General features: G+C 43.2%; 5 protein-coding genes and 1 long non-coding RNA gene across 8 annotated transcripts; 2 read left to right on the top strand and 4 right to left on the bottom strand.

Annotated features, from left to right (window-relative positions):
- Positions 1 to 13398: 13398 nt before the first annotated feature.
- LOC139537362 (transgelin-2-like) lies at positions 13399 to 30685 on the bottom strand. The gene is made up of 5 exons (XM_071338587.1): positions 30433 to 30685; positions 14696 to 14883; positions 14406 to 14577; positions 14085 to 14187; positions 13399 to 13968 (listed from the first exon to the last, which is right to left on the bottom strand). The coding sequence occupies exons 2-5, from the start codon at positions 14873 to 14875 to the stop codon at positions 13815 to 13817; spliced, it is 609 nt and encodes a 202-aa protein (XP_071194688.1). The 5' UTR covers positions 14876 to 14883; positions 30433 to 30685; the 3' UTR covers positions 13399 to 13814.
- Positions 30686 to 39110: 8425 nt separating this feature from the next.
- On the bottom strand, positions 39111 to 44142 carry LOC139537363 (tubulin polymerization-promoting protein family member 3-like). The gene is made up of 4 exons (XM_071338588.1): positions 43983 to 44142; positions 40888 to 41084; positions 40596 to 40749; positions 39111 to 40427 (listed from the first exon to the last, which is right to left on the bottom strand). Exons 2-4 carry the CDS (start codon positions 41076 to 41078, stop codon positions 40236 to 40238), a joined length of 537 nt encoding a protein of 178 aa, XP_071194689.1. The 5' UTR covers positions 41079 to 41084; positions 43983 to 44142; the 3' UTR covers positions 39111 to 40235.
- Positions 44143 to 44448: 306 nt separating this feature from the next.
- On the top strand, positions 44449 to 50271 carry LOC139537358 (tripartite motif-containing protein 16-like). Its single transcript, XM_071338579.1, has 8 exons — positions 44449 to 44583; positions 47176 to 47757; positions 47907 to 48002; positions 48248 to 48481; positions 48683 to 48839; positions 48940 to 48996; positions 49105 to 49158; positions 49245 to 50271. The coding sequence occupies exons 2-8, from the start codon at positions 47197 to 47199 to the stop codon at positions 49793 to 49795; spliced, it is 1710 nt and encodes a 569-aa protein (XP_071194680.1). The 5' UTR covers positions 44449 to 44583; positions 47176 to 47196; the 3' UTR covers positions 49796 to 50271.
- A 3306-nt stretch (positions 50272 to 53577) lies between these two features.
- On the bottom strand, positions 53578 to 56370 carry LOC139537359 (zinc finger and SCAN domain-containing protein 16-like). 3 transcript variants are annotated; one of them, XM_071338581.1, is made up of 3 exons: positions 56251 to 56370; positions 55063 to 55742; positions 53578 to 54886 (listed from the first exon to the last, which is right to left on the bottom strand). In XM_071338581.1, the coding sequence occupies exons 2-3, from the start codon at positions 55725 to 55727 to the stop codon at positions 53998 to 54000; spliced, it is 1554 nt and encodes a 517-aa protein (XP_071194682.1). In that variant the 5' UTR covers positions 55728 to 55742; positions 56251 to 56370; the 3' UTR covers positions 53578 to 53997. The 3 variants fall into 3 exon arrangements, with proteins under 3 accessions (XP_071194682.1, XP_071194681.1, XP_071194683.1); XM_071338580.1 differs by lacking the exon at positions 56251 to 56370 and adding an exon at positions 55990 to 56128; XM_071338582.1 differs by lacking the exon at positions 56251 to 56370 and adding an exon at positions 55990 to 56125 and having other exon boundaries at positions 53578 to 54787.
- Positions 56122 to 58320, top strand: LOC139537364 (uncharacterized). The gene is made up of 3 exons (XR_011667507.1): positions 56122 to 56228; positions 56581 to 57123; positions 57220 to 58320. It is a non-coding gene; the product is annotated as an uncharacterized lncRNA (long non-coding RNA).
- An 890-nt stretch (positions 58321 to 59210) lies between these two features.
- On the bottom strand, positions 59211 to 62892 carry LOC139537360 (NF-kappa-B inhibitor alpha-like). Its single transcript, XM_071338583.1, has 6 exons — positions 61993 to 62892; positions 61786 to 61903; positions 61359 to 61560; positions 61130 to 61218; positions 60703 to 60933; positions 59211 to 60512 (listed from the first exon to the last, which is right to left on the bottom strand). Exons 1-6 carry the CDS (start codon positions 62481 to 62483, stop codon positions 60471 to 60473), a joined length of 1173 nt encoding a protein of 390 aa, XP_071194684.1. The 5' UTR covers positions 62484 to 62892; the 3' UTR covers positions 59211 to 60470.
- Between the last annotated feature and the right edge of the window lie 7817 nt (positions 62893 to 70709).

Here is a 70709-nt window from a genome sequence, read left to right as displayed (position 1 = left end):
CCTGAGGTAGAGTATCTCATTAAAAGCTGTAGACCACACTACCTACCGAGAGATTTTTCAGCTGTATTCTTCGTAGCTGTTTACATACTGTACCACCACAATCAGAGGTTGGCACTAAGAGGGCATTGAATGAGCTGTATTCCGCCATAAGCAAACAAGAAAACGCTCACCCAGAGGCGGTGCTCCTAGTAGGACTTTAATGCAGGGAAACTTAATTCCGTTTTACAAAATTTCTATCAGCCTATTAAATGTGTAGCCAGAAGAAAAGGAACTCTGGACCACCTATACTCCACACACAGAAACACATACAAAGCTCTCCCTCGCCCTCCATTTGGCAAATCTGACCATAATTCTATCTTCCTGATTCCTGCTTACAACTAAAAATTAAAGCAGAAAGCACCCGTGACTAGATCAATAAAAAAGTGGTCAAATGAAGCAGATGTTAAGCTACAGGACTGTTTTGCTAGCACAGACTGGAATATGTTCGGGGATTCTTCTGATGGCATTGAGGAGTACACCACATCCGTCACTGGCTTTATCCATAAGTGCATCGATGACGTCGTCCCCACAGTGTCCATACGTACATACCCCAACCAGAAGCCATGGATTACAGGCAGCATCCGCACTGAGCAAAAGGCTAGAGCTGCCGCTTTCAAAGAGTGAGACTCTAACCCGGAAGCTTATAAGAAATCCCGCTATGCCCTCAGATGAACCATTAACAGGCCAAGCTTCAATACAGGACTAAGATCGAATCGTACTACACCGGCTCTGATGCTCATCGGATGTGGAAGGGCTTGTAAAACCTTGGTGTCCACATCAACAACAAACTAGAATGGTCCAAACACACCAAGACAGTCGTGAAGAGGGCACAACAAAGCCTATTCCCCCTCAGGAAACTAAAAAGATTTGGCATGGGTCCTGAGATCCTCAAAAGGTTCTACAGCTGCAACATCTAGAGCATCCTGACTGGTTGCGTCACTGCCTGGTACAGCAATTGCTCGGCCTCCGATTGCAAGGCACTACAGAGGGTAGTGCGTACGGCCCAGTACATAACTGGGGCTAAGCTGCCTGCCATCCAGGACCTCTACACCAGGTGTCAGAGGAAGGCCCTAAAAATTGTCAAAGAACCCAGCCACCCCAGTCATAGACTGTTCTCTCTACTACCACATGGCAAGCGTTACCGGAATGCCAAGTCTAGGACAAAAAGGCTTCTCAACAGTTTTTACCCCCAAGCCATAAGACTCCTGAACAGGTAATCAAATGGCAACCCGGACTATTTGCATTGTGTGCCCCCGCAACCTCTCTTTTTACACTGCTGCTACTTTCTGTTGATCATATACGCATAGTCACTTTAACTATACATTCATGTACATACTACCTCAATTGGGCCGACCAACCAGTGCTCCGGCACATTGGCTAACCTGGCTATCTGCATTGTGTCCCGCCACCCACCAACTCCTCCTTTACGCTACTGCTACTCTCTGTTCATCATATATGCATAGTCACTTTAACCATATCAACATGTACATATTACCTAAATCAACTTGACTAACCGGTGTCTGTATGTAGCCTCGCTACTTGTATAGCCTCGCTACTGTATATAGCCTGTCTTTTTACTGTTGTTTTATTTCTTTACTTATCTATTGTTCACCTAACACCTTTTTTGCACTATTAAGTAAGCATTTCACTGTAAGGTTTACACCTGTTGTATTTGGCGCACGTGACAAATAAACTTTGATTTGATTTGAAACCATTACAGACTACAAAGGGAAGCACACCCGAGACCTGCCCAGTGACACGAGCCTACCAAATGAGCTAAACTACTTCTATGCTCGCTTCGAGGCAAATAACACTGAAACATGCATGAGAGCACCAGCACCAGTCTTCACTGACATTTTCAACCTTTCCCTGCCCGTCTGTAATATCAACATGTTTTAAGCAGACCACCATAGGGCCCGTGCCCAAGAACACTAAGGTAACCTGCCTAAATGACTACCGACCTGTAGCACTCACGTCTGTAGCCATGAAGTGCTTTGAAAGGCTGGTCATGGCTTACATCAACACCATCATCTCAGAAACCCTAGACTCACTCCAATTTGTATACCCCAACAGATCCAAAGATCATGCAATCTCTATTGTACTCCACACTGCCCTTTCCCACCTGGACAAAAGGAACACCTATGTGAGAATGCTATTCATTGACTACAGCTCAGTGTTCAACACCATAGTGCCCTCAAAGCTCATTACAAAGCTAAGGACCCTGGGACTAAACACCTCCCTCTGCAACTGGATCATGGACTTCCTGACGGGCCACTCCCAGGTGGTAAGGGTAGGTAACAACACATCTGCCATGCTGATCCTCAACACAGGGACCCCTCAGGGATCCTAATAAAATACCTAAAATACCAAAGGGTAAAGTCTACAAAACTCAGTCTACACTGTTTGTTACAGATTCTAGTTTTGGAAACAAAAAACTGCATGGAGATCAAATCAAATGTTATTGGTTGCATACACATATTTGTGATGCTTGTGTTCCTAGCTCCAACAGTGCAGTAATATCTAACAAAACACAACAATACACACATCTAAAAAGTAATATTAGGATGAGCAATGTCGGAGTCCTGAGATAAATATATATATATGTGTGTGTGTGTGATGGGATATATAGACAATATGGACAGAATATGTAGTATATCTGAAGAATAGTATATGTTCAAACGTTTCATTGATGAGAATATTAGCCGAATGTCGGACAAAATCCATCTCGTTCCATCTTCTCCCACTGCCGGCCACTGGGCCTATTTGGTCGTGAGTGGAAACGCTTCGAATCAAAGTTTATTAGTCACATGCGCCGAATACAACAGACCTTACAGTGAAATGCTTACATACAAGCCCCTAACCAACAATGCAGTTTTAAAAAATACAGTTAAGAATAAGAGATAAAAGTAACAAGTAATTAAAGAGCAGACGTAAAATAACAGTAGCTAGACTATATACAGGGGGGTACCAATACAGAGTCAATGTGCGGGGGCACCGGTTAGTTGAGTTAGTATGTACATGCAGGTAGAGTTATTAAAGTGACCATGCATAGATGACAACAGAGAGTAGCAGTGGTGTAAAGAGTGGGGGGGCAATGCAAATAGTCTGGGTAGCCATTTGACTAGATGTTCAGGAGTCTTATGGCTTGGGGGTAGAAGCTGTTTAGAAGCCTCTTGTGCCTAGACTTGACGCTCCGGTACCGCTTGCTGTGCGGTAGTAAAGAGAACAGTCTATGACTAGGGTGGCTGGAGTCTTTGACAATTTTTAGGGCCTTCCTCTGACACCGCCTCATATAGAGGTCCTGGATGGCAGGAAGCTTGATATACTGGGCCGTTCACACTCCTCTGTAGTGCCTTGCGGTGGGAGGCCGAGCAGTTGCCATACCAGGCAGTGATGCAACGAGTCAGGATGCTCTCGATGGTGCAGTTGTATAACCTTTTGAGGATCTGAGGACCCATACCAAATCTTTTCAGTCTCCTGAGGGGTAATAGGTTTTGTCGTGCCCTCTTCATGACTGTATTGGTGTGCTTGGACCATGTTAGCTTGTTGGTGATGTGGACACCAAGGAACTTGAAGCTCTCAATCTGCTCCACTACAGCCCCGTCGACGAGAATCGGGGTGTGCTCGGTCCTCTTTTTCCTGTAGTCCACAATCATCTCCTTTGTCTTGATCACGTTGAGGGAGAGGTTGTTGTCCTGGCACCACACGGCCAGGTCTCTGACCTCCTCACTATAGGCTGTCTCCTCATTGTCGATGATCAGGCCTACCACTGTTGTGTCATCTGCAAACTTAATGATGGTGTTGGAGTCGTGCTTGGCTATGTAGTCATGAGTGAACAGGGAGTACAGAAGGGGACTGAGCACGCACACCTGCGGGGACCCCGTGTTGAGGATGTGCATGGCTGATGTGTTGTTACCTAACCTTACCACCTTTGGGCGGCCTGTCAGGATGTCCAGGATTCAGTTGCAGAGGGAGGTGTTTAGTCCCAGGGTCCTTAGCTTAGTGATGAGCTTTGAAGGCACTATGGTGTTGAACACTGAGCTGTAGTCAATGAATAGCATTCTCACATAGGTGTTCCTTTTGTCCAGATGGGAAAGGGCAGTGTGGAGTGCAATAGAGATTGCATCATCTGTGGATCTGTTGAGGCGGTGTGCAAATTGGGGTTGGTCTAGGGTTTCTGGGATAATGGTGTTGATGTCAATTAATTAATCACATTTATTTGTAAAGCCCTTTCTACATCAGCCAATGTCACAAAGTGCTATACAGAAACCCAGCCTAAAACCCCAAACAGCAAACAATGCAGATGTAGAAGCACGGTGGCTAGGAAAAACTCCCTAGAATGGCTGGAACCTAGGAAGAAAACTAGAGAGGAAAAAGGCTCTGAGGGGTGGCCAGTCCTCTTCTGGCTGTGCCGGTTGGAGATTATACGAGTACCTGACCAAGATGTTCAAACGTTCATAGATGTCCAGCAGAGTCAAATAATAATAATCACAGTGGTTGTAGAGGGTGCAACAGGTCGGCACCCTATTAAGGGGGCTGAGTCACTGGCTTACTGGTGCTCTTCCATGCCGTCCCAAGGAGGGGCGCCAACCCGGACAGGAAGATCACGTCAGTGACTCAACCCACTCAAGTAACGCACCCCTCCTTGGGACGGCATGGTAGAGCACCAGTAAGCCAGTGACTCAGCCCCCTTAATAGGGTTAGAGGCAGAGAATCCCAGTGGAGAGAGGGGAACCGGCCAGGCAGAGACAGCAAGGGCGGGTCATCGCTCCAATGCCTTTCCGTTCACCTTCACACCCCTGGGCCAGACTACACTCAATCATAGGACCTACTGAAGAGATGAGTCTTCATTACAAACTCAAAGGTCAAGACCGAGTCTGTGTCTCTCACATGGATACCTGAAACCCCCACCTCTTTAAGGAATACCTAGGATAGGATAAAGTAATCCTTCTAACCCCCCCCTCCCCCTTAAAAGACTGAGATGCACTATTGTAAAGTGGTTGTTCCACTGGATATCATAAGGTGAATGCACCAATTTGTAAGTCGCTCTGGATAAGAGCGTCTGCTAAATGACTTAAATGTAAAATGTAAATGGATAGACAGGCCATTCCATAAAAATTGAGCTCTATAGGAGAAGGCCCTGCCTCCAGCTGTTTGCTTAGAAATTCTAGGGACAATAAGGAGGCCTGCATCTTGTGACCGTAGCGTACGTGTAGGTATGTACAGCAGGAGCAAATCGTAAAGATTGGTAGGAGCAAGCCCATGTAATGCAGTGTAGAGAGGCTAGCACTGGAGTAATATGATAAAAAAGGTTGGTTCTAGTCAAGATTCTAGGATCCGTGTTTAGCACTAACTGAAGTTTATTTAGTGCTTTATCCGGGTAGCCAGAAAGTAGAGCATTGCAGTAGTCTAATCTAGAAGTGACAAAAGCATGGATTAATTTTCTGCATAATTTTGGACAGAAAGTTTCAGACTTTTGCAATATTACGTAGATGGGGAAAAGCTGTCCTTGAAACAGTCTTGGTATGTTCGTCAAAAGAGAGAGTAATGCCGAGGTCCTTCACAGTTTTATTTGAGGCAACAGTACAGTACAACCATCAAGATTAATTGTCAGATCCAACAGAAGATCTCTTTGTTTCTTGGGACCTAGAACTAGCATATCTGTTTTGTCCGAGTTTAAAAGTAAAACATTTGCCGCCGTCCACTTCCTTATGTCTGAAACAAAGGCTTCCAGGGAGGGCAATTTTGGGGCTTCACCATGTTTCATCGAAATGTACAGTTGTGTACCGTCCACATAGCAGTGAATGTTAACATTATGTTTCCGAATGACATCATCAAGAGGTAAAATAATAGTGAAAACAATAGTGGTCCTAAAACGGAACCTTGAGGAACACCGAAATGTACAGTTGATTTGTCAGTGGACAAACCACCCACAGAGACAAACTGATATCTTTCCGACAGATACCAGGCCAGAACTTGCCCATGTAGACCAATTTGGGTTTCCAATCTCTCCAAAAGAATGTGGTGATTGATGGTATCAAAAGCAGCATTAAGATCTAGAAGCACGAGGACAGATGCAGAGCCTTGGTCTGATGCCATTTAAAGGTAATTTACCACCTTCACGAGTCCAGTCTCAGTGCTATGATGGGGTCTAAAACGAGACTGAAGTGTTTCGTATACGTTGTTTATCTACAGGAAGGCAGCGAGGATGGCATTCCTCTCAACTTTTTCTAGAAATGTTGAGAGGAATGGGAGATTCGATATAGGCCAATAGTTTTTTATATTTTCTGAATCAAGGTTTGGCTTTTCAAGAGAGGCTTTATTACTGCAACTTTTGGTGAGTTTGGTACACATCCGGTGGATAGGGAGGCGTTTATTATGTTCAACATATGAGAGTCAAGCACAGAAAGTAGCTCTTTCAGTAGTTTAGTTGGAATAGGGTCCAGTACGCAGCTTGAAGGGTTAGAGGCCATGACTATTTTCATCAATGTGTCAAGAGATATAGTATTAAAAAACTTGAGTGTTTCCTTTGATCCTAGGTCCTGGCAGTTTTGTGCAGACGCAGGACAACTGAGCTTTGGACAAATACACAGATTTAAAGAGGAGTCCGTAATTTGCTTTCTAATGAAGTTCATGAATTTATCACTGCTGAAGTGAAAGCCATCCTCTCTTGGGGAATGCGGCTTTTTAGTTAGCTTTGTGACAGTATCAAAAAAACATTTTGGATTGTTCTTATTCTCCTCAATCAAGTTGGAAAAATAGGATGATTGAGTGGCAGTGAGGGCTCTTTGATACTGCACGGTACTGTCTTTCCAAGCTAATCGGAAGACTTCCGGTTTGGTGTAGCTCCATTTCCGTTCCAACTTTCTGGAAGCTTGCTTAAAGGCTCGGGTATTTTCTGTATACCAGGGAGCTAGTTTCTTATGACAAATGTTTTTTTGTTTTTAGGGGTGTGACTGCATCTAGGGTATTACGCCAGGTTAAATTTAGTTCCTCAGTTAGGTGGTTAACCGATTTTTGTACTCTGACGTCCTTGGGTAGGTGGAGGGAGTCTGGAAGGGCATCTAGGAATCTTTGGGTTGTCTGAGAAATTATTGCACGGCTTTTGATGATCCTTGGATGGGGTCTGAGCAGATTATTTGTTGCGATTGCAAACGTAATAAAATGGTGGTCCGATAGTCCAGGATTATGAGGAAAAACATTAAGATCCACAATATTTATTCCACGGGACAAAACTAGGTCCAGAGTATGACCGTGGCAGTGAGTAGGTGCGGAGACATGTTGGACAAAACCCACTGAGTTGATGATGGCTCCGAAAGCCTTTTGGAGTGGGTCTGTGGACTTTTCCATGTGAATATTAGTCATCCAAAATTATAATATTATATGTCATGACCATAAGGTTCCGATAGGAATTCAGAGAACTCAGTAAGGAACGCTGTATATGGCCCAGGTTCCCGATTCTTGAAAGCAGCAGCTCTACCTTTTAGCTCAGTGCAGATGTTGCCTGTAATCCTTGGCTTCTGGTTGGGGTATGTACATACAGTCACTGTGGAGACAACGTCATCGATGGACTAATTGATGAAGCCAGTAACTGATGTGATGTACTCCTCAATGACTTCAGAAGAATCCCGGAACAGATTCCAGTCTGTGCTAGCAAAACAGTCCTGTAGCTTAGCATCTGCCTCATCTGACCACTTTTGAATTGAGCGAGTCACTGGTGCATCCAGCTTTAGTTTTTGCTGGTAAACAGGAATTAGGAGGATATAACTATGGTCACATTTACTAAATGGAGGGTGAGGCAGAGCTTTGTATGCATCTCTGTCTGTGGAGTAAAGGTGGTTTAGAGTTTTTTTCCCTCTGGTTGCACATATAACATGCTGGTAGAAATTAGGTAAAATGGATTGAAGTTTCCCTGCATTAAAGTCCCCGGCCACTAGGAGCGCCTTCTCTGGATGAGAGTTTTCCTGTTTGCTTATACAGCTCATTGAGTGCGGTCCTAGTGCCAGCATCGGTTTGTGGTGGTAAATAGACAGCTACGTCATTCAGCCACGACTCTGTGAAACATAAGATATTACAGTTTTTAATGTCCCGTTGGTAGGATATACGTGCTCGTAGTTTGTCTATTTTATTATCCAATTATTGTACGTTGGCTAATAGGACTGATGGTAAAGGCAGATTACCCACTCGCCGTCGGATCCTTATAAGGCACCCAGACCTACATCCCCGTTATCCCCGTCTCTTTCTCCTGCGAATGACAGGGATGAGGGCCTGTAAATCCTTCACGTCCAACTCGTTAAAGAAAAAATCTTCGTCCAGTACGAGGTAATCGCTGTCCTGATGTCTAGAAGCTCTTTTTGGTCATAAGAGATGGTGGCAGAAACATTATGTACAAAATAAGTCACAAATAATGTAAAAAAACACACAATAACACAATTGGTTAGGGGACATAAAAGGTCAGCCATCTCCTCCGGCGCCATTATTATTCTATTTTTAAAATCTTCTCTATACCACCCCTACCATGTCACAACACAACTGATTGGCTCAAACGCATTAAGAAGGAAGGAAATTCCACAAATTAACTTTTAACAAGGCACACCTGTTAATTGAAATGCATTCCAGGTGATTACCTCATGAAGCTGACTGAGAGAATGCCAAGAGTTTGCAAAGGGTGGCTACTTTGAAGAATCTAAAATCTAAAATATATTTTGATTTGTTTTACACTTTTTTGGTTACTACATGATTCCATATGTTATTTCATAGTTTTGATGTCTTCACTATTATTCTACAATGTAGAAAATAGTAAAAAAAATAAAGAAAAACCCTTGAATGAGTAGGTGTGTTCAAACTTTTGACTGGTACTGTACATTTTCAAAAAGTTGCGTTGTTTAGAAGGGGTGCAAGGGCAAATTGCATATTTTCATTAGGGAACGCATACTCTGTGAAGTGTGCATGTGCAATAACTACATGCACACTTCACAGAGTATGCGTTCCCTAATGAAAATATGCAAATAAATGCTAGAACGCGCAAATAGGATCTCACTAGCTCGTACTTGGCTCTGCCCACCACCTTGCTTGTTCTGCCCATTATGATTAATTTGCTCCCATTGGAAACGACAGGCTCTGGTCTATATTGAGTTAGTTATAAATATCTTTGGTTAGGCCCTAAAGCTTAAGCACAAGCACAAGCACTAATGCCAGATAGCCTAAAATAATGAAAGAAAAACCTCAATGTTGCTTATAGATATAAATTGCACAAGGTATTGTTTTCTCTGTATTCAACCCTCCCGCCACCCACCCGCCCTTCATCCACACAATATTTAATGACCCTAAAGCCGCCACCCCACGGGTAACATATGTGTTCTGCTGTGATAGGCTAAAACAAATGCTGATAGTGATCACCAGAGAGAGGAAGGAAGGAAGGAAGGAGGGGAGGAAGGAAGAGATGAAGGAGATGTAGAGGAGGAGCCGACACTGACTGCTTTGCTTACTGTTGTTTGCTGTTTCCCTGGTGACCAAGCCATATCTGATGATGTCATGGGCTGCGAGGGTGTGTGAGAGTGACACTGATATCGTAGACACTGTCTTTGGCTGGGTCATAATATAAGCTTCGTACACTCCACCCAGACCCCTCCCTCTTCAATTACAGTCTTATCCACATACACTTTCAGTCTTCCCACCTTTTTAAAATCCTAATAACACCTCATTACAGCTGTACAGGACCCCCGCCTCCATCCCACCTCTACTAATGTCTTCCCAGGCTCCCCACCGCACTGCCCTCCCACTGTGAGGCAGGAGCGTTGAGGTCAGTATAATGTTGCTGACATGACATCACAGAGAGAACCAGGAGAACTGACACAATCTTCAAAACGTTGCCACCATACCGCAGTCAGAGAAAGGGTCAGGACATGTATATAGCTGTATATAGCCTCACTATTGTTATTTTACTGCTGCTGTTTAATTATTTGTTACTTTTATTTCTTATTTTTTACTTATCTATTTTTTACTTAACATGTATTTTTCTTAAAACTGCATTGTTGGTTAAGGGTTTGTAAGTCAGCATTTCATGGTAAGGTAAACAGGTAAACCTGTTGCATTCGGTGCATGTGACAAATAAAATTGATTTTGATTTGCATGACTGGAGTGTTTCTCAATCAGACAGAAAACTGAAACATCTCATATATCCTTTCTGTCACCTCACCTCACTTCACCAGTTAGTTCACACCTACTGTTACTTTCTACCGCAGCTAGAGGGAATAGGTCACACCGCTATATGCCTTACTTTGTTTCCATGGTAAACATGTCAAAACATATTTATGTTCGTTAAAGTGTGTGTACTTTGGCTGAAAAATAGATCTCTTCGTCTACGACTAGGGCATAGCATCATATGCTATTCAGAGGTTTAATGGTTTTACAGTGGATCACACTGTGTCCTTTACAGCTATTGTATTAATGGATTATTAGCAGATGTGGTTGACGCCACTGTTTGGCACACAGCTCTGGGACACACCTCCTTTCAGTGGAGGCTGCTGAGGGGAGGATGGCTCAGAATAATGTCTAGAACGGAGTAAATGGAATGGCATCAAACCATGTGATACCATTCTATTTATTCTGCTCCAGCCGTTACCACGAGCTCATCCTCCCCAATTAAGGTGCCACCAACCTCCTGTGCCTCCCTTTCTACATTGTACCTCATCTCACCTTCTATATTCCCTCCTCTTTTCTAGAACCTCTGAGAACACCGTGAACCTTTTATGTAGATTGAAAGGAGAATAGGGGCAGTAGGAAAATGTTCTTTCTTTTTGAACTGTGAGTTGATCCAGTTGGTGTGTGTGTGTGTGTCCAGCCAGGTCAGAGTTGATATGAGGTTAGCTGATATTATTTAGCTGGTCAAAGGTGGTGAGACTGTATTCCCCACACTGTGTTACTGTGTGTATACATGCCATCTCTAAGAAACGGAGAGAAAGAATGAGAGAAAGAAAAAGAGGTGGTCCCTCTCTCTGACCTCCCCCTGCTGTGATCAGTCCTTTTTAGGAAATGTTCTCTGATTCCAGACACTGTACCCCAATGTAGAGAGAGCTATCACTCTTATACATCTCTATTCATTCTCCCTATCTGACACCATGTAGAGAGCTATCACTCTTATACATCTCTATTCATTCTCCCTATCTGACACCATGTAGAGAGAGCTATCACTGTTATACATCTCTCTTCATTCTCCCTATTTGACACCATGTAGAGAGCTATCACTCTTATACATCTCTATTCATTCTCCCTATCTGACACCATGTAGAGAGAGCTATCATTCTTATACATCTCTATTCATTCTCCCTATCTGACACCATGTAGAGAGCTATCACTCTTATACATCTCTTTTCATTCTCCCTATCTGACACCATGTAGAGAGCTATCACTCTTATACATCTCCATTCACTCTCCCTATCTGACACCATGTAGAGAGAGCTATCACTCTTATACATCTCTATTCATTCTCCCTATCTGACACCATGTAGAGAGCTATCACTCTTATACATCTCCATTCACTCTCCCTATCTGACACCATGTAGAGAGAGCTATCACTCTTATACATCTCTATTCATTCTCCCTATCTGACACCATGTAGAGAGAGCTATCACTCTTATACATCTCTATTCACTCTCCCTATCTGACACCATGTAGAGAGCTATCACTCTTATACATCTCCATTCACTCTCCCTATCTGACACCATGTAGAGAGCTATCACTCTTATACATCTCCATTCACTCTCCCTATCTGACACCATGTATGCCCTAAGTACCCTCATGTTCCAATATCTATATATATTGTACTGCTCCTCTCTTCACCATCTCTTCCATCTCCCTTTCTTTCTCTTTCTCTCCCGGTCTTGTCCCACCTAACCTTTCCTGTTCCCAGCCTCCTTTTCTCTGTCCCTGGCCTGTTTCTTCCTAACATCATGCTGAACAGCTTAGTCGGCACTCAAGCTGAACACAGTATAAACAAATCCTTGGCAGGAGAGAGAAGGGTAATACTCCTCCACTGAATCCCTCCCCTCACTCCTGTTGTCCTTCGTCCTCTCTCCCTGCCTCACTGTCAGTTATAAAATAATATGTGTGCTGGCAGTCAGGGTTAGTGTACCCTGTTAGAAAGACTTAGTATAAGCAGTTAAAGAATCCAGCCAATACCTCTCCCTCCCACCATACTAGTCTGATTTTCATATTTTGTAATAGTCTTTCCTTATGACATACCTATATCTCCAGGAGTGTGGAGAAAGGGCCCCGCCAAAGATCCCAGAGTTCTCCTGTAATGACCAACCGGCTGCAGCAGGGTCAGATGGCAGAGAGTTGGATTTCATTTAAACTAGGCCTTATCAAATTGTTTTAGTCACATGTACCGAATACAACAGGTGTAGACCTTACAGTGAAATGCTTACTTACGAGCCCCTAAACAGTGCAGTTTCAAAAAATATGGATAATAGGAGAAAAGTATGTTACTATGCTGCATATTAGTTCTGTACTTTTTCATCTGGACTGTACCAATCATTTTGAGAGTAGCCTACATCAACTGTCCTAACCTCAATGTATATACCAGTATATAAATAAACCCCAAAATCCCAGTCTAACTATACTGAAGAAAAATATAAAACACATGCAACAATTTCAAAGATTTTACTAAGTTACAGTTAAGGAAATCAATCAATTTAAATACATTCATTAGGCCCTAATCTATGGATTTCACATGACTGGGCAGAGGCCCAGCCAATCAGAATGAGTTTTTCCCCACAAAAGGTCATTATTACCCACAGAAATACTCCTGTCCAGGTGGCTTGTTTCAGACGATCCCACAGGTAAAGCCAGATGAGGTCCTGGACTGGCATGGTTACACGTGGTCTGTAGTTGAGGCCATACTGACAAATTCTCTAAAAACAGCATCAGAGGCAGCTTATGGTAGAGAAATTAGTATTAAATTCTGGCAACAGCGCTGGTGGACATTCCTGCAGTCAGCATGACAGTTGCACACGCCCTCAACTTGACATGTGGCATTGTTGTGACAAAACTGCACATTTTAAAGTGGCCATGTCTCCAGCACAAGGTGCACCTGTGTAATGATCATTGTTTAATCAGCTTCTTTATTTGCCACACCTGACAGGTGGATGGATTATCTTGGCAAAGTAGAAATGCTAACAGTGCTGTAAACAAATTGGTGCACAAAATGAGAAATAAGCTTTGAAAATGTCTGGGAGTCCATATTTCAGCTCATGAAACATTGGACCAAAACTTAACAATGTTGAGTTTATATTTCTCATTACAGTCATGGCGCAGTGTAGATCTTTGGTATCAATACATTGTAAAGAATGAGAAGCATTTTTCAAATTAAACTGAACTTTATTTCAGAATCAACATACAAGAAAGAGAGCTCTTGAAAGGTGGCCTAACATCTTTATTATTGACAGCATCTTACTGCATCTTTGCCAGTACAAACCCAACATTGAGACTTATTACCATCAGAGTGCAGTTTTAAAAGCAGTATCTAAATGAAATGTCTGTTTCTTTCTTATGTAGCCATGTTCGGTCGACATATTCAATTTAACATGATTTTACAGACTTTGGTCACTAGGTTTGTGTGCAGGAGTATGTTTTATAGTCCCTGTTTTGGTCCAGTTTGGTCTTACATTTTTTTTTGTCTCTCCTGTTTGAGTTAGAGAGCTTCTGTCTTCAGTGACTGGCCCAGAGAGGGAGAAATGTACTGAGGTGTGGGGTGACAGGACATTGTCATGGTTTTAGGGGTTGTTGTTTAGGATCTGCCTGGGTCGCCCATACCCTGTCATGCCAGCCTGAGATGCCCCCTTATTGGTGCCCATCTGCAGGCCGATGACGCTCTTGCCTTCATTCAGCTGGTCCTCTGAGAAATCACGTCTGTTCTCCATCGATTTCCTGCAGACAGACACCGTCATGTACACCACACTACATTTATAGTCACTGTTCATGTAAGCAAACGTTTCCCTTTGAGATCAGTTTAATGACAGGACAAAAATTAGGTTCTGACTCACTTATGGAACCAGTTGGGGTCGCCACGGTAAGTCCCATCGTCCCTGGTGACAGCCAGGTTTCCCAGGGCCATCAGGGTCCTCTGGACAGCAGCCAGGTCTTTCCCTACAGACATTAATACACTTTAGTAGGAGGGACTGCAACTACTGTACAGCATATTCTATGAAACAATGAATGTAGATCCTTTAGACATGGTGAATAAGCAGCATTCGTATTTTAAATGCTCTGTATAGCATGCTAGTTGAACTGAGGATAGAAGTGATTTGTGTATTTGGTGTAATGTGGGAGGGTACAGCTGACGGCAGCTGGCTGGATGTACATACCCTCCCAGAGGTCGACTGTCTGGAACATGTCGGTCTTGGTGATGCCGTACTTCTCAGCCGCGTTGAGGAACTGGGAGATCTGCTCCATCTGTTTGAAGGCCATGCCGGAGCTCTGGATCTTCCTGATGGGCTTGTTCCCACTGGACAGGCTGTTTATCAGCTCACACAGCACCTGGAGAGGGGGAGACAGGGAGAGGGTAAAAGTATTCACTACCTGTGCAAGACTGGCAGACAAATTCAAGCAGACAGCTACATCTACCTCATACAAGGTATGAGAAAGAGACACTCACACATCCGTCCTTGAGCCAGTTCTGCCAGCCGGTCTTGCCTGCCTCGGGTTGGCCCACTCCAGCTCCACACTGGGCGATGATCCACTCGGTCAGCCTCTCCTCCAGATCCTGGTCATACTTTTTATCGATCTTACTCTGCACCTCACGGCTCAGACCGTAGGAGGGACCTTTGTTTGCCATGACTGTTCCTGCAAGGAGAGATATTGTTTCAGATAGGGCAGGCAAACATTGGTGCGTTCTCTTTGTTGTAGGTGGTATTTACCATTCCATACACTTGACTTCTATAGAAGCTAACAAAAAGGTAAAGACAAAGTAAGGCCAATTCTTTTACACTAACCCATAGTGGTAAGATTTATTAGGATCCCCATTAACTGCTGCTTACTTCCTGGGGTCCAAACAATCACAACAAAACAACAGCCTACATAATATACATCATACAAGATATTACTCCTTAAACAGCTTTAAAGATTGATAAACTGTTCAAAGGTAACATTTCTACACATTAAACATGCATTTTCAGAGCTAGGTAAAACCCTAATACATCGGCAGCTTAAAACCATGGCTCACCTGGGTTACAATACAACCAACTGAAAACAATTTGGGCACACCTATTTAAAATGGCAGGTGACCTAATTACCAGGAATAAAATCAGCTGTTTCAGTTAGCCACATCATTACTGCTTAGCCATTATAAATAAATAAATAATTAAACACATGACCACAATTTGCTGTAGAGGTTTGATATGGTGGACAAGTAAATGTAGAACTGTGGAAGTGACTGACTGAATAAATACATACAAAAAACACAACTTGCTCTTAAATAAATAACTTGAAGAAATATATATACTTTGAGTAAATATGATAAACCAGAAATGTCTGTAGGTGAGGAGCAACTTCCTCACATAGAGAATTCCATGAATACTGTGATAGGTTTTCTATATGTGTAACAGTGGCAGTGTAACTATTTTTGGTTTTGTCTTGGCTCAACAGGGACACTTAATAGATGGAACAGCACTCACATTCATGTCCCTGGCCTGCCGACACCCTCAAAACTGGCCCTGAGCCAACACAAATAGCTCCGTAATCAGAGTCTGATGATCTCTTTCTCTGTCTGTGTGTGTGTATGTGTGCAAATATATTTGTCAGGCCCTCTGATCTGGAGTTCAGAACTTATAACAGAGACCCTAAATGCCTACCAACTTGAAGACTACTATGCTAGGGGGGCACATAGTAGTGTGGTCTCCCGAGTGGCGCAGCGGTCGAAGGCACTGCATCTCAGTGCTAGAGGCGTCCTGGGCTGTATCACAACCGGCCATGATCGGGAGTCCCATAGGGCGGCGCACAATTGGCCCAGCGTCGTCTGGGTTAGGGGAGGGTTTGGCCGGGGTAGGCCGTCATTGTGAATAAGGATTTGTTCTTAACTGATTTTGCCTAGTTAAATAAAGGTTAAATAAATAAATAAATAAAAAATTAACATGGCCATAGTAAATCAAATCAAATCAAATCAAATTTTATTAGTCACATACACATGGTTAGCAGATGTTAATGCGAGTGTAGCGAAATGCTTGTGCTTCTAGTTCCGACAATGCAGTAATAACCAACAGTAATCTAACCTAACAATTCCACACTACTACCTTACACACACACACAAGTGTAAAGGGATAAAGAATATGTACATAAAGATATATGGATGAGTGGTGGTACAGAACGGCATGGCAGATGCAGTAGATGGTATAGAGTACGGTATATACATATGAGATGAGTACTGTAGGGTATGTAAACATAAAGTGGCATAGTTTAAAGTGGCTAGTGGTACATGTATTGCATAAAGATGGCAAGATGCAGTAGATGATATAGAGTACAGTATATATACATATGAGATGGGTAATGTAGGGTATGTAAACATTGTATTAAGTGGCATTGCTTAAAGTGGCTAGTGGTACATTTTTACATAATTTCCATCAATTCCCATTTTTAAAGTGGCTGGAGTTGAGTCAGTATGTTGGCAGCGGCCGCTAAATGTTAGTGGTGGCTGTTTAACAGTCTGATGGCCTTGAGATAGAAGCTGTTTTTCAGTCTCTCGGTCCCTGCTTTGATGCACCTGTACTGACCTCGCCTTCTGGATGATAGCGGGGTGAACAGGCAGTGGCTTGGGTGGTTGTTGTCCTTGATGATCTTTATGGCCTTCCTGTGACATCGGGTGGTGTAGGTGTCCTGGAGGGCAGGTAGTTTGCCCCTGGTGATGCGTTCTGCAGACCTCACTACCCTCTGGAGAGCCTTACGGTTGTGGGCGGAGCAGTTGCCGTACCAGGCGGTGATACAGCCCGACAGGATGCTCTCGATTGTGCATCTGTAGAAGTTTGTGAGTGCTTTTGGTGACAAGCCGAATTTCTTCAGCCTCCTGAGGTTGAAGAGGCGCTGCTGCGCCTTCTTCACAACGCTGTCTGTGTGGGTGGACCAGTTCAGTTTGTCCGTGATGTGTACACCGAGGAACTTAAAACTTTCCACCTTCTCCACTACTGACCCGTCGATGTGGATAGGGGGGTGCTCCCTCTGCTGTTTCCTGAAGTCCACAATCATCTCCTTTGTTTTGTTGACGTTGAGTATGAGGTTATTTTCCTGACACCACACTCCGAGGGCCCTCACCTCCTCCCTGTAGGCCGTCTCGTCGTTGTTGGTGATCAAGCCTACCACTGTAGTGTCATCCGCAAACTTGATGATTGAGTTGGAGGCGTGCATGGCCACGCAGTCGTGGGTGAACAGGGAGTACAGGAGAGGGCTCAGAACGCACCCTTGTGGGGCCCCAGTGTTGAGGATCAGCGGGGTGGAGATGTTGTTACCTACCCTCACCACCTGGGGGCGGCCCGTCAGGAAGTCCAGGACCCAGTTGCACAGGGCGGGGTCGAGACCCAGGGTCTCGAGCTTGATGACGAGTTTGGAGGGTACTATGGTGTTAAATGCTGAGCTGTAATCGATGAACAGCATTCTCACATGGGTATTCCTCTTGTCCAGATGGGTTAGGGCAGTGTGCAGTGTGGTTGCGATTGCGTCGTCTGTGGACCTATTGGGTCGGTAAGCAAATTGGAGTGGGTCTAGGGTGTCCGGTAGGGTGGAGGTGATATGGTCCTTGACTAGTCTCTCAAAGCACTTCATGATGACGGAAGTGAGTGCTACGGGGCGGTAGTCGTTTAGCTCAGTTACCTTAGCTTTCTTGGGAACAGGAACAATGGTGGCCCTCTTGAAGCATGTGGGAACAGCAGACTGGGATAAGGATTGATTGAATATGTCCGTAAACACACCAGCCAGCTGGTCTGCGCATGCTCTGAGGACGCGGCTGGGAATGCCGTCTGGGCCTGCAGCCTTGCGAGGGTTAACACGTTTAAATGTTTTACTCACCTCGGCTGCAGTGAAGGAGAGCCCGCAGGTTTTGGTAGGGGGCCGTGTCAGTGGCACTGTATTGTCCTCAAAGCGGGCAAAAAAGTTGTTTAGCCTGTCTGGGAGCAAGATATCCTGGTCCTCGACGGGGCGGATTTTCTTTTTGTAATCCGTGATTGACTGTAGACCCTGCCACATACCTCTTGTGTCTGAGCTGTTGAATTTCGACTCGATTTTGTCTCTGTACTGAGACTTGGCCTGTTTGATTGCCTTGCGGAGAGAATAGCTACACTGTTTGTATTCGGTCATGCTTCCGGTCACCTTGCCCTGGTTAAAAGCAGTGGTTCGCGCTTTCAGTTTCACGCGAATGCTGCCGTCAATCCACGGTTTCTGGTTTGGGAATGTTTTTATCGTTGCTGTGGGTACGACATCGTCAATGCACTTCCTAATGAACTTAATAGATGGAAGTACAGACCACAAGATGGAGACTTCAAATCTAGACCTAATTCTTGGACTGTAGAATCGAAAAGTCTCAGCACCTGTGCTGGTATCTTGAATAATAACTATTACTGAACATCTCAGAGCTGAGGGTCAAAGGTTAATGTCATCTCTCTGTGAGCCTGCTGCTTTCATTGGCTCCTAGCTGCTTCCTGTCCTCCCCGGCCACACCCTGCTGTCTACATCCTGTTTGGCTTAGTCCTCCCAGCTGTCTCTCCTCTGTCACTTCCTTCCTTTCTCCCTGGGGTAGCTGTTACAGTTAACCTTCATATACGTACTCACTCTGTTATGTGTTTTGACTCTTCTGCGTATTAGTGCCCAACAAAGGACACTGTGGCAAGCGGCAAACCCTGTGGCCCAGTCCATACTATGCAACGTCTGTAAATGCACAGAGCATAATGCTAGCTAGATGAGATTGTTGGGCTATATGTCTACATCCGCAATTACCTTATGATCTTACTGTATGTCTCAAAGTGAGGCATACTGAATATCCCCTCTGAACAGGACATTGTTCAACAGATGACTCATGTTGCTGCATGGTGAGTAAAACATATGAGATATTAGTAAGAGATATTATCACGAGCAGCTAGAATTAACAGCAACATTCTCCTCCCCTCTCCTCTTTACTTGCCTCTAAAGTAAACATTCAGGTATCAGTTATCAAACCACATTGATTCATGCTATCACAATAGTATTCAATCAGGTCTTGTGGCTGTATAGCAGTGGAGGCTGCTAAGAGGGGGACGGCTCATAAGAATGGCTAGAATGGATCAAATGGAATGGCGAACACATACAATACCACGTGTTTGATACCATTCTACTCATTCCGCTCCACCCATTACCACAAGCACGTCCTCCCCAATTAAGGTGCCACCAACCTCCTGTGCTGTATAGAGGTATCAACGTGCAAAAGAAAAGGACAAGCAATTTAATACTGGCTTAATACTGTGTTTGGAAAGGAGGTGGAGGCACTGCTTGAGTGCATATGTCAATGTCAGTGTGTGTGTGTAGGAGCATAGTTGTATATGAAGACAGGCCCAATATAACACTGTAGCATGCAGGTACACGTCTGTTTTTTCACAGATCTTGTAAGTGATGTTTGAAATGGCACTGGCAAACCAGACTACAGTGAAACTGGTAAGCACATTCTCTTCCTTAAGCACCTCAATGCTCTGCTTCCTGTTTTTGTGCAGAGTGAGAGAAACATCTGTGAGAGATCCTCTATGATCTCTCTGGCCTTAGCAACGACACACACACAAACACGAAGATTGATTGTGTCTAAAATAGAATCCAAGACAGAATTTCAGATTGGCCATGCTTGCATATTATTTGTGCAATCCATTGTGTTAATAATTCTGTTTTGGCCGGGCCACAACTATCTTGATTCTTTCACAAGAGGTGTTACTCAATATGAGTGGTTGCGTGCACCGCTGTACTGTTTGTGACAGTTGTTAGCATTTATTGATGTTGGTCAGCTCTAACACAGAGAAAGCATTACTTCCTAATCCTAGTTCACTAGCTGTCATCCAGTAGCTAATGACTCCCAGACCAGAGCTATTAGAGCTAATAGCTAATAGTTCCATGTCAGTGTCTCTCCTCACCCAGAGAAAAGCAGAGCAGTGTAGGGTTATTATTACATATGTTATATGGGATGTAGAGGAAGGACCTGTTGTTCTCTTATCTGTCAGCCTAGTTATGTCACAACCAGAGTTTGTAACAGGATGCGACACTCAAATTAGTAGGATATGTTACGTTTGGTCTGGTTACATAAGACGAAAGGTTACTTAAAACTGTAATATGTAACTTTTGGGGTTATATGAGTTATAGATCTGTCATTCTCATTGAAAACAAGTCTAAGAAGTGGTAGACTGGTTCTATGTGCTCTATTTCTATGCTTCCCTTTTTCTAGTTTATTTTTTGCATCTTTTACTTTTGGTTTTGTTCACGAGCTTCAAACAGCTGAAAATACAATATTTTCGGTTATGGAAAAGATATTTCACAGCTGTTTAGATGGTACAATGATTCTCTACACTATACTTGCTAGTTTAGTCACATATACGGAAATTAGGCTAACTATTGTAATTTTAGCAACCAGGAATTGGAGGAGCGATTTCTGCATAGTACATCTTGAAGGCAACAACAAGAGTAGGGTGGTTGGTCAGGGTATAACGCGAATGTCCAGCAACCCAAAGGTTGCGTGTTTAAATCTCATCATTGACAACTTTAGCATTTCAGCTAATTAGCAACTTTGCAACTACTTAGTATGTTAGCTAACCCTTCCCCTAAACTTAACCTCTAGCCTAGCTAACGTTAGCCACTTAGCTAACGTTAGATTTAGCCTCCTAGCCACCTAACTAATGTTAGAGCCACAACAAATTGTAATTCGTAACATATCATAAGAAATGGATCATAGACACCCACAAATTAATACATGCCATACGAAACGTAAAATATCATACTAGTTGGAGTGTCTCGAATTTACATTTACTATGTTACGTCTACCCCTGAGTCCAGTTTGCATTTCCATGTAAAAGCCTTATGAGCACCAACATGTGAAGTTCATAGGAACACATCAAATGTGGTGTCAAATGAAAGCTAAGAGTCTATCTTTTTTACAAATTAAGGCATATATATTGTATATATGTACATTTTTCTAAACATTTTCCATCCTAAACATTTGGAATAAGCAAAGGCTTTGAATTCTGGTCAAACAGATGGAAAAGTGATCTTAGAAAACATTTAGTATAATTTTTTTAAAGGTATTAGAAATACATCTAAGCAAAATAATGTTGATGTGTTGACCCCTGCAAACTAATACCAACAATTATATTTAGTTTTGCTGAATTCTTTGGCCTTTTGTAAGTTTAAGAAATATTGCCTAATGTCTTGTTATTGCCTGTTACCAAAAACCCAGATATCTTTAAAATGTTTTCTAATTTCTCTCCCTCATGATGAGGGAGGGTGATGAAATTAAACAGAATTAGCAAGTATAGGTAGACCTACTAAATCATTAGTGTTTTTACTGATAACATTTGGTTTATGATTTATTAAGTGATTAAAACACATAATTCTGTTACCAAGAAACAGAATGACTGCAACTTAAATGGCTACAAGGGAAGTTCATAGTAGTCACAAACCGCAGTTGGGTGACCTGCTACTATCAGTATAGGTGATGTTAACTGCAGAGAGAGAGAGACAGAAAACAGTTATGAGCTGAACATAACAGTATTCCACTGGCATACTGTTATGTTCAGCTTATAACTGTTTTCTGTCTCTTTCTGTCATCTGGTGGTCAAAGCAAGAGTGTGAAAACAGTCTGGACAACCCCTCCCTCTTTCCTTCTCTCTTGTCTCTCTCTCTCTCTGCAGTTAACATCACCTATCCTGGCTCTTACTGACACCTACCCATGAGCCCCCTCTCTTTCCATTTACTGTAACCAGTCCTCACTGTAATCACCCTCTCAGCACCGACCGACACCAGGCGTCCATGGAAGTTGAAAAGTAGTGCTAGTTAAAATTTGTTCAGTCCAAATCTGAACCAATCTGTTTCACAAGTTTGGACAGTACATTACAGTAAAGAAAATTAGAGTAGAGTATAGATCAGTACATTAGTAGAGTTTAGTACAGTACAGTAGAGCACACTAGAGTAGAGTGCAGTATAATTGACTGTGTTGTAGTGTACTGTACTTTACTGTAGTGTACTGTACTATACTTTGCTGTGCTGTACTCTACTCTACTGTGCTCTACTGTGCTGCACTATGATGTCCAAACTTGTGAAACATAGATGTCTATGATTGGTACAGGTTTGGTCTTGCTTGGGGGCGGAGCTCATTAGAATAATAGGCAGTGTGTAGAATAATACCCAAACATGCAATGGATTATTTAAACATTTTCTACCTTTGTGTACTTATTCAGCCACCTAAGCCATACTGTTCACTCTGCTACCGTCCAGCAAACAGTACCGGAGCATCGGCTTTCAGATCAACAGAGATAGCTTCTACCCCAAGCCATAAGAGTGCTAAATAGACATAAAACTGCTAAATACAGTGCCTTCAGAAAGTATTCATACCCCTTGACTTATTCCACATTCTTGTGTTACAGCCTGAATTCAAAATAGATTAAATATATTTTTCTCACCCATCTACACATAATATCCCATAATGACAAAGTGGAAACCTGTTTTGAGAAATGTTTGCCAATGTATTGAACATGAAATTCAGAAATATCTAATTTACATAAATATTCCCACACCTGAGTCAATACTTTGAAGAGGCACTTTTGGCAGCTGTGAGTCTTTCTGGGTAAGTCTCTAAGAGCTTTCTACATCTGTATCTTTGTAGAGACTGGGTGTATTGATACGCCATCCAAAGTGTCATTAATAACTTCACCATGCTTAAAAGGATATTCAATGTCTGTTTTTTTAAAATCCATCTACCAATAGGGGACCTTCTTTGCGAGGCATTGGAAAACCTCCCTGGTCTTTGTGGTTGAATCTGTGTTTGAAATGTACTGCTCGATTGAGGGAACTTACAGATAATTGTATGTGTGGGGTACAGAGATGAGGTAGTCATTCAAAAATCATGTTAAACACCATTATTGCACATAGAGTCCATGCAACTTATTATGTGACTTGTTAAGCAAATTTATACTCCTGAACTTATTTATGCTTGCCATAACAAAGGGGTTGAATATTTATTGACTCAAGACCTTTCAGCTTTTCATTTTTAATGAATTTAAAAGCATTTCTAAAAACATAATTCCCACTTTAACATTATTGCGTGTAGGCCAGTGACAAAAACATCTCAATGTAAACCATTTTAAATCCAGTCTGTAACACAACAAAATGTGGAAAAAGTCAAGGGATGTGAATACTTTAGTCAGGCACAGTAGTGAATTAAATGGTTACCCAGACTATCTGCATTGACTCTATCTGGCTATATGCACTGGCTATATGCACACTCACAAGACTATATATACACACACTATACAGTATACACACTCACTCACACACACTACACTGACACTCTCACACAAAAACCACACACATTCACATACTGTATACTACATACGGAGAGACGCGCATACCGACACATGCGAACATACACACATACACACTTTCACACTCATCATATGCTGCTGCTGATCTGTTCTTTATTCTTACTCGTATTATTATCTATCCTGATGCCTAGTCACTTTACCCTGACTTTATGTAAATATCTACCTCAAATACCATATTATTATCTATCCTGATGCCTAGTCACTTTACCCTGACTTTATGTAAATATCTACCTCAAATACCATATTATTATCTATCCTGATGCCTAGTCACTTTACCCTGACTTTATGTAAATATCTACCTCAAATACCTCGTACCCCTGCACATCAATCTGGTACTGGTACTCCCTGTATATAGCTTAATTCTTGTGTATTGTATTCCTCTTATTTATTTATTTTTTACTCTGCATCGTTGGGAAGGGCTCGTAATCAAGCATTTCACGGTACAGTCTGCACCCGTTGTATTCGGCGCATGTGATAAATAACATTTGATTTGATTCAGGATGCATCACCATGAAGACAATGACATTCATAATTATGCATTTCTGTATAGTACAGATCAGGGACCCATGATGTCATTATGTTAATGGGTGTTTATCCACTTCACTTACAGTAGTTCAATAACCAGAATAGATTTTTTCTCAAATTCAAGGTGTCGTATCATAGCTGACACCCAATTCTGTCTGCAGACATCTTTGAATCTTAATTCAGAGTAGATATTTAACAGAGTTTTTGGAAAATGTGATCACATAAAAAACTGAGGGAGAGAAAAATCACTCTTTTACCAAACTGTACATCCGCACTGTTCTTCGAGTAAATGTGTTTTTGTAAAATTTTCTGTGGAAATTGTTAAAAGTAGTCCTTTTGCATAGAGTTGCATGGTTTGTTTAACTTTGCAATCAATGGTTTTTGTTTGGCATACATTTAAAGTGAAAAGTCGGAGTCTCCACGTCATTCTCTTACCATGGAATTGCCCGACAACAACTCTTGTAAATATCATCATAAATACCAGATTCTGCTCTAACCTGAAGGGCTGTTTCTCAATCTGATGATCTGCCTCAGAGCACTGTTTTAGCATTCCCAGAGAGGATCCGCCTTCAGCTCAGTACAGAGTAGTGATGGACATTCCGAGTATTTTCAGTGAGCCGGCTCATTTGTCTCCGTTCAAAAAGAGACGTTAATTTGGCTCCTAACCGGGTTTCGTTCAGTAGCACTTAAACATGTACCTGAAACCATGAAAAAACTGCAAATGTAAAGCCTACATAGTTGCCTGCCATTATGTCAGGTCGTGACGTGAGTTCATATACATTTGTACCTGACCAAATTATTAAATGGCCTGCCATTCTTTTTACACACTTCAAAAATGTGTTTGGACAAAAATGTGTTATCTGCAGATAATCGTTATCTGGACCTCAAAAAGCTGTAGTAACAGAATGCAAATCAGGGAGCCAAATGAACGACATTTCATGCAGTTCGGTTCCCAACGTTCAAAAAGAACCGTTTGTTTGCGATTAACGCATCACTAGTACAGGCACACGTCACTGGCTGGATCAGGCCTTCTCAACATGAGTGCTCTTGATTGGCTGATGAGGACTGTTATGGGTTGGCAGGGGCAGTTAGATTACTACAGATACCCCTATCCTTCCCAAACCTCACTCAAACCTTATAGAAAGTTTATAACAGGTTCTATAAACTGTGTGAAACGCCGTGGGTTAAACCTGTGTGCTGCGTCAAAGAACCGGAATACATCCATGTGTGATTGAGAGTTCATAAATGTGTTTACTGCACTTTTCCCCAGGAAGGGAAAAGAGGAAGGAGAGGAGGGCTGCTAGCATAGTCTGCTATTGTATACGCATGGAGTGGGAGGAGGGGGGCAGGATAGAGCTGTTGGCTCCTGACAAGGCCAAGCCTTCTGCTACAGGCACAGACCAGGCTTCTCAAAACAACAGTCTGCCCTTACTCAGCCTGGAAAGCCATTTGTACCTCCTATTACCCAATATGTGCTCTGTGTCCTCATTCAAACATGGCTCAATCATTGCTGTTACAGGTGACTTTATTACAGGGATGTGAAACAGAGTGTGAAAGCTACTGGGGTCACTACACGAAAGATCCATCATTCAATGTTTCCAAAGCAACTTGTAAATGTCATGTCACAGTGTTTTCAGGGAATACACTTAAACATCCCTCACATATAAGGTTTGACTCCCACACCACAGCTACACTAAGGTCTGGTACCGGCAGATAGACAGGAAATGAAGAGGAACCATGTATTACACAACACTCTCTGACCGCATGTTGAGATAGATAGCCCTTTCTCCATCTCAAAGATACAGTACATACATCATGAGAAAGAAAGCCCCTATATCATTCCATGAATTTGTCTTGCATGGAGCTGCCCGTTTTAAAAAGGGGTGTAGCTAGTGTGTGCAGCCAGGTCACCCGTGATACATATCAGTATTCGACGTCCATCCATGTCTGAGGACGTTGGGAGATGACGTGGAAACCGGCCACTAGGGGCAACAGTGAGCGTTGTTACCGTCAAGTAGGTTTTGGTTTAGCTAGGGTGTTGTGGAAGGGGATGGTGGATGGGTGTCAGCATCTGCTTCTGATTCCAAAGGTTGCAAGTTTGAATCCGGCGATAGAAAGTTGTTTTTTAGATTTTTGTTCTAAGCCTATTCCAAACCTTAACGCTTACCTTAACCAGTCGGAGTTAATGCCTAACCTTAAGATTTCGGAGTTGATGGCTAAACTTCTTCTTGTCACTACAGGGGGTGCTGTTTCAACTTCGACATTTTGCGTCTCCAAATTAAACTGCCTCGTACTCAATTCTTGCTCGTACAATATGCATATTATTATTACTATTGGATAGAAAACAATCTCTAGTTTCTAAAACCGTTTGAATTATGTCTGTGGGTGAACCAGAACTCTTTCTACAGCGAAAATCATGACAGGACATGCGAAGGTCAGAAAAATAGTCTCTGTTCTCAGATCAGTTTAAAGCTCTGTGTGTGCCCTATGGATCGAAATGAACTGCACCCGCCTTCCCCTGGATGTCAGTAACCAATGAGAAGTGGAATGGAGTCTCTACGTATTTCTCAGAGTTTATAAAAGGCAATGGAGTGACATGTACGTTCTTTTGGACACTCGCCAAGGCGCAAGAGAGGACATCCGAATGGCATGTTGAATAGCTCTTGTTATCGGGCTAAGATATATCCGTCTGTGATTTAATTCGATATAGGTGTTAGAAACATCATAACGAAGTTATTTGAAACCGATTTATATCAGTTTATGCGAGTATATTGCTATTTTCGGAATTTTCGTAGTATTGCGTTTGAGGATTTGGACATGTGTGTGCCACGTAGCTAATGTTAGCTGCTAGTTCCGAAGTTGAAGTGGACGTTTTACAACAAAGCAACGATTCTTTTGGACAAAAGGACACCTTGCCCAAGATTCTGATGGAAGCTCGTCCAAAAGTAAGAGCTATTTATGATTTTATTCCGTATTTATGTGGAAAAATGTAAACGCATTTTTCGGCCATTATTGCGGCACTAGTCTGGCTGTAACGCACACTGTATGTCTAGTAACGTTAATTTTAAAAATCTAAATCAGCGGTTGCATTAATAACCAATGCATCTTTCATTAGCTGTCCAACCTGTATTTTTTTAGTCAATCTAATCGATAAATAATCGTAAACTTAGGTGCCCTTCCAAGATGGCGCCGGCCAGAATGCATGCCATATTTTGACTGATTACATAGCATAACCACGATTTGTGATGCTAAATATGCACATTTTCGAACAAACTCTATATGCATTGTGTAATATGATGTTACAGGACTGTCATCTGAAGAATTCTGAGAAAGTTAGTGAAAAAATTAATATATTTTGGTGGTGATAACGTTATTGCGCTTTTTGCCTTGAATCAATGCTGGGGTGATGTTAGCTCATGTGGTATGCTAATATAACGATATATTGTGTTTTCGCTGTAAAACACTTAGAACATCTGAAATATTGTCTGGATTCACAAGATGTTGGGCTTTCATTTGCTGTACGCTGTGTATTTTTCAGAAATGTTTTAAGATGAGTAATTAGGTAATACACGTTTCTCTCTGTAGTTATTCTAGTCGCTTTGGGTGAGTTTTGTGATAGTGGCTGCAATGGTAAACTGTGATTTATACCTGAAAAATGCACATTTTTCTAAAAAAACATATGCTATACCATAAATATGTTATCAGACTGTCATCTTATGAAGTTGTTTCTTGGTTAGTGGCTATATATATCTTTATTTAGTCGAAATTGTGATAGCTGCCCATGCAGGAAAAAAATGGTGGAGAAAAAAAAGTTGTGTCTTTTGCTATCGTGGTTAGCTAATAGATTTACATATTGTGTCTTCCCTGTAAAACATTTTAAAAATCAGAAATGATGGCTGGATTCACAAGATCTGTATCTTTCATCTGGTGTCTTGGACTTGTGATTTAATGATATTTAGATGCTTGTATTTACTTGTGACGCTATGCTAGGCTATGCTAGTCAGCTTTTTTACTGTGGGGGGTGCTCCCGGATCCGGGTTTGGTAGCAGTGAAAGGTTAACCTTAAACACTTCGAAAACACTTCGCAACCTTAAACACTTCGAGCTAGTTGAATGTGTGTGTGTGAGAGTGCTGAGAGCAGGACTTGATAAGAAGCAGGATCTGATGATGCAGGATCTGATAGTGAACAGGATCCATATGATAGAGCCTCTCTGGGCAGAGTGAAGAACAAATTGATGCTTAGACATTTTTCACTGTAAAATGTATGCCAAACAAAAACCAATGCTTGCAAAGTTAAACAAACCATACAACTGTATGCACAAAGGCCTCTTTTAACAATTTCCACTGAAAATGTTACAAAAACACATTTACTTGTAGAACAGTTGCAAAGTTTGGTAACAGAATGACGGCACAAACAGCACAAACCTTCATTATTTTACCAAACTTTGCACAAGTACTTGTGCATAGAGTTGTATGGTTTGTTTAACTTTGCAATCATTGGTTTTTGTTTGACATTCATTTTAAAGTGAAAAATCTGAGTCACAGCATCATTCTGTTATTGTGGAATGAATGAATGAATTAGATATATGCCATGCATAGACGGAGTGAGAGAGGGCAGGATGTGTGTGAATCAGGGAAGACCATCTTCCTCAGTGAATTTCATAAAAATAATAATATTGAAACATTTAAAAAGTTATCATTTTTAAAACTATGCTAAATATATTCACATCACCAAATAATGGATTAAAACACACTTTTTTGCAATTAAGGTCTACAGTAGCCTCAACAGCACTCTGTAGGGTACATTGACTTCAATACAAAAGCTAGGAGGCTCATGGTTCTCACCCCCTTCCATAGACTTACACAGAAATTATGACAACTTCAAGGGGACGTCCTCCAACCTATCAGAGCTCTTGCAGCATGAACTGACATGTTGTCCACCCAATCAAAGGATCAGCGAATCAATCTAGTATTGAAAGCAATAGCTACAGCTAGCTAGCACTGCAGTGCATAACATGTGGTGAGTAGTTGCCTCAAAGAGAGAGAAAGACAATAGTTGAACAGTTTTGAACAACTTAATGTCTTCAAAGCAGAAAAAAAATGAAGGAGACTTTCACTTACTTAGCTGGCATATGCAGCTAGCTAGTTTAGCCTACTCAAACACCCGGCTCAAACAGAGGGATGCTATGTTAGCTAGCTGGCAATGACTATCCAACACAACCCTGGGACTCTTCCAAGTCAAGGTAAACTTTTGGTTTTACTAGTTTATGGCCACCAGGCCCGCTAGTGTAATTGCTTACCGACTGTACTGCCTAACCGTAGTAGGTTTACTAACTCGTTAGTTCTATTAGCTATGTTGACTATGATTTTACTTTAGCTAATATGGTGACAACGATGTAGGCTGTGTGTAGCGGTTATGAGATGGTTTGTCTTAGAAAGGTTTTTTCGCCTGGTCACATTCATTGAAGTCCACAGGTGAAGGGAAAAGGTGAGAGGAGGAGAGCGCATAAATGTGAGAAGGAATACAACGTGGCTGCCATGAAAGTGATCTGTGTTTACATGTGATCAGGGGTGTATTCATTCCGCTGATTCTGTTGACAAATGTTTAAATGGAAGCAAACGGAAAAAAACGAGGATAAACATACCTGAATTTGTCCAATAGAAACTCTTGTTTGAAACTGTTGGACTAATGGTTACACCCTAGACCAGCTAGATGCAGGCAAGAGTGTACAAGGCAGTATTGAATGTGTCACTGTCTGTCACCTCAAATTTTCTCTCGACATGTGTGCACCTGCTGTATGTTGTAAACTTTCATTCATAAGCTAGGTTGTAGCAACCTCGTGATGGAATTATGGAAAAGTTTAGTATCATGTAGTACCCTAAACTAATCAATGTTACAATGAACTGGGTGAATGGAATATGAATGACAGTCATCTAATGTGCTGTAATAGAAATAAGGCCATACTCATACATTTTTTAAAATCCTCGCTCATCTTAAACGGCACCGACCGCCACTGGTGTGTGTGTGTGTGTGTTTATAGGTTGAATATAAAAAAGATGAAGGTGTACCCCATGTGAGTATGTCTACAGCCTTTTCGCCCTCTCTCTCATCCATGTAATCCTAAAATAGACTGTCCAAAACTATAGAACGCTGTCAGTAGCAACTTACCAAGCATGCTAGAGAAAGTACTAGACACCATTTTGACAATGTCTGATACACCAGGAAATGTAACAGTATGAATTAGAGACAAATGTGTTAAGAAGGAGCCAGGTATGTACTTACAGTGCTTAGTTGGGAGCAGCTTTAGTTGTTCAGATGCGTGCAAGTGGCTTTGGGCCTGTGTTTCTGTGAGCTGGTGTAAAATAGTTCCTCTCTTCTCCTTTACAACAGAGTACAGAGTCTGCTCTCAGGGAGTGCCGGCTTAAAAAGAACAAACACGTTTGTCTTAAATGACTTCACCACATTCAAGAGAAAAAGTGAGTGAGAGAGAAAGAGGGGTGGAGAGGACAGAAGGGGAGGAGGAAACCACAGCCTTAAAAGGATATGGACTTTTTTCTCTTTTTTTCTCTTTTTTTTTCTATGAGCTTCTAGGACTCTTATTTCATTCTATGACACATCTTTTTATTTTCTCTCTCTTTTCACCCCTGTAAGTGTACCTCCTTATTTAGGAGAAGGACAGGGAGTGAGAGCGCCGCTGCCAAAGGGGTTGGTTTGGTCAGCTTGAGGAATTCTCCAAATATCTCCATCTACCACTTTGTCTAGAGAACAGACGGAGGGAGAGAGAGAGGGAAGGAGGGATGAATGAGGAATAAAGTAGAGAGTACGGTGGTTTAGGGGGACCAGGGGGAGGAAGATGCTTTCAGTAATTAGAGAGCGTAAGGAAGGAGGCACTTCTAGGGGAAGTTGACTTTATTGCCTCTATATTAATATTTTGTTATTTGTGGTTTAAGTCTTTCATAAAAGGTCAAAGAAAACGTATGGTAGCCATGGAATGTACTTTTGTTCCATGAGAGAAGTACAGTACGATAAGTACGTAAGTGAGGGCTTGAGCAAATGAGAGGAACCATAATGTAAGCCTGTCAGTCAAAGTGCAAATACTGCTGATTTGTTTTGCTTTGTTGGGTGTTTAGTTCCTTATCCTTTTTTGAACGTTTCCCTGGTTCTAAAGAACATAAACCCCAATCACATATAAACACACCCATGCCAGTGGTATATGACAGCATTACAGACACACTCTAATTACTGAAAGCATCAAAGCTGGGACCGAGAGACTGAAAAACACCCTCTATCTCAAGGCCAATAGACTGTTTAACAGCCATCACTAACAATGAGTGGCTGCTGCCAACATACTGACTCAAATCTCTTGCCACTTTAATAATTAATAATTGGATGTAATAAATGTTTCACTAGTCACTTTAAACAATGGCACTTTATATAATGATTACACACCCTACATTACTCATCTCATATGTATATTCTGTATTCTATACCATCTACTGCATCTTGCCTATGCCGCACGGCCATCGCTCATCCATATATTAATATGTACATATTCTTATCCATCCCTTTACACTTGTGTGTATAAGGTAGTTGTTGTGAAATTGTTCGATTACTTGTTAGATATTACTGCAATGTCGGAACTAGAAGCACAAGAATTTCGCTACACTCGCATTAACATCTGCTAACCATGTTTATGTGACCAATCAAATTTGATTTGACACACAATCACACCCTCAACAGCCTTGGTGGGGCATTCTATAGCTTGAGAGGCCATTGAGGTTAAACATTGACATCACAGAGTGCATCACTGGGAAGAGTCAGCATTAGTATGAAGTAACTGTCTGACCCTAACGGTCATTCCAAGGAAAGTTATTGGGTAATGTTGTATCAGTGCCACATTAGCCTCTAGGCTATTCTGTGTAGAGGTGCCATGTGTGATTTGTCTATATTGTCTATTGTTCTCCATTCAAGGGCACCAGACTGAAATATATCTCTTTAGCCACCAGGCCTTGGGCTACTGAGCTATTAAAACTACCAAATTGTTTAATGGAAGTCCTTACCCCATCCTAAACTGAATTGGTCCACTGAAGACCCTAATTATTCAGATGAGATATTCCAGCTTTCCTGGGTTGGCTCAGGGCATAGCCTTGATCTATTTACAGTGCATTTGTGAATGTAGCTTATTGCATTGGAAAAACAAAGGTTACTGATGGACATTTGTATGCATTGTTCAGGAAGCCATACTCCTGAGGTACTGACCTGTTGCACCCTCTACAACCACTGTGATTATTATTTGACCCTGCTGGTCATCTATGAATGTTTGAACATCTTGAAGAACAATCTGTCCTTAAATGGCCATGTACTGTTATAATCTCCACCCGGCACAGCCAGAAGAGGACGGGCCACCCCTCAGAGCATGGTTCCTCTTTAGGTTTCTTCCTAGCATCCTGCCTTCCGAGAGAGTTTTTCCTAGCCATCGTGCTTCTACATCTGTATTGCTTGCTGTTTGTGGTTTTAGGCTGGGTTTCTGTATACGCACTTTGTGACATCTGCTGATGTAAAAAGGGTTTTATGAATACATTTGATTGATTGATTAAAATGATCCTATATAAGGCAGAGGATGACAGACAGATAGATTGAGGGATGGGGGATGGGGGAAAATGCACAGGTAGAGGAAAGATAAGCAAACAGTGTGTGTGAACATGGCCAGCCAACCTGTGAATGGTCCCATTGCACACCGATGAGAAATACCACGTGTGTATGAGACCTGAGTCCTTGAGCTGGTGGTAGAAGAGTTCTTCTGCTGAGTTAGCATTTATTCATGACCGTCCATACGTTTAGCAACCAGCAGCACTGGAGCTAAAGTTAATGACTACGTTTAATGATTTCCGTTTTACACTGTATATTATGCTAAATCACAGCAACCTTTTTGCTTTGGTGATGTGAAATTAAACAAAATTAACAGCTGGATTCTGCATCAGTAAGATTTTTTTTCTTCTTTTTTTCTAAATAATACATAGAAAGTGTTTTTTTAAGGAGTATGATCAGTCAACTGCAATGTATGTGTTGGTATTGACTGTGAAGTACTGTTGTATGTGGGAGTGTACACTACATGACCAAAAGTATGTGGACCCCTGCTCGTTGAACATCTCCTTCCAAAATCATGGGCACTAATATGGAGTTGGCCACCCCTTTTCTACTTTAACAGCCTCCACTCTTCTGGGAATGCTTTCCACTAGATGTTGGAATACTGCTGAGGGGACTTGCTTCCATTCAGACACTAGAACATTAGTGAGGTCGGCACTGATGTTGGGTGATTAGGCCTGGCTCACGGTCTGCGTTCCAATTCATTCCAAAGGTGTTCGATGGAGTTGTGGTCAGGGCTCTGTGCAGGCCAGTCAAGTTCTTCCACACCGATCCCGACAAACCATATCTGTATGGACCTCGCTTTCTGCACGAAGGATTTGTCATGCTGAAACAGGAAAGGGCCTTCCCCAAACTGTTGCCACAAAGTTGGAAGCACAGAATTGTCTAGAATGTCACTGTATGCTGTAGCGTTAAGGTTTTCCACTGGAACTAAGGGGCCTAGTCTGAACCATGAAAAACAGCCCCAGACCATTATTATTCTTCCACCAAACTTTACAGTTGGCACTATATATTGGGGCAGGTAGCTTTTCCTGGCATCCACCAAACCCAGATTTGTCTGTTGGACTGCCAGATGGTGAAGCATGATTCATCACTCCAGAGAATGCGTTTCAACGGCTCCAGAGTCCAATGGCGGCAAGCTTTACACCACTCCAGCCGACCTTTGGCATTGTACATGGTGATCTTAGGCTTGTGTGCGGCTGCTTGGCCATGGAAACTCATGACATGAAGCTCCCAACGAACAGTTCTTGTGCAGACGTTGCTTCCAGAGGCAGTTTGGAACTCGGTAGTGAGTGTTGCAACCAAGGACAGGCGATTTTTACATGTTATACGCTTCAGCACTCGGTGGTCCCGTTCTGTGAGCTTGTGTGGCTTACCACTTCACAGCTGAACCGTTATTGCTCCTAGACGTTTTCACTTCACAATAACTGCACTTACAGTGCCTTCGGAAATTATTCAGACCCCTTGACTTTTTCCACATTTTGTTACGTTACAGCCTTATTGTAAAATGTATTAAAAAAAATTAAATCTACACACAATACCTCATAATGACAAAGCGAATGTCACAATTCCAAAAGTGGTGATGAAGGAGTCAGGCGCAGAGAGCAGGGTAGTGAGAAGCAAGTGGATTTAATATTCCAAAAGAATATAACGAGAAGGCTACGCCACACATACAAGGGCGCGTCAAGTAACAGTCTAAAACAAACAAGACAAAATCCACATGGAACAGACACCACAAGAAAATACGACACCACAAACAGAAAAACAAGCCCGCACAAAAGTCGGCGGGCCAACTGGGTTTAAATAGCCCACAATGAACCTAAACACAAAACAGGTGCAACAAATCAGACAAAACTAAATGAAACAGAAAAGGGGATCGGTGGCAGCTAGTAGGCCGGAGACGACGACCGCTGAGCGCCGCCCGAACGGGAAGAGGCACCATCTTCGGCGGGATTCGTAACAGCGAAAACAGAAACACCTTATTTACATAAGTATTCAGACACTTTGCAATGAAACTTGAAATAAAGCACAGGTACATCCTGTTTCCATTGATCATCATTGAGATGTTTCTACAACTTGATTGGAGTCCACCTGTGGTAAATTCAATTTATTGGACATGATTTGGAAAGTCTATATAAAGTCCCACAGTTGACAGTGCATGTCAGAGCAAAAATCAAGCCATGAGGTCGAAGGAATTGTCCGCTCCAAGACAGGATTGTGTCAAGGAACAAATCTGGGGAAGAGTACCAAAAAATGTCTGCAGCATTGAAGGTCCCCAAAAACACTGTGGCCTCCATCATTCTTAAATGGAATAAGTTTGGAACCACCAAGACTCTTCCTAGAGCTGGCCGCTCTGGCCAAACTGAGCAATCAGGGGAGAAGGGCCTTGATCAAGGAGGTGACCAAGAACCCTCCCATGCCACTGACCACAGCAGAGAGAGAAGAGACGGAGGGAGAGAGGAGGGTTGAGACATTAATGTAGCCTACTGTAACTGATGTTGAATGATGCAAAGTAGCTACTTTAACACGTGTTGATTTGTAATTTTTTGGAAACATATACAGGGATTTCAGTACTGTTTTACAGAGTATAAAGTCCCAGAGTTCATAAACTTTCATAGGCATGATGAGGATGAACGCTTTACCTGCTGCTTCCTTCGGGAAGGAGGTCTGGACTCTCACATTGAGATACAGCGCCCCCAAGAGGAACAGAGTGGACACTCATCTGAGACCCAAAGGACACAGACAGCACTGGAAAATGTGGGGAGAAATATCATTTTCTAGCCCTAAAATACAATGTGATCTTGCTTATAATATAGAGTAGAAAATCTACAAACACAACATCCATTTAACATGCACAACACAGCAAAAACAGTAATGCAAGTTATTTTCCTTTCTGACACACCCCACTGCCAGCACAATCCCCTAAATCCCTTTCCACACACACTTCCAATCCCAGGTCCCTGGACAGGACACCCAAACTAGGTGTGAAGGCAGGAACCTGCAGGGTCCACTTAGATTATCAGGCAGTGTGTAATGTGTACAGCTACTGTAGCTTTCTGTGTGTATTATTATTATTAGGTCACTGGTGGCAGGTGGACTGATAGCATCAGTGAGGTTGTTGATTATGATCTGTGAGTGGGTTCCTCCTGGATTTGTCTCAGTCCCAGTGTTCTTGGGTTTCAATTGGACACTGATAATGCCTGATCAAGGGGGGCATAGTTTAGGGGATTGTCCTTCCCCCTTTCCTGTCCTACTCACTCATTCCCAGGGTTCATTCGTGTGGTGACATAAGTAATGAATCTGACAGTGAAGGTGTCATGGTTTGTGTGAATAACGCGCTGGGCAGGTAATCTATCTATTGACATCTTATCCTAGCTCACTGTCGTGATCAGTGTCACCGCATCCAATTCACATCAAAATGGTTCTGAGGGGCACATTGTTCTGAGATTAGAATCTTCTGAAAGCTGGCACAGGCTGCGCTTGAATTAAGATTTCTGGGGGAAAGCTAAAGTTATGGACACCAAGCTCTCTGTGCTATAATCCCCTTACCTTTCCCTGAGAACACAGGACAGAGAGAGGAGTTGATGGACCTGAGGAACTGTTATTATCTTCACTAATCACCTCAGTCACTACCTCTCATAATAATCATATTAGAGAGAGAGGAGGAAATGGAGGAGTTACACTCCCATGTAATATGATCACTGTGCAAAGTGCTGCTATTCTGGTGAATTGTCTGCAGACTAAACTCATCCGTTTTAGAAGAGTGTACATTACACTTATGAAGAAAATACAGACGTCCATGCTCACATACAGTACCAGTCAAAAGTTTGGACACACCTACTCATTCAAGGGTTTTTCTTTATTTTACTATGTTGTACATTGTAGAATAATAGTGAAGACATCAAAACTATGCCAAGAAAATGCCAAGACTGTGCAAAGCTGTCATCAAGGCAAAGGGTGGCTACTTTGAAGAATCTCAAATATAAAATATATTTTGATTTGTTTAACACTTTTTTGGTTACTACATGATTCCATTTGTGTTATTTCATAGTTATGAAGTCTTCACTTATTATTCTATAGTGTAGAAAATAGTTAAAATAAAGAAAAACCATTGAATGTGTAGGTGTGTCCAAACTTTTGACTGGTCCTGTAGGTAACTGGGTGGTTAACTGTTGGAACTAAACTGTTGATAAATCTGATCATTTATAAACATTCCTTCCTCCATTGTCCTCCTGCTGTGCAGTCATCCATTTAACTAATGATGTATTTTATAACCCCCAGATCAAAAGCTCCAACACAACTTGATATCAGCTTCATCTAAGCCTGAGAAAAAGGCAGTAAAGATTGTTAATATTCCTCTATCACAGTGCTGTGGTTTTCCAATAACTTATTGCCATATCTGATCACTGATCAGGTAACTGAGAGATCACACCCCATTACTAAATATGAGCCCTAAATATGAGACAAAAATATAAGGCCTGAATATTGAAGGAAGGATAGAGACAGAGACTCTACTCATGAAGAGGAGTGAGCTCCTAGTGGTCAGTCAGGGGTGTAGTGGCTCTGGTCATCACAGGGGAAGCAGCCAGGGGGCAGAGGGCAGGAGGACAGCACGGTGCTGGCCATGTCCTCGTGGTTCCTCTCCTACAGCGTGGCCAGGCTCCGGGTGTTGTGGTACAGGCTGGCGCAGCCTGCCAGTAGGGTCCCAGGGGAGCCTGCATCACTCCAACCTGTCAGGGCCAGGCTGTAAACCCCAGAGCGGGGCGTGGTGAAAAGCCCTGACGACACATTGTAGGCCTGCCAAGTTGATGAACACGTGCTAGTAAGCTACGGTGATCTGCTACCTCACCTAACCCACACACCGACTCCAGCGTGCCAAGGCCACAGAGAACGCTTTTACAGCTATCTACACAGTAGGGGGGTGGAATGATGGTCAGAGATACACAGGGAAAGAGGAGTTGTGAAATTAGTGTAGCTAGAGGAGCTACAGTACTTGGCAGTTAGTCAGAAGCCTATTGAAGTAGTTATGTTGATTCATAGTTTATACTTTCTACTAGAGCAAGTACAATAGGAGCTGTAGCCAGGTGGTAAAAGTACATCGCTGTATTTATTTATATCTACTTTTGTTTTTAATAGAAAGCAGAGCCACTACTGTTTATGCATTTCCCTTTGTACTTATTGTACTCAGATTGTTTTTATGCACTTCACTAACAGATGTATTTCACTTGATTGTGATTTAGACTGAACTTTACTTTATGGTGACTTCACCTTGTGGTGATTTCCCTCCTACAGTACATGATCCTATTTTAAATTCAAGCTTTGACAGGACAAACAACCCCGATGGAGTTTTGTGTCCTGTGCTGGGTTTACTTTCGCCAGGCTACACATGGATCGTCAATAATCTGATTGTAAAACACACAGATATGCAGGCATAGATAAGACTCTCACCCTTAATGTCAGCCAGTGCAGTCTGGGCTGTCTCTAGGTGTGTCTTTAGTTGGGTCAGAGTAGTGTTGTAATAGTTCTGCAGCTGCCCCACCTGTCTCTGCATCACACCGCAGCCACAGGACGCTGGGTCTGTCATACACTCTGTACACATGCACACACTAACAATCTGTACACACTAACACACATCCTCATTGAGACTCAAACCAGACTATTATAAACACTTACATACAGTATAGACAATTCCTCTGTGTTCTTTGTCTCTCACAGTGTTGTCTCGGGCTGTTCCAGGAGAAGATCCTGTCTACAACACACACAGCAGCACGATACCTGGGAGAGAGGACAGGACGCAACACAGACACATCCTCACACACAAGGCATTTCTTTTTAAGTGCATTCCTAACACAATAGTGAATTGAACTCTTCTGAACTGATCTGAACATTCACGAAAGCACACTCCCACTGAACATGACATAGAATGTCACATGCAAGCAGAGCATCCTTCATCACCTATCCCAGAGGGATGTTCCACCCATAGCAACATGCTACAGAGGACAGTCAACTACAATAAACGCCATTCCATGTGTCTCACCTCACATCTTTCAGCTCAGGTCTCAGATAGACAGGGGGTGACTATGTATTGGGGAGGTCCTCATTCACTTTATAGCCTTGTTGCACCAGTATGGGACTTAATAACAGAGGAAGCAGACTGGCTTGTTAAAGGTATTAGGGACAGATACTGTGTTTTGGGGTGTGCAGTACCCAATGGAATAGTACTAATCCCTGTGACTTTGATATGAATTGATAGAGTTGTGTGTGTGTGTGTGAGTGTGTAACAGAGAGAGAAAAAATAACTCTTTCACATGGTCTGATTTGCTGCTCAGTGATTTATTTGAGCGTTTACATAGTATTTTCCAGCTCTTCAGAACAGAGGGAGACACAGCTAGACTGTACAATGATCAGGAAGGACAGAACAACAGTGTAGTCAGGAGGCTCCCAGTCCTCCAACAGACAGTGTTCCCATCTTCTCAGAGGAGGAGAGGACTCATCTGTCTCTTATTCCATGTGTCCAATCTACAGCACAAGCAAAGGACTATAATGTCCAGATACAGTCTATATATCTTTGAATGTATTCACCATTCATTCATCTATTACATCATCTAATAATGTATTTATGAATTCATCCATTTATATTTCCAATATACAGTTATTATAGCAGAGCAGATGAAGCTATGTACATCAGTTGAGAAGGATGTGGGTGAAAGAAGTGCATAATACCAGGGCATTAGTGTTAGAAGCAACCTCAATGATAAGGCACAATGTGTGTAGTGGTAGGAAGCTGAGTTACTTCCTGTAGTAGTAGGGAGCTGAGTTACTTCCTGTAGTAGTAGGGAGCTGAGTTACTTCCTGTAGTAGTAGGGAGCTGAGTTACTTCCTGTAGTAGTAGGGAGCTGAGTTACTTCCTGTAGTAGTAGGGAGCTGAGTTACTTCCTGTAGTAGTAGGGAGCTGAGTTACTTCCTGTAGTAATAAGTGCGCTGACTGAGGTGTTTAGTAAAGCTGGGAGGGATGGGGTCAGGTGTTGGGCTGGAGCATTTACGAAGGGGGAGTATGTAGATTATTTAAGTACATTTTCTCCCTAAGAAATCATTATTCTTTATCAACTAGTAAAGGTAATATTTCATATTCAGGTTTACTCCCCACTGGAACCGTTACACCTCCCCTCTCCATCCTACCACCCCAACCCCACCCTGTAACTCTGAGGATATATTTTTACATTTTTAAATGTAACCTTTATTTAACTAGGCAAGTCAGTTAAGAAGAAATTATTATTTACAATGATGGCCTCCCCTGATACTATGGCATCCAGTGACTAAACAGTCCATCCTCCTGTACCTGTGCAGTTCTCAGTTCTAATTGAAAGTCCAGTATTTAGGGGGGTTTTGGGGTAAATGGTAGGGTCTGAGTAGCTCTCTCTCTGTTTCCTCTATCCTGCCTATGCTTCCTTGACCTTATCCTCATAGGTGCCCTTCCCCTTGTAGGCCCCCACATAGCCACTGGCATCTGGGATCTCCTCTCGCCCAGCCTTGCCCTTCCCTTTGCCAGTCTCGTCAAAACGCTCCTTGTGTGCCCCCGTGAATTTGGTGGTGTTTGTCAGTCTGTCCACCGCCGCTGCCTTGGCCACTTTCTATGAGCAGGAAAAAGAGAGAAGGAAAGAGAGATTAGCATACAAAGCAAGAAGTTACCCACCCCTTACACATATGCAAACACACAGCACACACACGGACACACACTCTTTCTCTCTCTGAGACTGTAATATTATCAGGCAGTGTGCTGCTGACAGGTAGACACTCACGGTGACGCCCGCGTTGGAGGGCTCCTTCCCTGCTATGAGGCCATAGAGCTGCTGCAGCGCCTCCTCCTGGCCCTTCCCTTTAAAACGTTTTGGGGCCAACTCTGACAGGGCCTGGCTGAATTGCTCAAAGGTGATCACACGAGCTGTCTTCGCCCTAAAATACACAGACACAAAATTTTGTATGTCATTCCTGATAAGGTATTCTGAGGTCCTCTGGCCATTTTCCCTCTCACTAGAAAGATGACTGTGGATCTTTCAGTGTGGAGATTTGAAACTGGACGGAGTCTCTCACTTGACTTTAGTGAAGACGATGTCCACGTCGGTGGCGGTGACGTTCTTGCCGTCGATGACCCGGCAGTCCTTGCAGAGTTTGGCAAAGTTCTTGCCATTCATCTCCTTCCCATTAGCCTTGGTGTCCCCATGAATGGCAAACTTCTTGAAGGCCGTCTCCACCTCTGCTTCTGATACTGAGCCCTCTGCCATTCTGTCCTATACAGAGAGGGAGGGGGAGAGAGGGATGATGAGAGCGAGAGATGAGAGAGGGATGAGAAAGGGATGAGAGAGAGAGGGGGGGATGAGAGAGAGAGGGATGAGAGAGAGAGAGAGAGAGAGAGAGAGAGAGAGAGAGAGAGGGATGATGAGAGAGAGGGATGATGAGAGAGAGGAGGATGATGAGAGAGAGGGGGGATGATGAGCGAGAGAGAGGGAGGATAATGAGAGAGAGAGAGAGCGAGAGAGAGGGAGGGAGAGAGAGAGAGAGAGAGAGAGAGAGAGAGAGAGAGAGAGAGAGAGAGAGAGAGAGAGAGAGAGAGAGAGAGAGAGAGAGAGAGAGAGAGAGGGATGATGAGAGAGAGAGAGATAGAGGTGGATGATGAGAGAGAGGGAGAGAGATGATGAGAGGGAGGGGGGGTGAGAGAGAGGAGGGGTGATGAGAGAGAGGGGGGTGATGAGAGAGAGAAAGAGAGGGAGAGATGATGAGAGGGAGGGGGGGTGAGAGAGGGGGGGTGATGAGAGAGAGGGGGGTGATGAGAGAGAGGGGAGGATGATGAGAGAGGGGGGGGATGATGAGCGAGAGAGAGAGAGGGAGGATAATGAGAGAGAGAGAGAGCGAGAGGGATGATGAGAGAGGGTGGATGATGAGAGAGAGAGAGAGAGAGAGAGAGAGAGAGAGAGAGAGAGAGAGAGAGAGAGAGAGAGAGAGAGAGGGATGATGAGAGAGAGAGAGATAGAGGTGGATGATGAGAGAGAGGGAGAGAGATGATGAGAGGGAGGGGGGGTGAGAGAGAGGAGGGGTGATGAGAGAGAGGGGGGTGATGAGAGAGAGAAAGAGAGGGAGAGATGATGAGAGGGAGGGGGGGTGAGAGAGGGGGGGTGATGAGAGAGAGGGGGGTGATGAGAGAGAGGGGAGGATGATGAGAGAGGGGGGGGATGATGAGCGAGAGAGAGAGAGGGAGGATAATGAGAGAGAGAGAGAGCGAGAGGGATGATGAGAGAGGGTGGATGATGAGAGAGAGAGAGAGAGAGAGAGAGAGAGAGAGAGAGAGAGAGAGAGAGAGAGAGAGAGAGAGAGAGAGAGGGAGGATAATGAGAGAGAGAGAGAGAGAGAGAGAGAGAGAGAGAGAGAGAGAGAGAGAGAGAGAGAGAGAGAGAGAGAGAGAGAGAGAGAGAGAGAGAGAGAGAGAGAGAGAGAGAGAGAGAGAGAGAGAGAGAGAGAGAGAGAAGCGAATGATGAAAGAGAGAGATGATGAGAGGGAGGGGTACAACATTAAGGATGGGATGTACGAGAAAGGCATACAGTTGAGATGGTTGTTGTTTCTCACACAAAGACCAGGTGCCCTGCCATAATATTGAAATAACATTGGGAGGACGCTGTATGTCCACGAACAGGAAATGAGGTATTAAGTATTGGGAGAGATTTGGTCGTTAAGGCAAGACATTCAGCACACCATGTCTTCTGTGCATTACTCACATATTCACTTGTTTGTAATGAATCCATTAGCTGGATTGATTCCCTGCCCCGCCAAGAAATGGCTGCTGTGGCCGCTGACTTATGGTGAACACACACACCCATATCCACACACACACCCATATCCACACACACACCCATATCCACACACACACACACACACACACACACACACACACACACACACACACACACACACACACACACACACACACACACACACACACACACACACACACACACACACACACACACACACACACACACACACACACACACACACACACACACACACACACACACACCCACCCACCCATCTTGAACTGTTACTGTTGTTTCAGCTACTCTCTGGCAGTTACTTAATTAAATAACATTCCATGATGTATCATTCCTGGAGAGCAGCCTGTTGTTGGGGAAAATATCTCAATTATTTTCGCTAAATGAGGCTCCAGACTGCTCACGTTCTCTGTTTTATAATGGGTCTTGTCCATTTATGATGGCTAACAAGTTCATGTATTTTATCCAAAACTGGGCCATTGAGCATTTGATATTCAAAATGTAAAGAAATATTATTATATCTTGAAGTAATTTTTTACAGTACAGGAACATTCCACAAGTTAAACACAAATATTATGCAATATAGCCCCATGACATATAATATACACTGAGTGTACAAAACATTAAGAACACATTCTTTTGCCCTCAGAACAGCCCTGAATTCACATGGATTCTACAAGGTGTCGAAAGCCTTCCAACGGGATGCTGGACCATGTTGAGTCCAATGCTTCCCACAATTGTGTCAAGTCGGCTGGAAGTCCTTTTGGGGGGTGGACCATTCTTGATACACACAAGAAACTGTTGAGTGTGAAAAACCCAGCAGCGTTGCAGTTCTTGACACACTCAAACCGGTGCACCTGGCACCTACTGCCATACCCTGTTCAAAGGCACTTAAATATTTTGTCTTGCCCATTCACCCTCTGCATGGCACACATACACAATCCATGTCTTAATTGTCTCTAGGATTAAAAATCTTTCTTTAACCTGTTTCCTCCCCTTCATCTATATTGATTAAAGTGTATTTAACAAGTGACATCAATAAGGGATCATAGCTTTTGCCTGGATCCACCTGGTCAGTTGATGTCATGGAAAGAGCAGGTGTTCCTAATGTTTTGTACACTCAGTGTATATATGTCTACACGTATGTACATTTCAAATAAAGTATAACGACGGAGTCTAGTAAAGATGCCTGAAAGTAAGCACAAAAGAAAAGTAAACCAAAAAGAGGACAGTGAGCACATTAAATGATGTCAAACAAATGGCTTCTCATTTCTATGATTTTCCGTCATGCATTGTGTTTGAACCTCTTAATTTCTGGTCCATAGACTAAGGTACAGGATAACTATAAATATAGACATGTTTACCTTTTAGGTGAAGGGATGCTGAGTGATGATGCTGGGGATGCCCGTGCTAATGCTGTGTGTCCTCTTCCTAGCCCTGCCACTCACACCACCTTCACAATAATGAGAGAGATGGCGAGAGAGGGGAGGGAGATGAAGAACAGAGGGTGGGGAGAGAGAGAGCACAGACCAGCACAAGCCATGACATCATATGCTGCCTGTCACTCTTGGGCGCATGCGTTCGCTCGTTCACTCCCTCTTTCTCCCCCTCCCGGGCTCCTTCCCCCTCCCCTCTCTGTCCTTTGTGATTTGGCTCACAACTGGTGCAACCACGCCCTGTCCTCTGTCTGTTCGCTGTCTGCCTGTCCAGAACAACAAAGAGGGCCTTTGTTTTGACAAACATGAAGAACAACCTATAAATGAGGACAGCACTATACTGTACATAAACAGTAAACATCTAATACTTGTATTTATTTATTTAACCTTTATTCAACTAGGCAAGTCAGTTGAGAACAAATTCTTATTTACAACAACTACCCAGGACGACGCTGGACTAATTAATTGTGCGCCGCCCTATGGGACTCCCAATCACGGTCGGACGTGATGCAGCCTGGATTCAAAGCAGGTACTGCCGTGACGCCTCTTGCACTGAGATACAGTGTCTTTGACCCCTGCGACACTCAGGAGCATATTTAAACTAACATGATACACAAATCCATACGCAGCAATTCTGTTAATTTGTTTCTATTCACTGCCTTTCGCTCTGCATATTATGTTTTTTTAACACTGACTCAATCATAACCCTCACCCCATGTTTGACACATCTTTAACACATGGCCATTACAATTGAACAGTGAAACCCATTCGTTTAATGAGAAAGGATGTTGGATGAAACCCCACCCTCTAGTGGCTAATCTGGTACTGGCACTACGAATATCATGTGGATAATGTTCTGTTCCGTTCTAGAGAGTGGGAATAATCTAGAATAATGTTCTGTTTACAAGATACATATACAGTTGAAGTCGGAAGTTTACATACACTTAGGTTGGAGTCATTAAAACTTGTTTTTCAACCACTCCACAAATTTCTTGTTAACAAACTATAGTTTTGGTAAGTCGGTTAGGACATCTACTTTGTAATTTTTACAACAGTTGTTTACAGACAGATCATTTCACTTATAATTCACTGTATCACAATTCCAGTGGGTCAGAAGTATACATACACTAAGTTGACTGTGCCTTTAAACAGCTTGAAAAACTACAGAAAATGATGTCATGGCTTTAGAAGCTTCTGATAGGCTAATTGATATAATTTGAGTCAATTGGAGGTGTACCTGTAGATGTATTTCAAGGCCTACCTTCAAACTCAGTGCCTCTTTGCTTGACATCATGGGAAAATCAAAAGAAAAAATTGTAGACCTCCACAAGTCTGATTCATCCTTGGGAGAAATTTCCAAACGCCTGAAGGTACCACGTTCATCTGTACAAACAATAGTACGCAAGTATAAACCCCATGGGACCTTGCAGCCATCATACTGCTCAGGAAGGAGACGCGTTCTGTCTCCTAGAGATGAACGTACTGTGGTGTGAAAAGTGCAAATCAATCCCAGAACAACAGCAAAGGACCTTGTGAAGATGCTGGAGGAAACAGGTACAAAAGTATCTATATCCACAGTAAAACGAGTCCTATATTGACATAACCTGAAAGGCCGTCCAGCAAGGAAGAAGCCACTGCTCCCAAACCGCCATAAAAAAGCCAGACTACGGTTTGCAACTGCACATTGGGACAAATTTCGTACTTTTTGGAGAAATACCCTCTGGTCTGATGAAACAAAAATAGAACTGTTTTGCCATAATGACCATCGCTATGTTTGGAGGAAAAAGGGGAGGCTTGCAAGCCGAAGAACACCATCCCAACCGTGAATCACGGGGGTGGGAGCATCATGTTGTGGGGTGCTTTGCTGCAGGAGGGACTGGTGCACTTCACAAAATAGATGGCATCATGAGGTAGGAAAGCGATGTGGATATATTGAAGCAACATCTCAAGACATCAGTTAGGAAGTTAAAGCTTGGTCACAAATGGGTTTTCCAAATGAACAATGACCCCAGCATTCTTCCAAAGATGTGGCAATATGGCTTAAGGACAACAAAGTCAAGGTATTGGAGTGGCCATCACAAAGCCCTGACCTCAATCCTATAGAAAATGTGTGGGCAGAACTGAAAAAGCATGTGCGAGCAAGGAGGCCTACAAACCTGACTCAGTTACACAAGTTCTGTCAGGAGGAATGGGCAAAAATTCACCCAACTTATTGTGGAAGCTTGTGGAAGGCTACCCAAAACGTTTGACCCAAGTTAAACAATTTAAAGGCAATTCTACCAAATACTAATTGAGTGTATGTAAACTTCTGAACCACTGTGAATGTGATGAAAGAAATAAAAGCTGAAATAAATCATTCTTTCTATTATTGTTCTGACATTTCACATTCTTAAAATAAAGTGGTGATACTAACTGAACTAAGTCAGGGAATTTTTACTAGGATTAAATCTCAGGAATTGTGAATAACTGAGTTTAAATGTATTTGGCTAAGGTGTATGTAAACTTCCGACATCAACTGTAGATGATTAAACTGTGTGATTCAGAGGGCATGTTTCACCCAGATGGGACAGGCAGAGATTTGACCTTGTCCTTTAGGCTATGTTTACTGTAACTGTGCTGTGTGCGTATAAACATTATGGTGCTGTGTCCTAGATTTGGTGTTCTCAAACCTCTCCTCAGGGACTCCCAGACGTTCCATGTATTTGAACTATTCCACAGCTAGCACAGCTGATTCATATAGTCAACCAATCATCAAGCCCTTGACTAGGTGAATCAGGTGAGTTAGTTCAGGGCTACAACAAAATTGGGAAACATCTGGGGGTCCCAGAGGAGAGGTTTGAGAACCACTGTCCTAGATTTATTTTACAGAGAAGAAGCAGGACAGACTGTTTTGACTGTGAACGTTGTCAGCCACCATTAAACTCTCACTGCTGTTATGTCAACAAAAAAATCTATGTGTCTTTTCATGTATTCTCTGTTTACACTAAAACACAGCCTCACCTTTAAATACCTGTGGAAGGGGACTGGGCTCTGGCTTTACTCTCTTTAAACACAGGTCAGTGGAGAATGATTCTGTGATCAGTCAGTACTTTTCTCATAACAGGTTATTTCCCTGTCTCAGACAGTCTGACCCAGCAGGACCATGGCTGAGTCTAACTTCCCCCTGCCTCCAGATGGCTACACATGTCTTCTGTGTGCAGACATGCTGCGAGACCCCGTCACCATCTCCTGTGGAGACACCTACTGCCTGGAGTGCATCAAGATCTACTGGGACCAGTACGACCACCTGGGGGTGTACAGCTGCCCCCAGTGCCGGGCCACTTTCAGCCCTCGCCCCGTGCTGAGGCGCAATGTGCCCAACGTGACCCAGGAGCTTGAGCTGCAGCCCTTCCCCTACCTCCAGAGGGATTCACTGTGTGACTTCTGTGTAGGCCGCCGCAGCAAGGCTGTCAAGTCCTGCCTGATGTGCCTGGCCTACTACTGCGAGACACACGTCAAGCCTCACTACGAGTCGGCCACCTTCAAGAGGCACAAGCTGGTGGATGAGACGGGTCACCTGGACAGGAAAATCTGTCCGCAGCACCAGAAGGGCCTGGAGCTCTTCTGTCGCTCGGACCAGATGTGTATCTGTGTGCTGTGTACCGTCAGGGAGCACCGCAGCCACAACATAATTTCTGCTGAGGAGGAGCGAGCTGAGAAACAGGCAAGACTGCTCTTACACACTGGAACAATCTACCCTCGCTGCTCTACCAGTACATGACAACTGCAATGCTATGGTTGAAATTCATTTGAAACTTCTAAAGACAAAAAGGTCTTATGGTTCCTCTTCCTCTTCTTCTTCTCCTTTAACAGAAAAACCTGGCAGTGACCCAGTCTGAGGTCCAGCACATCATTCAGGAGCGGATGAAGGAACTGCAGGAGTTGAGACACAATGTTGACGTTCTCAAGGTTAGGTCCATTTCCATTTCCTTGGTCAATTTATGGTACTTTTTATGAGACTACATCCCTTCATTAATGGTATATTTGTTTGATCATAAACTTTTGTCTTAGAGGCACAAAATCATTACTATGATATAGTATATGAATTAAAACAATGTGAGTTTGCAATGTTTTGTTTTTAATTATATATATATAAATATATATAACACAATGATATTTGTGTAATATGCAGTATCTCCCTCCCCTAACGTCAGAGCAATGCCCAGCGGGTGATATCGGACAGTGATAAGATCTTCAGTGAGATGTTGCAGGCAGTGGAGCGATGGCACGTTGAGGTGAGCCAGCTGACCAAGGCCAACATGCAGGTGGCCATGTCACAGGCTGAGGGATACGTGGAGCGGCTGGAGCAGGAGATCCTGGAGCTGCAGCGCAAAGATGTTGAGCTGCGCCAGATCCTGGACACAGAGGACAACATCCACTTCCTACAGGTAGTGGACTAGAGGGAGGGGGGACTCTGGGCTGTCGGAACAAGGATCAGTACAATATTCAACTAATTATTATGAATCTAGCATTGGCATTACAATGAAAAGCAAGTCTATTCAATTCAAATATGTTATTCTCCTTGTGTCTATTTAATGAAAAATGACTCACTGAAACAGTATTTCATATCTTACTTCGGCACTACGTAGAGTTTCCCCACGCTGTGTGTTCCTCCTGAGCCCACGGTGCCCAAAGTACTAATCAACCCCCAGTTCTCCTTCGGAGAGATCACGAAGACTGCCACCGACATGAAGGAGCATCTAGATGACATCTGTAAGAAGGAGCTGAGCCAAATCTCCAAGCTAGGTTAGTATATTAATGCGACTTAGACGCCTACAACACAGCCTTTGTACAGCAACAATATAGCATTAGATTGTGATAACCAACTGTCATTTTACATTTACAGTAAGTGATACCCCTGTGTACATACTTTCACCAAGAGGTGGAGACAAACAATTCAAAGGTATATATTTATGAAGTTTACATTGGTTTATTATCTGTGAAAAATTATAATTTTTCAATCTGAATACTCTGATGATATAATCCATATTTTGTTCCGGCACTAATACAGCACCCTCCAGGGCAGATTTTCAGGAACCCAAAACTAGAGCAGACTTCTTGAGATGTGAGTGGTCTGTTCTTGTCTGTTCTTCATACCAACTCAATCATATCATTTTCTGATAACGCCAATAAATATTACTTTTCCCTCAGATTCCTGTCCGCTCACCTTTGACCCCAACACAGCCTACAAAGAACTGGTTCTGTTTGAGGGGAACCACAAAGTAATGCGGAAGAAGACAGTCCAGTTTTACCCGGAACACCCCGAGCGATTCGATGGTTTCTCTCAGGTTCTATGCAGGGAGTCACTGGGTGGGTTCAGGTACTACTGGGAAGCAGAGTGGAGCGGGGAGTTCTCCATCGGAGTGGCCTACAAGAGCATCAGCCGCAAGAGTAAGAACTCTCACAGTCTGCTGGGCTACAACGACAAGTCCTGGAGCCTGCTCTGCTCTGACTCGGGCTACTCCGCATGGCACAACAAGATGGACAAAGACCTGCCAGAGGCCCCACGGGTCACACGGGTTGGAGTGTACCTGGACTACACTGCCAACACGGTGGCCTTCTACTCTGTGTCAGAGGCCATGGAGCTGATCCACAAATTCAAGGCCCAGTTCTCTGAGCCCCTGTATGCAGGCTTTGGAGTGGGTTCTACTGTGTCCCTCTGCCAACTAAAGGAGAACCTCCAACCTTACCGAGCTCAGTGATAACAGACTGAGGGGCATCTACTCAGTGAAAATACAACTATGTAAACTACACATTGCTAATGTTGCACACATTATTATGAAACATTTCAATTTAACACATTTCAATAAAATATAAAACCGTATGAGTGAAGAGTTAAGTATATTGCAAATGATAAAAACAGAAACTATAATCAAATCATTCCTTTGACTTTATTACTGTGACATGTAATCTTAGTCAAAGAAAATTCCTAAATTGGAAATATATCAATGGTTCTCTTTACAAACTGTGCAAGTAAATAAATATGAACATCCTCCAGCTATAGTATCTGATACAAATGTGTATACAGTGCATTCGAAAAGTATTCAGAACCCTTCCCTTTTTCAACATCTTGATACAATATAGCCTTATTCTATATACACACAATACCCCATAATGACAAAGTGAAAACAGGTTGACATTTTTGCAAATTTATTACAAATAAAAAAACAGAAATTGAGCTCAGGTGCATCCTGTTTCCATTTATAATTTTTTTGATGTTTCTACAACTTGATTGGAGTCCACCTGTGTTAAATTCAATTGATTGGACATGATTTGGAAAGGCACACACCTGTCTATTTAAGGTCCCACAGTTGACAGTGCATGTCAGAGCAAAAAACAAGCCATGAGGTCGAAGGAAATATCCGTAGAGCTCCGAGACAGGATTGTGTCGAAGGTAAATGTCTGGGCAAGAGTACCAAAAATTACTGCAGCAAGAACACAGTGGCCTCCATCATTTTAAAATGAAAGAAGTTTGGAATCACCAAGACTATTCCTAGAGCTAGCTGACTGGCCGGCCAAACTGAGCAATCGGGGGAGAAGGGCCTTGGTCAGGGAGGTGACTAAGAACCTGATGGTTACTGACAGAGCTCCAGAGTTCCTCTGTGGATATGGGAGAAACTTCTAGAAGGACAACCATCTCTGCAGCATTCCAACAATCAGGCCTTTATGGTAGAGTGGCCAGACGGAAGCCACTCCTCAGTAAAAGGCATATGACAGCCCGCTTGGAGTTTGCCAAAAGGCACCTAAAGGACTCTCAGACCATGAGAAACAAGATTCTCTTGTCTGATGAAACCAAGATTGAAGTCTTTGGCCTGAATGCCAAGTGTCACGTATGGAGGAAACCTGACATCATCCCGAAGGTGAAGCGTGGTGGCAGCATCATCATGCTGCGGGGATGTTTTTCAGCGGCAGGGACTGGGAGACTAGTCAAGATTGAGGGAAAGATGAACGGAGCAAAGTACAGAGATATCCTTGATGAAAACCTGCTCCAGAGTGCTCAGGACCTTAGACTGGGGAGAGTGTTCACCTTCCAACAGGACAACGACCCTAAGTACACAGTCAAGACAACGCAGGAGTGGCTTCAGTAACAAGTCTCTGAAAGAGCTTGAGAGGATCTGCAGAGAAGAATGTGAGAAACTCCCCAAATACAGGTGTGCCAAGCTTATAGCGTCATGCCAAAGAAGACTCAAGGCTCCAATCGCTGCCAAAGGTGCTTCAACAAAGTACTGAGTAAAGGGTCTGAATACTTACAGTAACCAGTCAAAGTTGTCACACCGACTCATTCAAGGGGTTTTCTTTATTTTTACAATTTTCTACATTGTAGAATAATAGTGAAGATATCAAAACTATGAAATAACACATATGGAATCAAGTAGTAACCGGAAAAGTGTGAAACAAATCAAAATATATTTTATATTTGAGATTCTTCAAGTAGCCACCCTTTGCCTTGATGACAGCTTTGCATAACCTTGGCATTCTCTCAACCAGCTTCATGAGGTAGTCACCTGGAATGCATTTCAGTTAACAGGTGTGCCTTGTTTAAAGTTAATTTGTGGAATTTCTTTCAATCTTAATGTGTTTGAGCCAATCAGTTGTGTTGTTACAAGGTAGGGGTGGTATACAGAATATAGCCCTATTTGGTAAAAGACCAAGTCCATATTATGGCAAGAACAGCTCAAATAAGCAAAGAGAAACGACAGTCCATCATTACTTTAAGACACGAAGGTCAATCAATACGGAAGATTTCAAGAACTTTGAAAGTGTCTTCAAGTGCAGTCACAAAACCCATCAAGCGCTATTATGAAACAATCTCATGAGGACCGCCACAGGAAAGGAAGACCCAGAGTTCCCTCAACTGCAGAGGATAAGTTCATTAGAGTTACCAACCTCAGAAATTGCAACCCAAATAAATGCTTCAGAGTTCAAGTAACAGACACATCTCAACATCAACTTTTCAGAGGAAACTGCATGAAAAGCAGGCCTTCATGGTCGAATTGCTGCAAAGAAACTACTACTAAAGGACACCAAAAAGAAGAAGAGACTTGCTTGGGCCGAGAAACACGACAATGGACATTAGACGGGTAGAAATCTGTCCTTTGGTCTGACGAGTCCAAATGTTAGATTTTTTATTCCAACCGCTGTCTTTGAGATGCAGAGTAGGTGAACAAATGATCTCCGCATGTGTGGTTCCCACTGTGAAGCATGGATGTTACGTTCCCCAGTTTCTGTGTTGTAGTTTGTATTTGAGTGTGTGTGTTTCAGGAGATGGCTTCCTGAAATTCTCCCCAAGTAGCTGATTGGTCGGCCCCAATTGATGATTGGAGAGCTGACTCCGCCTCCTCGTCAAGACGCAGCTGTCTCTAATTACCAATGCCTTCTGAAGCTATAAAAGCCAGTGTTCTGTTGTTCAGAAGAGAGAGATCATAGGCAGGCTGAGATCATTGCAGAAATATTGATTATGATTTAGAGAGATCATGGCTGAGGGTCATATATAGTGTTGGTTGTTTATCAGAAAGCGATTTGGTATGTACTGTGTTAGTTTGTTGCATTATCAGATAGAGCTTATTTGATGTCCTTGGTTTCTTAGTTTGTTTGAGTAATTGTTTGTTATTCTGTTTCATTTGTTCCCAGGGGGGAAGGAAGGGGAAGGCACCTAGGGAGTGCTTAGGCAAGAGGCCCGCGGGCATACATATACCTGTAGTATATTCACTGTCTAGGCACACTAGGTAAGACCTGGGTGGACCACCCCCTGTATTTTAGTTAGTGCACCAGGTGGTGTTAAGTAGTGGGTAGGCAGGTTAGATAGAGGGGGAGCCTTGACATTTACTTTCTTTGCTTTGGTTCCATCCAGCTCCTTTTCCCCATATTAGCGTGTAAAGGAATAAAATCCTAGTAAACGGTCTATTCTGCCGGTCTATTTAGAATTCAAGGCCCACTTAACCAGCATGTCTACCACAGCATTCTGCAGCGTTACGCCATCCCATCTGGTTGGCGCTTAGTGGGACTATCATTTGTTTTCAACAGGACAATGACCCAACATACCTCCAGGCTGTGTAAGGGCTATTTGACCAAGGAGGAGAGTGAAGGAGTGCTGCATCAGATGACCTGGCCTCCACAATCACCCGACCTCAACCCAATTCAGATGGTTTGGGATGAGTTGTACCGCAGAGTAAAGGAAAAGCAGCCAACAAGTGCTCAGTATATGTCAGAACTCCTTCAAGACTGTTGGAAAAGCACTCCAGGTGAAGCTGGTTGAGAGTACCAAGCGTGTGCAAAGCTGTCATCAAGGCAAAGGGTGGCTACTTTGAAAAATCTAAAATATATTTTGATTTGCTTAACACTTTTGGTTACTACATGATTCCATGTGTTATTTCATAGATTTTATGTCTTAACTATTATTCTACAATGTAGAAAATAGTCAAAAAGAAAAACCCTTGAATGAAGGTGTCCAAGCTTTTGACTGGTACTATGCATAAAACATTGATTCTAAAAATACAGTACACTGTCACAATGTGTTCTGATCTCTGTTCTGAAAATAAGTACTACTGTGATCACAAACAACTAATAAATAATTAAAGATGAACTATCACAATATCAAAATGCATGAAATACCTCTATCTTGGCTCAAGGATAAATAATAAATAAAGAACAAGTAATTTGAGCTTGTTTACATGGAAACATGGGAGAGATGTTCCACCAACCAGTTCACCTGTGAAACCCAAAACAGTGTCCTCTTATGGAACACACCAACAGAAAACACTGGTAGTTTTCTCACAAATAAATCTGCCTACGTAGGACATTTACAGAGAAAGCCACCTGACCAGTCCTACTTCAAGTCCTTGTTGTGTGTCAATTCTCACGAGGCCTCCTCCCAGCCAGGTGAAGTGCTGATAGTTATAGAGTATCAACGTGAGTGAGAGAGGTGACGTGCCCCTGGCCCTGTCCCTGGCTTGCTGTGGGAAACCTGGTGCCTCTTCATGGTGTCTTTGAGTTTGAAGGTCTGTCCACAGTCAGTACATTGAAAGGGTCTCTCCCAGGAGTGGATGCGTGTGTGTTTGTTGAGGGTGCGGCGGTGGCAGAAGGCCTTCCCACACACCCCACAGACGAAGGGCCTCGCTCCCGTGTGAATGTTCCTGTGCTCCTCCAGGTTCCTCTGCTGGGCGAAGCAGCAGCCACAGTCTGGGCACTGATGGGAGGGTGAGGGTGATGGCGGGCGAGTGTGGAAGGAGGGTGAAGGAACACCCGAGAGGGTCCCCCAGGTCAACTGTCCATCTTCAGAGATTAGCCTTGTGTACCTGGCAGTAAGGTCAGTCTCGTCACTAGAAGCATTACTCCGCAGTCCGTCTATCACTGGGCTGTCCTGGACATGTGAATGATAGGCGTCAGGAGCTAGGGGTGGGGGTGACTGTGGAGAGGGGATCTGACTGGACACTGTGGGTGTTGGATGCGTGTACATGGTGGAGGAGAGAGGGTTGTTTCTGGGAAGGAAGATGTAAGGTGTGTCCACAGACATGCTTTCATGTTCTGTTGTTCTCACAGACATTTGGATGGGCTCTGGAGGAGCACTCTCCTGATGCCAGTCAGGATCTTCCACTTCCTGCTTACACACAAAGATGGACCCTTCCTCTGGGCCCCTCTTATGCTCGTCCTGCTCCTCCTGATAGCTGGTCATCCCCACGTCAGGAATCTCCAGGCTGAAATGGACAGACTCCAGTTTAACTGTCTCCAGCTGGTTGAGAAATGACTTGGTCAAAGCATCTGGCTGATCACTGGTGCTCTGCATCTTGACACTCCTTTAAATTCAAAAAATGAAATACAATCAAGGGCACTTACATTTCAAGAGATGAAGGTTAATCATAGTGAATCGTTATGATCTGAATGTGACTAAACAATTAAAAACTTAAGACACTGAGGATGATAGAATAACTGAAGACACGATAAGCTCAATAGCAGCCACACATTGACCTACCCTTGTTCTTGTGCCTCTGTTGAGCTCTGTGCTGTGTCTGTCTGTGTAGGGGCAGGCGAAGAGACGGTGAAGACCCCAGACCCAAGCAGCTGCTCAGCCATGCTGATTGCTTCCTCCATATCCCTGGGCTGCTGCTTTTGCACCCAGGCACCAGCCTCCTTTGGCAAAAGGGACAGAAACTGCTCCATGGCAACACACTGCTCTACTTGTGCAGCAGTCCTTAGGTCAGGCCTAAGCCAGTGCTTAGCAGCTGAGTCAAGCCTCTGCCCCAGCTCTCTGGCTCCCTTTTGGGTGTCGTACCTCAGGGACAGGAAGTCCTGCCTGCTCTTGTCCTCCACAGTCCACATCTGTCCCTGTACCCTGGTCTGGGAGGCATTAGTCAACCCCTGGGGTCTGATCGGTTGACTCTTCTTCTGTGTCTCCTCTTGCAGCAGCCCAGCCAGCCTAGCAACCCAGTCCTCCGGGTCTTTATCTCTCCCTGTTGTCATCCCAGGCCTTCTCTGTTCCTCTTCATCCTGTAGTGAAGACCGGTCAAGGGTTTTGGTTAAACCATCCTTGACCAGCTGGCTGAGGACCTTGGCCTGGATCTCCCCCTGTCTGGTAAGCGCTGTCAGCTGTTGTTTATGCACATCCAGCAGGGACACCAGGAACTCAACCACATTCATATTGATTGCAGGTGCCTATGGTGAGAGCAGTAAAATAAAAAAATAGACTACTGGATCACAAAGGCATATATTACCCCAAAATCATTGCTAGCTAATTATTAGAGTCAAATTTCCAGTAGCTTCACTGCAACTTAACTAGTTAGCAAGGTGGACAACGTTAAGTGGATGATATAAACGTTGTTTTTTTTAAATGACAGCAAAATGATATTATCTGAAAAGGTATTACACAGAATAGAACATAACTCAAAGTAATAGAAGTTACCTGTGATTGTTAATTACTCGCCGTTGACGTTTCAGTAGCTAGCTAGCTACAAATAATATTTTGACAACAATGGACGAGAGGAATGTTTACAATGTTACACCACACAGGCGTCGTCACAATCAAATGGTACCCCCCGGAAACAATAGAAAACGGGTTACGTAACGTTAACTAGCTAACTGTAGACTAACGTGCACGAAATACAATACGAGTAAAATACCAAAAGAAGCCTTAGCCTCACGGTCAGTAACGTTATTTTTCTACCTGTGGTTTTGGTCAGCTTGATAGTCGGTGAAAGTTGTCTATAGCCTGTCTTGTCAGCTAACGTTAACTTAGCTAGCCTACTGAACTGAGCTAACGTTAGTTGGTTAGCTAACGTTATCCCTCATCCAGAGATACATTTAAATGAGCTAGCTAGCTAGATGTACAGCCTTTTAAACTTTCACAACCTCTTGGATCACGTGTTAGAAACATAGCCAATTAAGGCTGAGTTGGCTATCAACATTTTATTTTCACAGAATGTATTATAAAGTTACACCCAAGTTATCGCCATTGCCCAGTGGCACAATCATTACCAAATGTTTGTAATCATAGAGACTCCAAGAGTGGAACCATGGAAGTGGTGCGGTTATTTACAAACCTACTAGCAGTGCACAGACAGCAGCTACAGGCCCTGACTGTACACGGAGAGATCCAGACTCTATGGTACAGTTACTGGAGAAGGAGGAGCTCAGGAGAATGGAGCCCAATGTGAAGCTGGAGGAAGTGGAGGATCAAGCCTGAGCCCAGTCAGGGCAGAACAGAGGCTACAACAGCAGGGCTTCAGCTCTATGAGGTACGACCCAGAGAGGCCACCCAGGGAGCTGGGGCAAGGGCTGGAGAGTGCTGCCCATTACTGGCTCCGAGGAGGACAGCTGTGGATGTGGTGAGGTGTGTGGCCCTGCAGAGTTTTGTATCCCTCCTGCCCAAAGACGTTGGCGACTGACTGCTGAAACAGTGCCCCCAGGAGATGGAGGAAACTATCTGCATGGCTAAGGAGTACCTGAACAACACACCTGGGGAGTAGAGCAGTGAGATGGACAACCACTCTGATGGAGAAGGGTACTCTGTAGACCAACAGAGAGAAGGAGCAGCAGGGTACGGAGTGTTTCTTACACTCAAATATGTTGCCTACAAATATTGTGGGTTTATTGGAATGCATTTGTTGATATGTCTATTTCAATTTATTTTCAGACATGCAGAACCTAAAGTTAACTGTGAGAAGATTAAAGTCACAGGACTGTGGCCAAGGTTGTTTCTGAAGAGGATAGACGTGTCCAGTCTGCCAGTACTTTAGTTTCAATATAGATGCCAGACATCTGGATGACATTTACAGTGAGGATAGGAGACTTGATGGGGAAGATGATTTTGCTGAACATGAGGACTGGGTTAAGGAGGAGATAAAATACAATAGCCAGTCTGAGGTAAAGGTTGAGATTGGGTCAGCCTCTGAGATGGGACAGTCTGTTGACATGGCTAGAAATACTGAGAAGGTTGAGAGGGGTCAGCTAAGAAACATAGCAAATCAGATGCCTGTCTCTGGGAGGGTCAAGAGATGTGTATCTGCCCATCATCTCCTCGTCCAGCCCTAACACCGCTGAGAGAGACCCTCTCCTACCTGAAACGTAAAAACAAAGGATCCCCCCCATAGACCAAGCCACTGCTGTCCTGACTGTGGTAAGAACTACAAACAGGCTGACTTTGTCAGTAAACACAGTTGCAGTGCCTTCCCTAAATTCCACTGTCCTGACTGTGACCAAACCTTTACTTCTTAAACATGCCTGACCCACCACCGCAGAATCAATAATACAGTTGTGGGCTGCCCTGAGTGTGGAAAGCAGTTCAGGGACAAGTATAATCAAAAATGTTATGAGGACCCACACAGGTGAGACCCCTTATACATGTACAGACTGCGGGGACGTCTGTTTTCAGCTGAAAGGGCTGCAGGAGAAACAGCAACATCCACACAGGAGAAAGGCCATTCCGCTGCAGTGTGTGTGGGATGGCTTCCATCACAGCCGCAACCTGACAAAACACAAGCTTCTTCACTCCCAGGCGAAGCCCTTCCTCTGTACCCGCTGTGGAAAGATTTTTAACCTCAATGACAAGATGCTGAGGCATCTGAGGACGGTGCACGATGAAAGCATGTTCCCTTGGATGTGGTACAGAGGAAGGGCATCTTCCCCTAACCCTGCCTTGTTAATAATGCTTACATCTCAGATCCTTTCAACTGCTTTAGTCCCAAACCAGCTAACTAAATTACTCCATATGTTCAACAATAAACATTTAACATCAGCCTACTTTAGTGGACATTATTTATTATCCACATTAATCTAGCAACATTTAAGTTACTACACCAGTTTCCCCATGATGAACATTTAAAGAAGCACAAAGACTATTTTGGATCTACAGACTGAGTCCCTGGCAAGTGTGACCAATGAGTGTAGATACTATGATTGTAACGGGCGGCAGGTAGCCTAGTGGTTATAGGTTGCTGGATCAACCCAAAGGTTGCTGGATCAAATCCCTGAGCTATTCTGTTCCACGGGTGCCATGGATGTCGATTAAGGCAGTCAACACACTTGAGTTGTATAACTGACTAGGTATCTTTCCCTAAAGATTGGTCAGAAGCAGCTGAATGGATTGTACAATAGCCTGAGAAACTGTCAAATTCTATGCACAAATTGGTTTACATCCCTGTTAGTGAGCATTTCTCCTTTGCCAGGATAATCCATCCACCTGACAGGTGTGGCATATTAAACAGCATGATCATTACACTTTTCCCCATTGTGCTGGGGACACTAAAAGGCCACTCTAAAATGTGCAGTTTTGTCCCAAAACACAATGCCACATGTCTCAAGTTGAGGGAGCCTGCAATTGGCATGCTGACTGTAGGAATGTCCAGCCGAGCTGTTGTCAAGATAATTTAATGTTAATTTCTCTACCATAAGAGACTTATTTAAATTGACTTATTTCCTCAAATGAACTGTAACTCAGTAAAATCTTTGAAATTGTTGCATTTTGCGTTAATATTTTTGTTCAGTATAATTATGTAGCCTCGGCTCCTGGATGCTGTAACTGCAATCTGTATCGAAGCTGTGCATGGAAGTAACGCTTGGCTACAACTTTGATACAGAATCCATACTGATGAGTGTTCAGGGAAAATAAACAGCAGACACTGCATATCCTCTTAATACTCTATACATTTTACAGTTTTATTACAATAATCATGTAGACATCATGCTCCTGCTGACGAGCAAATACAGAGGCATCCTAGCCTATCAAATCACCAATCAATCCTTTTTCAAAAGAATACAAAAATAAGTCAAAAATACAGAAAGCAAATATACACCAGATTAAACCCTTGTTCTGGAGGGTCTCAGTGTCTGCTTTTTGTAGCTCCGTCTTTAATTTGTGAACTGTACATCAAATGAACTGAATGACATCACTCCAGGGTATTCCAGGGATAGTCATCAGGCCCTGGTTAGAGCACTCATAGTCAGGGACTGATTCATTACTAAATTGTCACATCACATTACCCTCTACCCATGTGATAGGTCAAAAAAATCTCAACTCATATAGACTTGCAGAGGTTCCCAAATGCCGTTAAACGATCATTTATTTAAACTTGAAGCAAAGATGATTTAGCAAAGTGTTGAGTTTGCCCCTATCTTTTCTCCTCCCATCCCTTGTTAACTACTTACCTTGGCATGCATAAACCTCTACCTTATGTACATTCACATCTTCCCCTAACCCTGCCTTGTTAATAATGCTAACATCTCAGATCCTTCTAACTGCTTTAGTCCCAAACCCACATCTCTCATCTATAGCCTTAAAGATAGAGTCCGCAGTAGGGGAAACTGCGCCACGGCTGTTTTTGTTTTGTTGACGAAGCAGAGCTGGGGAGCGTTGGGTCTCGTGGTAAAAATAAATGCACTATATACACACTGCTGTTCTATCTCGCGTCCAATCATGTCCGAGAGAAAAACACAGTTCATTGTTTGCAGTAACTTCTTTGTTGTTGTCATATCGCAAACAGGTGTGGCAGTTTCACCATGAAGGACTCCAGCTTTAAAGTTGGAATCTGTAGTGGTGAAACTGGCAACTAGTTTGACAGAACACAGCTTTTGTTTGGATCATTCTCCCATGCGTAAGGTAGGCAAAACTAGTCTTGGCAAGCTTAGCTCCAGACAAACACTAAAACCATGTGACCCAACTAACATTAGCTTACCCCCTGCACAATGTAAAGGAACTAAATTGACACAGGAACAACTGATCAATTAAATCGAATGACTTAAGTCCTGACTGGGTTGAGAACTGGACCTACTCAGCAGCCTTGCTATATACAATTTACAGACACACAAACCACACACACAAATGCACATCAATCGCTTAGCCCAACAGCAGCGCCATTATTCCATGTGGCTCAGGTTCCATGTTCATTGTTAGTGCACTCGTTGTCCATTGATAACAACGTCATCAAACTCCTACAGGAGGCAAACGCAGAGAACAGCAGAGTTAATATGACTCCAATGTCATGGAGTCATATAAACCCAATAATAACACTTACAGCCATGATGGACACTGTGTGACTTCTGAAATGTCAATACATCTATGACAGACAAATAAAGAAGTTCATATCTGCAGTGCCAACTAACTCCCCCAGACCACCCTCACCTCTTCACTCTCCCTCTCCTCTTCGTCCTGGGCCTGTGTGTCAGAGGCCCCTCCAGCCTTGAGCAGGGCCTGTACCTCCTTGTTGGGCCTGTGCAGGGAGCAGTAGAGGGCTGTGTGGCCTGCATAGGAGGGCTGGTCTACATTGGCTCCCCTATGCAGCAGTAACTGCACCACCCTGGGGCTCTGTGACTCCACGGCCCAGTGGAGAGGGGAACGGCCTGAGCCTGGGTCCTGGGGGGGCAGAAAGGGAGAGAGAGGCAGTGAGTGGATCATCATAACCTTTAAGTGTAATTATCTTGCTCAGCAGGTGAGGGGACCTCTATTGACTTTAATGAATGAAGTGCTGAGGCATGTTGGAACCCAGCAGGCATGGAAGACCCACCCTGTCTATATCAGTCTGATATAGTAACTACTGTGGGCTACTCACCCTCTGGTTAACATCAGCTCCTGCCTCAATCAGCATGCTGATTATGTCCTCCTTGCCCCTCTGTACTGCCAAATGCAGTGCACTCACCCCTAAAAGAGGGAAAGAAAGAGGGAGGGTGACATTACAAATAGAGAAACCTAAAAGGTAAAACAGGGATGATAAAGTTACAGTATGCAAAGTTTCTAACGGTACAACGACAGGCTACACGTCGTCTGGGCGATCTGTGTACCTGAGTAGTTGGTGACGTGTAGATAGTCGGTGCTCTGGCAGTTGGAGGTGATCTCTCGTACACAGTCCTGCCTCAACTCCCTGACAGCCAAGTGCAGCGGTGTGTTCCCTCCTCTCTCCTGGAGCTCAGCACTCGCACCGCCCCACAGCAGCCCCCGCACACACTGGGACTGGTCCACTATGACAGCCAGGTGGAGGGCAGTCTGACAGAGGAAGTAAGGAGGAGGAAGAAAAGAAGTGGACAATGAAAATAGAGGAAAACACAATAGAGACAAAAAGTCCCCAAAGTAGGAGATTTGAGAGGGCCAAATGAAGAGTGAGGAGAGCAAGAAAATGCAAGTGGACACATGTTAATTACATGTTAATAAACCCTCCAATGATGGTGTGGCTGATCTCAGCTCAGAAGAGCAGTGTGTCCATGTGCTTACCTGTCCCAAGTGGTTCTGGATGTCCAGGTAAGGCACCCAGCTCCTGTCCAGAGCTATCACCCCCAGTAAGTATTGTACGAAGGCCCAGTGCTCGTGGATAAGAGCCAAGTGAAGAGCCCTATGAGCAAAGGAGATGTTTGAGATAACAATGACAAATAGCCAACAAACTGCTGTTCATTATGTGAATAGTAACGAGAGCATACTCACGTGTCTCCATCCTCAGACACAAAGTTCAGTGTGTTGAGCATCTCGTCTCTCCTCTGTCTTTCCTCCTCCAGGCTCGGTGCTGCTTGCCTCCCACAGTCATCGACTGTGTAACTGATAACTGGTTCATTCAGGTGCATGGTCCCCAGCCCCTGTGATATACTCCCCACCGTCTCATCTGTAATTGAGTCCCCTATAGCGGAGTCCAACCTCTCTCCACCACCCAGTGAACTAAAGTCCATAGGGTGCTTGTCAGTGTCATCCAGTGAGGAGTAGGAGGCCGTGTGAGGGGACCTGGGCCCCCAGGTTTTGGATGTCTCATTGCTGAAGGAGTCATCCAGGCTCAGCGCTGTTCCACTCAGACATTCTAGCCCACTGTCGCACCAATCATCCGGTGCAGAAGTACCCAGAGTTTCGTGTTTGTCAAGCCCGAAGCCAAGTATAGGCCGTGCATGCTGCTTTCCAAAATCGCACCTGGGCTGAATACCAGCCATTACGAATACTGTTGCTAGCTAGCTATTCGTTTTTTATAATAGACTCTTTTGCAACAGCTGGTTAAAATCGATTGATTTTAGTAACCAGACAGTTTGCGAAAGCAATGTAGCAGGCTAGCTGTGCTTTCAAGCTGGTAACTGATGTCCAAGCAGTTAGTTAGCTAGCTAGCACGCTAAAGGTGCTAGAGGACCAAGTCTACGAAAACAGCACAGGGCGCTGCATCTAAGCTCTAACTGATATCATCAAAGTTCATCTTCACCTGATAAGGTTTTTCACGGAGTAAAATAAATATAAACGTTACCGTGCTAAATTGTTTACAGGTCAAGTCGTCTCGCGAAAGGAGATGTCCTGGGGAATTCCCAAGCCTCTCCAGCCAAGTCTGTTAGAAGGAGTAGGTCCTGTGCGCATGCGTGCAGATCCGATAGGTCCTTTATTACTGTACCACGGATAGAACAATGAGAAAAACATATTTGACTGTACTGCTCTTATAGTGAGATTAAATCAACGTTTATTGGTCGCGTACACAGTTTAGCAGATGTTACACCGGGTGCAGCGAAATGCTTATGTTACTAGCTCCTAACAATACAGTAAAATGTCAAACAAGTACACAAATAATAATAAAAATGTAAAAAACACAACACACACTAAGAATGATATGTACAGCAGTAGATATATTAGTGAGCTATGTCAAGAATCCAGTATATAAGTACATAGTACAAAACCCCACGTCAAAATTAATATAATTGAAGGAACTTTGCGGAATATAAATATCGACTATAGTTCAAAAGTTTGGGGTCACTTAGAAATATCCTTGTTTTTGAAAGAAAAGCAAAATTTTTGTCCATTAAAATAACATCAAATTGATCAGAAATACAGTGTAGACATTGTTAATGTTGTCAATGACTATTGTGGCTGGAAATTGCAGATTTATTTTATGGAATATCTACATAGAAATACAGAGGCCCATTATCAGCAACCATCACTCTTGTGTTCCAATGGCATGTTGTGTTATCTAATCCAAGCTTATAATTTTAAAAGGCTAATTGATCATTAGAAAACCCTTTTGTAATTATGTTAGCACAACTGTTCTGATTAAAGAAGCAATAAAACTGGCCTTCTTCAGACTAGTTGAGTATCTGGAGCATCAGAATTTGTGGGTTCAATTACAGGCTCAAAATACCCAGAAACAAAGAACTTTCTTCTGAAACTCGTCAGTCTATTCTTGTTCTGAGAAATGAAGGCTATTCCATGCAAGCAATTGCCAAGAAACTAAAGATCTCGTACAACGCTGTGTACTACTCCCTTCACAGAATAGCGCAAACTGGCTCTAACCAGAATAGAACGAGGAGTGGGAGGCCCTGGTGCACAACTGAGCAAGAGGACAAGTACATTAGAGTGTCTAGTTTGAGAAACAGACGCCTCACAAGTCCTCAACTGGCAGCTTCATTAAATAGTACCCGCAAAACACCAGTCTCAACGTCAAAAGTGAAGAGGCGACTCCGGGATGCTGGCCTTCTAGGCAGAGTTGCACAGAAAAAGCCATATCTCGGAATGGACAATAAAAATAAAAGATTAAGATGGGCAAAAGAACACAGACACTGGACAGAGGAACTCTGCCTAGAAGGCCAGCATCCCGGAGTCGTCTCTTCACTGTTGACGTTGAGACAGGTGTTTTGTGGGTACTATTTAAAACTTCTTCGGGATCGGCGTCCCTTCCATGGGACGGTTGATCTAACGTAGGCTAATGCGATTAGCATGAGGTTGTAAGTAACAAGAACATTTCACAGGACATACACATGTCTGATATTGGCAGAAAGCTTAAATTCTTGTTGATCTAACTGCACTGTCCAATTTACAGTAGCAATTACAGTGAAAGACTACCATGCTATTGTTTGAGGAGAGTGCACAATTTTGAACATAAAAGTTATTAATAAACAAATTAGGCATATTTGGGCTGTCTTGATTTTAAAAAATTGAACAGAAATGCAATGGTTCATTGGATCACTCTAAAACCTTGCACATACACTGCTGCCATTTAGTGGCCAAAATGTATATTGCACCTGGGCTGGAATAATACATTATGGCCTTTCTCTTGCATTTCAAAGATGAAAAATAATACAAAAGAACGGTTGGTCTTTTCTTTGTATTATCTTTTACCAGATATATTGTGTTATATTCTCCTACATTCCAAGAGAAGCCAGACTTCCAGCAAAAATGTCCCAATTAAAAAACATCAAATAATATGTCTTTGGTCTCTGTCTTTCATAATTTTCCTTCAATTCGCAAGAGGCTGAATGTATCTCACAGGATAAAGCATCTGACAGAGCGAAACAGCGCCCCTCTGTCTCTCTACGTGTATCCCATCTATCTGAAGCAATCTGAACTCCCTTGAAACAAATGGGAAAAAAGTATAACAAATTTGCCAATCAGCGTTGAGCTAAACCGAGCGAGCTCAACTGTGAATGGTTCTGGCGCACCCAAAAAAATTATCAAGGAAAGACAGTTCGGATTTGGCGTTACTCCTATCAAATCCCATTGAGAGCATATGTCATTGACAGAAAAATCTTGAATTGTTGCAACTCGTTGTGTTGGGCCTTTCCTAATTTAGCCATGGATGGAGATAGGGATTTGGACTTATGGTTTTACTTAATTCTCTGTACTGGCCAATGATTATAACGGCGATTCTGATCCGACCATTAATCCATACATTGTTGTGCCCCTGGCCTGAGAGGATGGAAGTTCAATATGTAGCTAGAGGTAGAAGGCTAATGTTAACTAACTAACACTGCCCATGAATGAAAGGGCTTGGCTTCCCCAGGGATTTGACCCACGCACCTCTACTGATGGCCTGGAGATATAAGCTGTTTATCAGTCTCTCCGTCTCAGCTTTGATGCACCTGTACTGTCTCCACGTTCTAGATGGTAGTGGGGTGAACAGGCCGTGGCTCTGGTGACTGAGGTCCTTGATGATCTTCTTTGCCTTCCTGTGACACCGGGTGCTGTAGATGTCCTGGAGGGCAGGCAGTGTGCCCCCGATGATGCGTTGGGCTGACCGCACTACTCTCTGGAGATGCCTGCGGTTGCGTGCGGTGCACTTGCTGTAACATGCGGTAATACAGCCTGACAGGATGCTCTTGATGGTGCATCTGTAGAAGTTTGTGAAGGGCCAAGACACATTTCTTCGGCCTCTTGAGGTTGAAGAGGCTCTGTTGTGCTGTCAGTGTGAAGGGACCATTTCATATCCTCAGTGATGTGCACGCAGAGGAACTTAAAGCTTTTGCCCCTCTCCACTGCAGATAATACATTATTAATACAAATTTGGGCATCATTCATCTCAATCAATACATGACTTACTTTACATAACGATTGCTGGGTTTGCTCGGAAAGCCTGCTTTATGTTGCATAGGTGTCTGTCTGTCTTTTGAAGAGCACAATAATCAAAATGGTATTGATCCTTGATATCACCATCAATTCGTTTGATAACATTAACTGTAATAATCACTGAATGAACAAAGATAATTTGCAGTAGAAAATAGCACTTGAAGTCAAATATGCATTTTAGGAGGATACACGGGGTGGCGCCAGAGACCTATATGAAAACCATGTTTTGTTTTCCTCTTTGTCATCTGTAAGCAAAATGATCATTAACAAAGGTTATCAGGGACAAACTAAGCTCTATTTTATAGGATTCATTAGCAACTAATTCGCTGCATGAAATAATGGTATGAGACGTTCCAAAGATAGGCTACATTTCAGAGAAGTAAAATACATTTCTGAAAAAAGTCCAATGAAATGGAGCGATGAAAGAGGCTGCACGACATGTCGTGGTTTTGTGTGAAAAGGATATTCAAAGAAACTGAACAGGAATAACTAAGTGTCAGAGAATTAAGAGGGTTGTTTGAAGGTGAGGTGTGTATGTGTGTGTGCGTGTGTGTGCACGTGCTTGCATGCGTGTGTGAGAGAGAGGCACTTAATTATAATACCTTACCGCACTCTCTCCTCCAGTATCACCATCCAACGGAAGTGAGATAGAGAGAGAGAGAAAACATGGTCAGCCTCCATCCATGTATTGAATTGGAAGGTGGATGTGCTTGTGTGGTGGTATGGAGTTAGAGATGGGAGGGAAGGGGTTAATAAAACACCTGGCTAAGTACATTCATTTCAGCAAGCTAGTGGCCCATGGAAAGGTATGTACTGTGTAGGGATGATGGAGATGGTGGGGTTTAGTTCAGCATAGCACAGTAGCATGTGGCTGTGCCAAAGATGTGCTGCTGCAGATAAACATATGGATGACTAGCATGGGAGCTGAGCTCAGTCTGGGCGTCCTGCTCTGTACAGTATGTGAGGAGGGGCTTCCAGGGGAGGCCCAGGATTTTGGACTGATGGGGGAGGAAGAGGGTGGGAGGAGGTAAAGGAGGTGGAGAGATCACCACTCTACACTACAGCAGCTCGGGTCCGGATCCACAAGGTGGCAAAAGGAAACTTGTGTCCCCTCTAGTTTTATGTCCCTATATAAAAAAAGCAGAGTGACAGGTTGGCACAAAATCTGTATCTCCACTGTGTGTCAGCAAAATGGACAGAGTGTGCCCGGTGTCTGTAGGAGGGCTATGGAAAGCTTAGGTATGACTCCTTTGGGTTTCCATACATAAAAAAAAAATGTGGTAGGCTAAATTAATAACATGATACACCTCTGTCTTTAATATTTGATTTTGATTTATAAGGGTGGAGTCAAGTTTACCGTTGTAGCAGCTTCACTCAACATGAGTCACGCCCCACCACTACAGTGTTTAGTTTGTTTCTTAGCTAGCTGTAAAAAGCATTAGCTTTATTAGCCTATTTAGCTAGCTCGGACCTAAGAATGGATATCAGAAATGGGCTTCGCCAAAGTACCCAAACAAAGCCAAAGGAGAAGGGGACACCTGGTTAATGTGTCAGTGGATGTTAAAAGTTGTGACAGCATTGTGAAGTTCTAGTACGAAGTGGACAGTACAGTAGGCCAGGAGGACAGAGGAGAAGAAACTGAGTGTAAAAGACTGTTCTTGGATGCTGTCATTGGTGAAATGTCAGAACGATTCAGAGAACACAACAGCCAACGGGTGGAGGCCGTGTGTGCCCTTGACCCAGAGAGCCATAACTTTCTAGATGTTAAAAAGGTGAAACCACTGCTGGATCTAAGCAAAACAGATTTGGTGGAAGCGTAGTGTGTAGGGCGCTGTCCATGGTGCTGATACAGTGCAGAGGAGATTTCGAACCAACCTGTCACTTCTTGGTCAAAAGCACTCAATGGTCTCTGCATTTAAACGTTTATGTTTATTGTGGTATAGCGGGATATCAGTAGAATTCAATATAATTCCAATGTAAGAACCCAAATGACGCCCCTGGGTAAAGCTACATATGGGTATGTTTCATCATAGAAATAGATACTATTGTGGTTTTCTTGGTAGCCTATTGGTTTGAGTTTCTGTAAATGGAACTGTACTTGTTAGAAACGTGTTTATGGTAGGCTGGCGTTGCTTAAATGATTACGTGGGTCAAATTTGATCCACAAAAGTTACTGAAGTCATGAGCGGCATGATTTTCCATGTTTGAAGCAGGCCTGTGCAAGGCTGCATCTCACTGTAGGAGGTTGCAGGATATGTTTTGGTTATTTCCATCTCCAACTGTGTTTGATTACTGTTAATGTAACTTGCCTAAATATTGATTGTGTCATGCCTTTATCCATCTGATATTTTATTTACTATGCCTACTTGGTGCCACTGTTTTGTTCTGTTCACATTCATTCGTTCACATTTGCAGTTGTGTGGTATTCTAAGCCAAACTGTTGTTCAGTGTTTTTGTTTGCATGCATGAATAACTAGGCTACTACTTTCAGCATTTAGTTTGCATTATTTTGGTAAGACAGTTGTGTGTACGGCTGCATTCAGATAGGCTGTTTGCACAGGAGGTTGGTGTCACCTTAATTGGGGAGGACGAGCTTGTGGTAATGGCTGGAGCGGAATGAGTGGAATGGTATCAATTGCATCAAACACATGGTTTCCATGCGCTTCAGTGTGTAGGTCGCTGTCCATTGTGCTGATACAGCGCAGCAGAGATAGGCTACAGATTTCGTGTCAACCTGTCACTTCAAAAGCAATCATTCAATGGTCTCAGAGTCTCAGCATTTTAACTTTATGTTTATTGTGGTATATACGCAGAATTCAATATAATTCCAATGCAAGAACCCCCCAAAATTGTGCCCCCTCATCGATTTCAACTGTCCCCCTAAGTCACTTTATTCTGGTGCCGGGTCTGCAGCAGCTCTCTGAAAAGTGCTGACCTGCGCTCTTCTGTGGACATTCTTCAATGCTGGCAGCAGCACAAGAATCCCCTCGTCCATTCACCCCTTCTCCATCCCACCTCAATTTCCCTTTCCCAGCTCAGAGTGGTGATCTCATATACAGTCATTGGATGATCTTATAGGAAAAATAGTGAGGTTAAGTAAGCTCTCTGCCTATCTTAACAGATGTACGAACAGACTTTGGACACACCTACTCATTCAAGGGTTTTTCTTTCTACATTGTAGAATAATAGTGAAGACAAAACTATGAACTATGAAATAACACATATGGAATCATGTAGTAACCAAAAAAGTCTTACACAAATTAAAATATATTTTATATTTGAGATTCTTCAAAGTAGCCACCCTTTGCCTTGATGACAGCTTTGCACACTCTTGGCATTTTCTCAAACAGCTTCACCTGGAATGTCTTGAAGTCTTGAAGGAGTTCCCACATATGCTGAGCACTTGCTGGCTGCTTTTCCTTCACTCTGCGGTCCAACTCATCCCAAACCATCTCAATTAGGTTAAGGTCGGGTGATTGTGGAGGCCAGGTCAACTGACGCAGCACTCCATCACTCTCCTTCTGGTCAAATAGCCCTTACACAGCCTGGAGGTGTGTTGGGTCATTGTCCTGTTGAAAACAAATGATTGTCGAACTAAGCTGTCAGAGCAGCTCACAGATCACTGCACCTGTACATAGCTCATCTGTAAATAGCCCATCCAATCTACCTCATCCCCATACTGTATTTATTTATCTTGCTCCTTTGCACCCCAGTATTTCTACTTGCACATTCATCTTCTGCACATCCTACCATTCCAGTGTTTAATTGCTATATTGTCATTTCTTTCTTTATTATTTTATTTCACCTTTATTTAACCAATTACTTCGCCACCATGGCCTATTTATTGCCTTACCTCTCTTATCCTACCTCATTTTCACATGCTGTATATAGATTTTTCTCCTGTATTATTGATTGTATGTTTGTTTATTCCATGTATAACTCTGTGTTGTTGTATGTGTCAAACTGCTTAGCTTTATATTGGCCAGGTCGCAGTTGTAAATGAGAACTTGTTCTCAACTAGCCTACCTGGTTAAATAAAGGTGACATAAATACATTTTAAATACATTTGCAAACCAGATGGAATGGCGTATTGCTACATAATGCTGTGGTAACCATGCTGGTTAAGTGTGCCTTGAATTCTAAATAAATCACAGACAGTGTCATCAGCAAAGCACCCCCAAACCATCACAACTCCTCCTCCGTGCTTCACGCATCTCACAAAGACACAGCGGTTGGAACCAAAAATCTGACATTTTGACTAATCAGACCAAAGGACAGATGTCCACCGATCTAATGTCCATTGCTCATGTTTCTTGGCCCAAGCAAGTCTCTTCTTATTATTGTTGTCCTTTAGTATTGGTTTCTTTGCAGCAATTCGACCATGAAGGCCTGATTCACACAGTCTCTTCTGAACAGTTGATGTTGAGATGTGTCTGTTACTTGAACTCTGTGAAGCATTTATTTGGGCTGCAATTTCTGAGGCTGGTAACTCTAATTAACTTATCCTCTGCAGCAGAGGGAACTCTGGGTCTTCCTTTGCTGTGGCGGTCCTCATGAGAGCCAGTTTCATCATAGCGCTTGATGGTTTTTGCGACTGCACTTTCAAAGTTCTTGACATTTTTCGCATTGACTGACCTTCGTGTCTTAAAGTAATGATGGACTGTCGTTTCTCTTTGCTTATTTGAGCTGTTCTTGCCATAACATGGACTTGGTCTTTTACCAAATAGAGCTATATTCTGTATACCACCCCTACCATGTCACAACACAACTGATTGGCTCAAATGCATTAAGAAGGAAAGAAATTCCACAAATGAACTTTAAACAAGGCACACCTGTTAATTGAA

Source organism: Salvelinus alpinus, chromosome 13 (genome assembly GCF_045679555.1).
Source record: "Salvelinus alpinus chromosome 13, SLU_Salpinus.1, whole genome shotgun sequence".
NCBI classification, from domain to species: domain Eukaryota; kingdom Metazoa; phylum Chordata; class Actinopteri; order Salmoniformes; family Salmonidae; genus Salvelinus; species Salvelinus alpinus.
The sequence above is the reverse complement of the archived record's forward strand: the minus strand, read 5'-3'. Positions and strand labels throughout refer to the sequence as shown.

Bases quoted from the DNA above. Each gene is read 5' to 3' on its own strand.
- LOC139537362 (XM_071338587.1), bottom strand. From the start codon at position 14,875: ATGGCAAACAAAGGTCCCTCCTACGGTCTGAGCCGTGAGGTGCAGAGT. The intron at 14,578-14,695 runs GTGAGTGTCTCT...CCCCCTCTCCAG, and splicing joins ACTGGCTCAAGGACGGATGT to GTGCTGTGTGAGCTGATAAA. The intron at 14,188-14,405 runs GTATGTACATCC...TAATGTCTGTAG, and splicing joins GACAGTCGACCTCTGGGAGG to GGAAAGACCTGGCTGCTGTC.
- LOC139537363 (XM_071338588.1), bottom strand. From the start codon at position 41,078: ATGGCAGAGGGCTCAGTATCAGAAGCAGAGGTGGAGACGGCCTTCAAG. The intron at 40,750-40,887 runs GTGAGAGACTCC...TGTGTATTTTAG, and splicing joins ATCGTCTTCACTAAAGTCAA to GGCGAAGACAGCTCGTGTGA. The intron at 40,428-40,595 runs GTGAGTGTCTAC...TCCTGCTCATAG, and splicing joins CCTCCAACGCGGGCGTCACC to AAAGTGGCCAAGGCAGCGGC.
- LOC139537359 (XM_071338581.1), bottom strand. From the start codon at position 55,727: ATGAATGTGGTTGAGTTCCTGGTGTCCCTGCTGGATGTGCATAAACAA. The intron at 54,887-55,062 runs GTAGGTCAATGT...TTGAATTTAAAG, and splicing joins ACAGAGGCACAAGAACAAGG to GAGTGTCAAGATGCAGAGCA.
- LOC139537360 (XM_071338583.1), bottom strand. From the start codon at position 62,483: ATGGCTGGTATTCAGCCCAGGTGCGATTTTGGAAAGCAGCATGCACGG. The intron at 61,904-61,992 runs GTGAGTATGCTC...CTTTGCTCATAG, and splicing joins GTGTCTGAGGATGGAGACAC to GGCTCTTCACTTGGCTCTTA. The intron at 60,513-60,702 runs GTGAGGGTGGTC...TGCCTCCTGTAG, and splicing joins AGGAGAGGGAGAGTGAAGAG to GAGTTTGATGACGTTGTTAT.
- LOC139537358 (XM_071338579.1), top strand. From the start codon at position 47,197: ATGGCTGAGTCTAACTTCCCCCTGCCTCCAGATGGCTACACATGTCTT. The intron at 48,003-48,247 runs GTTAGGTCCATT...CCCTAACGTCAG, and splicing joins ACAATGTTGACGTTCTCAAG to AGCAATGCCCAGCGGGTGAT. The intron at 48,840-48,939 runs GTTAGTATATTA...TTACATTTACAG, and splicing joins GAGCCAAATCTCCAAGCTAG to TAAGTGATACCCCTGTGTAC.